At 32.8% G+C, this 63,528-nt stretch overlaps 6 protein-coding genes across 23 annotated transcripts in view; 5 read left to right on the top strand and 1 right to left on the bottom strand.

The window, feature by feature from the left end:
• Positions 1-3,142: 3,142 nt before the first annotated feature.
• On the top strand, positions 3,143-19,009 carry LOC105139152 (protein CHROMATIN REMODELING 5-like). Of its 7 annotated transcripts, none has more exons than XM_011045504.1 (32): positions 3,143-3,441; positions 3,854-3,906; positions 4,408-5,096; positions 5,241-5,308; positions 5,636-6,079; positions 6,885-7,109; positions 7,317-7,400; positions 7,863-7,922; positions 8,034-8,137; positions 8,369-8,420; positions 8,525-8,588; positions 9,052-9,145; positions 9,239-9,326; positions 9,424-9,558; positions 10,715-10,906; positions 11,006-11,073; positions 11,663-11,756; positions 11,850-11,974; positions 12,066-12,129; positions 12,375-12,587; positions 13,310-13,552; positions 13,651-13,761; positions 13,940-14,026; positions 14,232-14,411; positions 15,118-15,198; positions 15,344-15,589; positions 16,103-16,258; positions 16,369-16,546; positions 16,635-16,816; positions 17,351-17,704; positions 17,791-17,884; positions 17,967-19,009. In XM_011045504.1, the coding sequence occupies exons 3-32, from the start codon at positions 4,478-4,480 to the stop codon at positions 18,467-18,469; spliced, it is 5,208 nt and encodes a 1,735-aa protein (XP_011043806.1). In that variant the 5' UTR covers positions 3,143-3,441; positions 3,854-3,906; positions 4,408-4,477; the 3' UTR covers positions 18,470-19,009. The 7 variants fall into 7 exon arrangements, with proteins under 7 accessions (XP_011043806.1, XP_011043802.1, XP_011043805.1 ...); XM_011045500.1 differs by having other exon boundaries at positions 4,287-5,096; XM_011045503.1 differs by having other exon boundaries at positions 4,273-5,096; positions 5,244-5,308.
• Positions 19,010-19,669: 660 nt separating this feature from the next.
• Positions 19,670-35,067, top strand: LOC105139150 (protein RRP45A-like). 10 transcript variants are annotated; one of them, XM_011045493.1, is made up of 10 exons: positions 19,670-19,680; positions 28,191-28,447; positions 28,787-28,996; positions 29,303-29,398; positions 29,537-29,651; positions 31,002-31,082; positions 31,193-31,381; positions 31,565-31,854; positions 32,391-32,449; positions 33,283-34,566. In XM_011045493.1, exons 2-10 carry the CDS (start codon positions 28,311-28,313, stop codon positions 33,492-33,494), a joined length of 1,389 nt encoding a protein of 462 aa, XP_011043795.1. In that variant the 5' UTR covers positions 19,670-19,680; positions 28,191-28,310; the 3' UTR covers positions 33,495-34,566. The 10 variants fall into 10 exon arrangements, with proteins under 10 accessions (XP_011043795.1, XP_011043796.1, XP_011043798.1 ...); XM_011045494.1 differs by lacking the exon at positions 19,670-19,680 and adding an exon at positions 27,977-28,082 and having other exon boundaries at positions 28,277-28,447; XM_011045496.1 differs by lacking the exon at positions 19,670-19,680 and adding an exon at positions 27,986-28,078 and having other exon boundaries at positions 28,277-28,447.
• Positions 20,891-25,691, top strand: LOC105139148 (serine--glyoxylate aminotransferase). Of its 3 annotated transcripts, none has more exons than XM_011045484.1 (6): positions 20,891-21,205; positions 22,131-22,343; positions 22,597-22,881; positions 23,823-24,189; positions 24,299-24,509; positions 25,329-25,691. In XM_011045484.1, exons 2-6 carry the CDS (start codon positions 22,139-22,141, stop codon positions 25,464-25,466), a joined length of 1,206 nt encoding a protein of 401 aa, XP_011043786.1. In that variant the 5' UTR covers positions 20,891-21,205; positions 22,131-22,138; the 3' UTR covers positions 25,467-25,691. The 3 variants fall into 3 exon arrangements, with proteins under 3 accessions (XP_011043786.1, XP_011043787.1, XP_011043788.1); XM_011045485.1 differs by lacking the exon at positions 20,891-21,205 and adding an exon at positions 21,304-21,328; XM_011045486.1 differs by lacking the exon at positions 20,891-21,205 and having other exon boundaries at positions 22,111-22,343.
• Positions 35,068-36,723: 1,656 nt separating the features above from the next.
• Positions 36,724-42,066, top strand: LOC105139151 (probable magnesium transporter NIPA7). The gene is made up of 9 exons (XM_011045498.1): positions 36,724-37,073; positions 37,149-37,205; positions 37,635-37,725; positions 37,842-38,002; positions 38,105-38,232; positions 38,719-38,856; positions 40,467-40,559; positions 40,982-41,102; positions 41,226-42,066. Exons 1-9 carry the CDS (start codon positions 36,944-36,946, stop codon positions 41,354-41,356), a joined length of 1,050 nt encoding a protein of 349 aa, XP_011043800.1. The 5' UTR covers positions 36,724-36,943; the 3' UTR covers positions 41,357-42,066.
• A 4,238-nt stretch (positions 42,067-46,304) lies between these two features.
• On the bottom strand, positions 46,305-48,160 carry LOC105139147 (selT-like protein). Its single transcript, XM_011045483.1, has 4 exons — positions 47,846-48,160; positions 47,682-47,752; positions 47,060-47,375; positions 46,305-46,600 (listed from the first exon to the last, which is right to left on the bottom strand). The coding sequence occupies exons 1-4, from the start codon at positions 48,026-48,028 to the stop codon at positions 46,496-46,498; spliced, it is 675 nt and encodes a 224-aa protein (XP_011043785.1). The 5' UTR covers positions 48,029-48,160; the 3' UTR covers positions 46,305-46,495.
• A 14,971-nt stretch (positions 48,161-63,131) lies between these two features.
• LOC105139146 (omega-3 fatty acid desaturase, endoplasmic reticulum) overlaps positions 63,132-63,528 on the top strand; it is a 2,398-nt gene continuing 2,001 nt past the window's right edge. Inside the window, exon 1 of the mRNA XM_011045482.1 lies at positions 63,132-63,528. This exon is cut by the window's right edge and continues 92 nt beyond it. Within this exon, the coding sequence (XP_011043784.1) occupies positions 63,322-63,528 (207 nt within the window). The 5' untranslated portion in view covers positions 63,132-63,321.

Raw genomic sequence — 63,528 nt, 5'->3', positions numbered from 1 at the left:
TATAATCTGATTGGAACCTCCTTTGTGTGTGGTTTTCAATTGAATAATAAGAATTGATATACCATTAGTGGAACCTCTAACCTTGACATTTGTTATTATAATTGTTTAATCTTTACGTTAATCTTCCATCTCAAAGTTCTCATCAACTTCTTCTTTTTCTTTTTCTTCTATTACTACTACTATTATTATTACTATTACTACTACTACTACTACTACTACTACTATTGTTATTGTTGTTACTATTGTTATTGTTTATAATTTGTACAATTAACCTCTCTGTGGTTCGACCTCGGTCTTGCCGGGTTGTTTATTACTTCGACACTCCTGTACTTGGGAAAAGACGTCAATTTTTTAGTCATGTCAGTAGCATTAAGGTTGGGTTACTTATAGTCATAGGAACGTGGAATCTTTATTATCTTGGCTGAAAGTAGTAGCTCCCTTGCTATCATGGTGCCATCAGCATCTCCAACAACTCAGAGCAAACACAAGCCAATAACAACACTAGAAGAAACCCTTCTATCCTTTCCTCCTCTCCTAAAAATAGCAACCACCGACATTAGCTATACCACATATGTCCAGTTGCAGCCTCTTCTCTTCAATCCAGTAGAGAGAGGATGAATGCATAAAAATGATAAGGAGAATAGGGGTGGTAGAAAATAAGAAAAAATAGAGGAGAGAGTTCCTTTCGGCTAGCAGCCTCACGTTTGGATCGCCTTCGGTTTATAACAACTAGAATTAAAACAGAAGAGATAGTTCTTTTTGGCCAACAACCTCACGCCTGGATCACCTTCGGTTTACAACAACTAGGTAACTTCTTCTTCTTTCTGTTTTGATAGATTAGTTAGTATGTTAATGTTGCATGCATGTGTCAATTACTCACGCATGTATGCAACAATGCCTTTTTTTTCCCTGTTCTTTTATAGACCGGGCCATAACATATATATATATATATATATATATATATATATATTTTTCCTTATCTTGTAATATGAATTTTGTGGATTTGTTCACTGACACCAGAGTTAGGAATACCATACATTGTGGATAACACAATATTTACTAATGCTAAAGTTGGAAATATTCATAGGTGAATATTCACTAACATCAGAGTCAGGAATATTATAGAATGATCATAAGAATGAAACACAAACAAACCTTTAGCAATTTAAGACAAAACCAACAATGCAGCTTGCCTCAGGTAGGACATTTAAGGGTGATAGTATCTTCACTGACATCAGAGTTAGGAATACCATACATTTTGGATAGCGTAATATTTACTAATGCTAAAGTTGGAAATATTTATAGGTGAATATTCACCAACGTCAGAGTTAGGAATATTATAGGATGATCATAAGAACGAAACACAAACAAACCTTTAGCAATTTAAGACAAAACTAACAATGCAGCTTGTCTCAGGTAGGACGTTTAAGGGTGATAGTATCTTCCCTTTTGTGTAACCAATCCCGTATAGTAGAATCTCTGTTGACCAGTTAGGATTTTTAGTGGCTATGATACTAAGTGATGACTCCCTGAAGATACCCTTTCCCCTAAAAAAATAAGATGCCATATATTTGTTCCTTCTAATTGAGAGTTAAATTTTTAATTGGTCGCCGCAATGTTCAAGTGTGACAAAGACCTATAAATATTTGTTCACCAAGTAAAAGAGAGAGGATTTTTTTTAACTTGTATTTTCTATCAGTTATCTTACAAGTTATTTTTCTCGTACTTGACCAACTTAAATATCAAAGGTTCCCCAACCATAAAGAGGCCATGGGAAGAATAACACAAACTATCTAGTACATCTTTGAGTCCAAACACCAGCCCTAAACCTCTTAATCTAGCTCATGGAAAGCACAAATTTCTCTTTTAAGTTTTTTAATTTCATCACATATGTTTTAAGTTTTCTTTTTTGAAGTCTCGATAATAAGGTTTCAAGAGGTTATTTTGTATTTCTAATTTTGCATTTGACAATGCAATTGATAATGCTTTATATATATATTTATATGTGTATATATATATATATATATATATATATATATATATATTGTTTAGAAAGCCAAGTGCTTTTTAATGGTTTTAAATCACAACGATAATATTTTTTCAAAGTAATTTTTATTTATAAAATAAATATTAAATTGATGTTTTTTAATAAAAAAATCTAAAAACCACTTGAACTACAATATTGAATAGTCCATAGTTTGACTTTTTTTAAAATTGATGTTTTAATATACCGATGTTAAAAATATAAAAAATATTTTAATATATTTTTAAATAAAAAATAATTTTAAAAACCATAAAAAATAAAACCTAATACACTTTCAAAGATGCACTAATAATTATATGGATGAATCAATAATATTATAACCTAATAACATAGATGATTGTTTCCGTGAGGTTTACTGGCATTGATTGTGAGAATTTTTTCCTTTAAAAAAGCAAAATTTTGGTGGTGAATATCATGTGCATGTTAGTCATTTACAAAAAAATAATCTAGAACTATAATTTTAAAAGTGGTACAGAAGATTGACTTGATACCTAACAAATCTAGGGTTGGAACAAAATCTAGATAATCTGGTTAAAAATTTGAGTAATCTAATAAAAAATTTGAGTTATTTCAATAACTTAATAAAACTTGATTATAACTTATTAATTAGTTTTTAAATATTTTAATATAAATAATATTATTTTAATTTATAAAAATAATATTAAAATCAATTCAAGATGACCTGAACCATGAACAAGATTAATCACCAGCCGGGTTTAAAATCTTTGCCCAAAACATCTGCTCCACCCAACAGCAGATTAACAGGATCTTCATCACAGGATGGCTCTCTTTTGTTGAAAAACGCCTGTGGAAGGTAAGAAAACTCCACAAGGGCATTTCCGTCACTCAACTCAACCCTCAAATTGAAAGCAGCGTGCAGCACCCCCAAAAACTCGTCTCACGCTTACCGTCCGATTAATCGTCTGGTGGGCCCACGCCGAGGGCTCCCCCTCTCTCTTAAATGCGCAAAATTAAGAGATTTATCTTTAACATTTTTTTTTTAACTATAAACACCTTTTTTCCCCAAAATAAATAAAACCCCCAAAACCCAAATCAATGTTTTATTTTTCTCCTCTCTGTCTCTCTGTGAAAATTGAAAAACGCAAGAAACAAATCTTTTATTTTCTCTCTCTAAAAAACCGACTCATTGTGTGCGTCTCTCTCTCTCTCTCTCACGGACAGCAATCGACGATTAATCCCAAAATCGACTCGTCGTCTTCCTTTCAAACGTGACCGTTCTTAACCTTACCCTCGGCGCGTCTAAGCAAAAACCGCCGCCAATACTCAAAAACCCATACCCGTTAACATTTAAACCGAAACATCCAAAACGACACCGTTGCTCTTTTCTTTTTTCAAATTCATTACCCGCCGGCGATTCGGTTCCGGCGATTTTTGAGGTGCGCCGTACATCTCTCTCCTTTTTCTTCTGAAAATTATCGTGACCTGATTAGCTAGATAAATCAGTCGTGCTATTCATTTAAGGCTAGCTTCTTTTCAAATAGTCGGCTTCGATTTTCGGCACGATTTTCGCATTCCGATGTTTACTTCCGTCAATTAAACACTCCCGATTCCGAATTTAGGGTTTCCTGATCATTTAAGGTTTATAAATTGAAGTTTTAAGTGTGCAGTCATTTGATTTGTGGCTTCACTCATGGATCTATAGTTTGCTTTGTTTTTATCTTCTGTTTTGTTTGTTAGTGGGCTTAGTGATTATTATGATTGGTTTCGTTTCGGTTTCTGATTATTATTGATTGAATTGAGCCTGTTTTAAGGTTTCTTTCATCTCTACTATCATTTGAACTCTTTTAGGCACTTGTTTCTGCTCCTGTTTAGTCTTGACGGTTGGTTTCGATTTTGGCGAGGTGGGCTTTGTTCGATTTAAGTTTTTAAGGTTTTGAATACCATCATCCGGCAGTTTCAATTGTGATCAGAATGTTCTCTAGTCTTAGCTATTAAATGTATTACTGAACGAATGAGGTTTTATTATTAGAGATTCCATTATTCTGTTGTCTGCTACCTTAACTATAATCTTCACTTAATAAAGATATTTTTTCTTTTTTCAAACTCGGGTTTTATTTCTTACTAACTAATACAGTGAAGAATATGGGGTTAAAGTTGAACTCTTCTCTTTGAAGACAAAAAATATCCTCTTCTTATAGTGTGGTTTTTACCAAGAACTTTGTGAAGCTTAATTTTAGTTTTTCTTTTTTGTTGTTTATTTTAATTAGTTGGTGGTTTCTAGGCGTTGTGGGGAATTTGTAGGAGACAACAGAAGAAGTTACCTCCTGCATTGCATTCATAGCCAGCATTTCTGATAGGGAAAGGCGGTAAATAATTCCATGTGAGATGATGCAATTTTTCAGGAACTATACAAACGAAGCAGTTTCACAGAGTGTCCTAGAAGGAAAGAGGCAAGGTCGGGGTGTAGGTAGAATGTTGGGCAATGAGGATGTTGATATGACTTCTAGTGAAAGAGAATTGGATATGAACACAGATGTGCAATATGAAAGTGAACCGGATGATGTGGTTAGGTTGCAAGGTAATGTAGCTGCCGACCATGATGCTGGTGTGAATAATTCAGAGCTGCAGCCTTCTGGAAGGAAAAATGTGGCTGGAAAATGGGGTTCCAGTTTTTGGAAGGACTGCCAACCCATGGGTAATCCTGGGGCATCCGATTCTGGACAGGATTCCAAATCAGAGGGTAGAAATGCAGAAGGGTCAGAAGATAATGAATCAAATGGAAGGGATGATAGATTAGATTCAGAAGATGAAGAGGGGCAAAAAGAAGCGGGTAAGGGGGGGAAAGGCCATTCTGATGTCCCTGCAGATGAGATGTTGTCTGATGAATACTATGAGCAGGATGGGGAGGATCAAAGTGACTCGGTGCATTATAGGGGGTTCAGCCAGTCTGTTGATTTGAGTTCTAGGCTGCAAAAAAAGCCGGTTCCTATCAAGATTAATGTCTCCAGGAGGTCAAGAGGTTTGCACAATAGTGAAGGTTATGATGACAATAATAATGATGGCGATGCTGATTATGAGGAAGAAGAAGTTGGTAATTTCTTTGTTATTGTTGCACTTTCTGATTTGTTTTAATACCATTTCCACTAGAATAAGTGGTGAGATGCATGAATATCTTGTAGTAATTGGCAATTTCTTTTGCTGTTTGATGTTGGATCTATTTTCTTTTTGCTTGCAGAAGATGATCCTGATGATGTGGACTTTGACCCTGATTATGGCATCGCCAGTGGGCACACAGGGGACAAGGTTATTACCTTTGCACTTACATATCTGTTATTTGACGCATGGTTCACTGCCTTTGTATTTTGCACAGCATGTGGATTTATCACAAAGCTTATTGGCCGATTGTCATGATTTTATAGTGCAATCTACTGCTTTAAGTCCAATGTATCATTCCTTGACTTGTTTTGTCTTTACATTCTTCCATTAGTTTATTGCCTAATTTATATAATATGGCACACTTACATTTTTGTGCATACAAGAGAACTCTGTAGATTCAGATTATATTGTTTGCATACCAATATTTTATACCAATGCTTTTTACCATGATAAAGTGCTTTTTACTGAAATCAGGATAAAGACTGGGAGGGTGAAGATTCAGATGAAGATAATAACAGTGATGATTTGGTCATCTCAGATGGTGATGACGACGACGGTTCTTATTACACAAAGAAACCTAAGAGTAGGCAACATGTTAAAGGTGGGCGGAATACAAAATCTGCCAAAGAGAACAAGTCATTGCATGCTTCTGGACGACAAAAGAGAGGGAAACCATCATTTGAAGAAGATGAGTATTCAGCAGAGGATTCTGACAGTGATAGTGATGCTGTTTCAAAGAACATGACCAAGAGAGGTGCACATCTTCGTAAATCTAATGCCCGGTCGACTATGTCAACAAGCATTGGTGGAAGAAACAATGAGGTTCGAACTTCTAGCAGGTCGGTTCGTAAGGTGTCATACGTTGAAAGTGATGAAAGCGAAGAAATTGATGAAGGGAAAAAGAAGAAGGCCCAAAAGGTGCAGTCTACTATACTATATTTTACCACAAACCTAACTGGCTTTATTGTTTTATCCGCATGAAAAAATGTTATGATCTAGCCAGTTTGGTTAGAAATTATCATCTTACAGATCAGGGCATGTTTGTATGATGTTCTTTTTTAAATTTGACTTCTATCTTTCTTTTCTTCAAGTTTTTAAAACTGAAGGTGCATGAGTTTTTGCAATGAAAGTGAAAGTAAATTGGTCTTGTGCCCAAAATAATCAGGGTTGTTGTTCTCAACTCCATATTTTTTTTGCATGCTCATGCACATGTTTGTTTGTTTCACTATGTCAGGACTCTCTTTTTCCCCAGCCTAGCTGGTAAGCTGGGTTTTGCAACGTGTATGATTTATGCTCTCTAGGGGAAATTTACACTGGGATATTCTTGTAGAATCCATGCATTTCCATGTTTAGCTGAATTTTTGATATTTTAATTTTTTTGTCCAAAATCCTGTCAATGAGGTCATATCAGTCCTTGTGGTGTGTGGTTGGAGGATTCTAGGTAGGTCTCAAAAATTATTATTATTGTTATTATTTTTTTGTGGCAGAGGTGAATAATGACTGGAAATCATTGGAACTAGAATTCCTAATCTTCTTGTTCTTATTTTGTATGTAATTGTACTTAAAAGATTATTTTATCCTAACATTGTTCTTGTTTTTGCAATTGTGGTTGTACTTTGGATTTTATTACACTAGTCTTCACAGGCTTCAGTGTTTTAATGGATCCTCTCATCACTATGTCTGCTCTTATTACATTTCCTTATTTTTGTCTTCCCCAAAATAGGAAGAAGTTGAAGAAGAAGATGGTGACTCCATTGAAAGGGTACTGTGGCATCAGCCAAGGGGCATGGCTGAAGATGCAATGAGGAACAATAGATCAACAGCACCTATTCTCTTAAGCCACCTGTTTGATTCTGCTCCTGATTGGAAAGAAATGGAGTTCTTGATAAAGTGGAAAGGCCAGTCACATTTGCACTGCCAATGGAAATCATTCTCTGAATTACAAAATGTATGATTGCTGTATTTCTTATGCTTATGCATGCAATTTAAGCTCTATTTTTTAGATGCATTTTTTATTGCTATAATTCTGTTCCTTATGCTTGCAATTTAAGCTCTAATTTTAGATGCATTTTTTGGTTTTGATTTACTGTGCTTTGATTTTTTTTTATCTGCTGTTTACGTTGCCTGATTTTCTGCCTTTTTTTTGTGTCACCAGCTGAGTGGTTTTAAGAAGGTACTGAACTACACTAAAAAAGTGATGGAAGATGTGAGGTACAGGAGAAAATTTACACGTGAGGAGGTATAACTTTTCTTTTCATAATAGTATGTGAGAAGAAGAGGGAGAAATGCTGGGATGTGCATGGTTAGATATGATAAAAAAAACTCTTGATGAGTTTACTTTCTTACCTGCTGTGGATGTGAGATATTTGTATAGAGATACACAAACATTGTTTCTACAACAATGAAATAGCTTCATATGTTGTACTAGTTTATTATTTACAAGGACCCAGAATGAATAGGTGATATAATTGGAATTTAGTTGTCTTGCAAGTCAGATGTTTATTTTTCCCAGATGTTAGTCCAACTTGGTGTGTTGATACTTAGATACTTGTAATTATAGAAATGCACAAATGCTTGTCTTTTCAACATTATATTCCCCAATCCAAATTATCTTTCTGGTTTTACATGGTTTACTTAAATACAAATTAAATTTGCCCGACAAATTGTTTATTTGGGATAATGTTTGGTTTTCATCTATCAGATCGAGGTGAATGATGTGAGCAAGGAAATGGATTTGGATCTAATCAAGCAAAATAGTCAGGTTTATCTTTTTAGCATTACTTTATTGTGGCCTTTTTTCTCCTCTTTTTTATAATCTTACACTGTTTTTAAAATCTTTTTCACTCCAATTCTTGTTTATATGTTTTTGTAGGTGGAGAGAATTATTGCTGATCGAATCACTAAAGATAGCTCCGGAAATATTGTGCCAGAGTATTTAGTCAAGTGGCAAGGACTCTCTTATGCTGAAGCTACTTGGTATTCTAAACTATACTGTCTTATTATTTATGAGTGGTACTTCTGAAAATCTTATATACCTTTTTTATGCATAATTACATCATAGATGTGGTCTTTTTTGCCTGGGTTATGGGGTTCAACACCATGCTTGTGAAATTAGCTTCTTGACTATCCACTGATGAAGTAGTGATGTATGAGTAGGTGTTTGTGATAGTTGCTCTGACATTTAATAGTTAATGATGTGTGGTACAGGGAAAAGGATGTAGACATTTCTTTTGCACAAGATGCTATTGATGAGTACAAGGTTTGGTGTAAACAAATTGTGTTTTTGGTCTTGATTTTTACAAGAAATTTTTGCCCTGGCAATTTACATGCAGAGATCTTTTTTATTCATCATTTCTTTTGCAGGCACGTGAGGCTGCAATTGCTGTACAGGGGAAAATGGTGGATCTACAGCGTAAGAAAGGAAAAGGTCTGTTACTTGGTTTTGCTGCAATTTTTTTGGGCCTTTGTTTTGGTTGAAAAGCTGGATAATTATGACATGTAATATGTGTGGTATTATAATCTAAAATGTTGAAGTTTTCTGTTCAGAAAATTGAGGGCTGTTCTCACTTCGCTGCTTCATGTCATTGTCCTACTAGCAATTTGTATTCTGTTTTATTTTTTCATGGTTGCATCATCTATTTTCTAATTTTTTTTTGCCTTTTCTAATAGTCAAATATCCTTTCGTTTTCTTTCAATTTCGGGTTCCTATTTTTGCTAGGATAGCTCCTTATTTCGATTAAAAAACTTGCACATTTTTTCTATTTCTTCTTTATTGTATCATGAGTGAAACCAGCTGTACTCGTCATTACTCATGTTCCTTGCATGTTATTTTAGTGCGGCACATTGCAAATATTTAAATGAGTGAGCATTTTGTTTTCCCTTTTTCTTAGCAAGTTTAAGGAAGCTTGAAGAACAGCCTGAATGGTTGAGAGGAGGAAAGCTTCGTGATTACCAGCTCGAGGGTTTGAATTTTCTAGTTAACAGGTGTGGTTATCATTTGCTTGAAGGGAAAATTGTTGATTAACTTGAAACATAATGATATTATTAAATTTCCTAATTAGTCTCTTGCATTCACAGTTGGAGAAACGATACAAATGTTATTTTAGCTGATGAAATGGGTCTTGGAAAAACGGTCCAGTCAGTTTCCATGCTCGGATTTTTGCAGGTAAAGCTTTCTGCTTTTCTTTTTTCAGTCAACCTTGTAGTTTTATATCATGTTCATTTGTCATGTTATGGAAATTTCATATTTTTTCCATTTGCAGAATGGGCAGCAGATCTCTGGGCCTTTTCTTGTTGTTGTACCTTTATCCACTTTGTCTAACTGGGCTAAAGAATTTAGAAAGTGGCTTCCCAATATGAATGTTATAGTATATGTTGGTACACGTGCTAGTCGAGAGGTTAGTCATATTTTCTTGTCTTTGAGGTAAATGTATTTAGTTTAATTGGATGTTAATGTTGGCATTCAATCTTTAATTTCTTTCTGCAATATAAATTATATTTCTGGATCTTAAAATCATAAGATTTGTTTAAGTTATTGTTATATCACTATCACTATTATTTGTTATTTATCATGTGACATTCTATCAATTATAAGCACTTGGAAGGTGCAAAGATTGTACAAACTGCTGGTTTTATCTTGTCAGTGCTGGTAAATGAGAACCATAATAGTTCGACCATAGAGTTCCAGAAGTCATAAAAAAAATTAATCTAAAAGTTACATTAATTTCTTGGTTTCTTGTCAGTGTCATGCCCATATACTTTTAGGGCCACTTATCTAGGAATCAATCAAGGATATTGGGATGCTTTATCATTTTGATCCAGATCATCTTCCTTTTTGCTTTTTAGAAATATTTCATATTCTGGAGCTCTGTTCTGTGTAATTTCTTTGTTCTAATGGTGTATTCTTCTTTTATCCAAAAATAAAAAAGAAATTGTTGCTTATCAAGTGGTCCATGTTATTAAAGCTCAAGTTTCCAAAATCTCTTGATCCGGGGAAGGTGTGAGATAGCTGAAAGCTCAAAAGCTCTGATTTAGTTGTCATTGTGACAACTGTATATGCATGCCCCTAGCCTTTTTTTCCCCCTTGAGAAGCGCTGATGGGTGACCATACTCTGTCAGTTGTGGGGTGGGGGGAATTTTTGATGTCTTCGTTAATATAGGTGCAATCCATGCTGGAAGCCATGGCCTCATGATCTGGTTTATTACCATGACGCAAACATTGTCTTCCATGACCTAAGAAAATCACGCACCAGTAGCATTCTCTGGCACCAGTGCATGATGCCTCAATAGTTGATTAGTTTGGGTCTGTGTAACTCTCATACTGTCATGTGACAGGGCTTTTGGATTTTTCTCCTTTGTTTCCTTCTGAGACTTGGGGTTTGTTATCCACTGGTATGGTCAAAACTCCAACCCGGAGTCTTAATGGCCTCATTCTTTTAACAAACCGGATGGTAGGGATAAAGACCCAGATAGAAAAGGATTTTGGTTTCTACTCCACCAATACTTGTTATGCTCTTTTATCTGATCCCAAGATGTTTTGTGGCTTGGTTCCAGGTCTGTCAGCAGCATGAATTTTACAATGATAAGAAAGTTGGGCGGCCTATAAAATTCAGTACTCTGCTGACCACATATGAAGTTGTTTTGAAGGATAAGGCAGTGCTTTCTAAGATCAAGTGGAATTATTTAATGGTCGATGAAGCTCATAGGTTAAAGAACAGTGAAGCGCAGTTGTACACAACTCTTTTGGTAGTGGCATTTCCCAAATAATTTTGTTCTGCATTTGTATGCATGCTGTGATTGTTTCTTTTGGTTGTTATTAGGATGAGTCATTTTTTTCCTCTACAGGAATTTAGCACCAAGAACAAGTTGCTAATTACTGGCACTCCATTACAGAACAGTGTGGAAGAGCTATGGTATTTATTTATTTTCTCAATTCCACAACTATAATTTCTGATAGTCAAACTTAAATTATTGTGTGCCAAATTCATGCCCAGATGTGACAACTATGAAGGCCTGTGAAGTTTAGGAAACTGCTTATAGCATAGATTTTTTTCATATAATCTTTATTTTACCACCTTTTGAGATGAGCTGCTCATGCATTCACATGTTCTATACATTTTTTTATTTGGTATTTTCTTTCATTTAACTCTCATTTTGGAACATTATTAAACATGCCCGAACCAAGCACCTTTTGTCTGGGAGGAACTGTTGATACTAATCATGATATTTTAATGTTGGTTAGATCTATTTTTGTGCATATTTTGCATTTGGAAATCTTTAGGAGGTGATTGATCTGTTGGTTCTGCTGATTGTTTACAATAGCTTGCAAACCAGCATTACACGAGAGCCATCTTCATTGCTTTGTTTTTTTCAATGAAAGTTCATTGTTGATTATTATTTTTTGTGACCTTTTCCTCTGAAGTGTTTCCTCCCTCAGTTGCTGCATATCTCTCTTGTTTGCTTGCACCGATTGATTTTTTGTTTTTTCTCATAATATGCTAGGGCTTTGCTTCATTTCCTTGATCCTGACAAGTTTAGGAGCAAGGATGATTTTATTCACAATTATAAGAATCTTAGCTCTTTTAATGAAATTGAGGTACAGTACGCTGTCATTTTTTCTCATCACCGTTGGCATGCACACACAAATTGTTCTTTGCATAAATGATTTTTCTTTTGTTTTTCTTTTTAGCTCGCTAATCTTCACATGGAATTGAGGCCTCACATTCTCAGAAGAGTCATCAAGGATGTGGAGAAATCCTTGCCTCCAAAAATAGAGCGTATTCTGAGGGTTGAAATGTCTCCTCTACAGAAACAGTGAGTGATGTTTTCAATTTGTGATAAAAGGACATTCTTCTGGATTGTTTGTTCACAACTTTTGTAATTTGTTGGGTTTGCATATGTTCAGATACTATAAATGGATTTTGGAACGTAACTTCCAGGACCTGAACAAAGGAGTTCGTGGGAATCAGGTTAGTATGTATGATGAAGTTATGGATATTATCCCTTAACTCTAGGCTTGGAAAGTAATTTTTACAGCTATTTGTGACATCACTGGAATTACAAGTCAAAGCATTCTTGATGATGCTCTATCTGTTGGGATTGAAAAAATGGCAGAGGCACTGCTTTCATGGATCAGAACTGACTGAAGTTATATGTCCCTTTGTATTGTGTTGAAAACTGAAAGTATCACTTTTATGTTTCCTTATGTTTTCAGGTCTCACTTCTGAATATTGTGGTAGAGTTGAAGAAATGCTGCAATCATCCTTTCCTATTTGAAAGTGCAGATCATGGTTATGGCGGGGACATCAGTACTAATGATAGCAGTAAACTGGAGAGGATTATCTTAAGCAGTGGAAAGCTAGTTATACTTGACAAACTACTTGTCAGATTGCACAAGACAAAACATCGTGTCCTGATTTTTTCCCAGGTTTTTTTCAAAAGCGTTTTTTTTTGTTATGCCCCTTGGACAGACATATTTTCTGACTGTATGTTGTTTAGGTATGCCTTCTAACTATAAATGATATTATGATCTCTTTCATTTTGGGTCAACCTCTCATTTAAATGTGGATAAGCTGATTAATTATCCGGAGGGTAAACAATGGTCGCTTCAACATTTCTTATTTTATTGGTACACAATTTACAATTTTAAAATTTAATGAAACTTATTTTCTTGACAAACAGCATGTTCAATATCAGGCATTTTCTTGATATTCGTGTTTTATTGTCTTTAGTTAAATTTGGATAAATTGGTATAGCAGGGAACAAATATTGCATATGGACATCAGCCTTTGTTTAGTAGATAAATTGTTTGGGCATTTGCCAGGTACCAGGTCTGTCTACTTGGGAACTGCTTATACTCACCTTCCTTGACACATCTTCTTTTCCACTCGTAAAATTCCATTCTCTCACAAATCAAGACAAGTACCAAGTTCTAGCCTGAAATGACACGTAGCTGAAGTTTTTGCAGTGGGTTGTGATGATAATTTTATGTGTGTTACGATGATTATTGTGTCAAATTGAGTTTAATCATGTAAATATCCATTATAGAAACATTGTCTTGGATGCATTATTTGAACTAATTTATTTCAACTTAATTGGTACATAGACATGAAGTGACTAATGAATTGTGGTATTAACCAACTGCTGCAGATGGTTAGAATGTTGGATATACTGTCTCAGTACATGTCACTCAGAGGGTTCCAGTTTCAAAGGCTTGATGGTAGCACGAAGGCTGAGTTGCGTCAGCAGGCAATGGACCATTTCAATGCACCTGGCAGTGATGATTTCTGCTTCCTTCTTTCAACTCGGGCTGGTGGGTTAGGCATCAATCTTGCAACTGCTGACACAGTTATAATATTTGATTCAGACTGGAATCCTCAGAATGACCTGCAGGTTGGAGCACAACAAAAACCTTTTTCCTTCATGTCTTCCTGTTGAATTATTTAGAGGAAACATACGTTGCTTAACTTAATCATTTGATGATGTATCAGGCAATGAGTAGAGCTCATAGGATTGGGCAGCAAGAAGTTGTTAACATCTATAGATTTGTGACAAGCAAAAGCGTTGAGGAAGATATCCTAGAGAGAGCTAAGAAAAAGATGGTAGTTTTGTGAAGCTGATGTCTATTAGTGCTTTTCATTTCTTTCATCCCAACAGTCATTATTTGCACAGACATCCAAAAACAATAGTCATTTAAAATTTTGACACTCTGTGATGCTGTCTAATAATATGTAACTTGGTTATTTTACTTGTCTTTTGTGCTGCATGTGTTCTTTACAGGTTCTTGACCATTTGGTGATCCAAAAACTGAACGCAGAGGGTAGATTGGAAAAGAAAGAAGCAAAAAAAGGGAGTTATTTTGACAAAGTAAGAACACAATCAAACCATAGTTGTGTCCATGTTTTTTGGGTACTAGCCTATATTTCTAAGCATAAATATGGGTATTGAACTGTAGGTTGAGTTCTTCTTTTTGTGATTTTTGTGACAATTCTAAAATTCTGCTATTTGCTGCTGTATTATCATCCCTTAGAACTATTGCACATAAATTTTTTTCCACCTTGTTTGATTGCAGAATGAGCTCTCAGCAATTTTAAGATTTGGGGCCGAGGAACTTTTTAAAGAGGACAATGATGAAGAAAGGAAGAAAAGACTCTTGAGCATGGATATTGATGAAATTCTTGAACGAGCAGAGAAAGTTGAAGAGAAGGAAGCTGGAGGAGAGGATGGGAATGAATTGTTGGGTGCTTTTAAGGTAAGTAAATAATTGTTATTTTCACTGTTAGAATGCTGCCGCCTGCCTATTTATGTACTTTCTCTATTTGATTATATCCAGGCCGCAGCCACATTTCCTTTGGGGTAGTTTTAAGAGTGTAAAAAGTGGGTAAAATTATAGCTAAAAATTGTATCATGCACAACATCAAATTGATTTTGAATTAAATTGAACTTAACTGAGTATTGTGCATCACGGGTCCAATACCTGGATGTACGGGAGAGAAATATTGGTTATAAGTTCGATGAAGAGAGGAAATGCTGAAGAGGAAAAATTTCCTCGCTTGAATTGTTGGGTGCTTTTAAGGTAAGAAAATTTTGGTTGCCCATTCATCCTTTTTGTGAGTGCGGTAACTTCTGCTTTTAGGTGTTTTTTAAATGTGCATTTGCTTTGAAACAAATATCAAATTGATGTTTTTTTAGTGTTTTTTGGTGATATGTGCTGAAAAAAAAATCTGAAAAAAAATCATTTTGATACCTTTTCAAGTGAAAACACTTTTAAAAAATACCCCGCACCACAATACCAAACATGCACCAAAGCAAGCACAACCTCAATTGTGTATGGAGACATTTTTTTTGGTGGATGTGGAGGTGGGTGGTTGCTGGTTTGCATAGGGATGCATTGTCATATTTATTGATGCCCTTACAATTAAGTTTGCTGATTGATTTAATTTTTGGATTTTATTCAGGTTGCAAATTTTTGTAGTGCTGAAGATGATGGGAGTTTCTGGAGTCGATGGATAAAACCAGATGCTGTAACTGAGGCTGAAGTATGCATCTCTTTTGCTGAATTTGATTTAAGATTTTATAGATTTGACCACTTAACATGTTTTTTTTTTTAATATGACTAGTGAATTTCAGTTCAATTCTTTTGCAATTATCACAGCTTTTATTTGAGTAATATTTTTTTTTCAGGAAGCTTTAGCTCCTCGGGCTGCAAGAAATATTAAGAGTTACAAGGAGGATAATCAACCTGAGAGAAGTAACAAACGGAAAAAGAAAGGTTTGGAAGCATCAGAACCACAGGAGAGAGTGCAGAAGCGTCGCAAAGCAGATTATTCTACCCCACTAGCATCAATGATTGAGGGAGCATCTGCTCAAGTAAGAGAATGGTCTCATGGGAATCTGCCTAAGAGAGATGCTTTACGTTTTTCTCGTGCGGTATGGCTCTAATTTATCTTTTGAATTTCTGAGATTGTTAAAAGTGAAAACAAATCCTTGTTTTAGACAGTCTAGAGCCTCGTATACCTACATTTTCTGTTATTGGATTTGTCAAGTAATAACCAATGTTTTCAGATTCCTTAACTAGTTTTTCAATTTAATTTGTACTATAATCAGCAAATTCATCCTCTGTAGAAAGTTTCAGCCTTCTTACTTTCTTATCATGTTGGGATTGGTTTTTAACCCTCATTTCTTTCTTATTATTTGTTGGTGATTTTCTTCCCCAACCCCCCCCCCCCCCCCCCCCCCCTCTCCTCTGCTATTGTCATCCTAATGGAAAACTTGCTGAAATGCGAGAACTGGGCAGGCTTGGAGTGCTTCTGCCATCTTCGAAGTTTATGAGACAGCTCTTTTTTCTTGTCTTTTTTTATTCATTTTAATTAACAGTTGTAGCTTCTGGCCTTTCCTTCTTAAAGCTTGGATTCTCTCTCTTTTCTTATCATTTTGAATTAGGTGATGAAGTTCGGGAACTTGAACCAAATAGACTTGATAGTTGAGGAGGTTGGTGGAACAGTGGCAGCGGCCCCCCCTGAAGAACAGATAGAGCTTTTTGATGCTTTGGTTGAAGGTTGTAGAGAAGCAGTTGAAGTTGGAAATCTGGACCCGAAGGTTGGTTTTCTGACAATGCACACTGTTTTTTGGGGCTGCATCTTGTCTGTATGTGGTTGAATACCATAATAAGTCTCTGATACAACAATTTCAAATGGGATTTACTTTAGGGCCCTTTGTTGGATTTTTTTGGTGCCGCTGTGAAGGCAAATGATCTATTGAGCCGTGTGCAAGTACTTCAGCTGCTAGCAAAGCGAATTAGCCGTTATGAAAATCCCATTGCACAATTTCGAGTTTTGACGGACCTGAAGCCTTCAAACTGGTCTAAGGGATGTGGCTGGAATCAGAGTATGTGTTTCCTGTTTTTTGTATTAATTTCTTAGAGGATAATGATATATTTGTTTCTTTTAGCTGATTGATTATGGTATTTCCTTAGTTGATGATGCGAGGTTGCTTCTGGGAATACACTTTCATGGATTTGGCAATTGGGAGAAGATACGGTTAGATGAAAGGCTTGGCCTTTCGAAGAAGATTGCTCCTGCAGAACTCCAGCATCATGAGACCTTTCTACCACGTGCTCCAAATTTGAAGGAACGTGCTAATGCACTCCTGGAGATGGTAAGCTATGATTCAGAAAGCAGGAAAGCCCAAAATTGTAATGCAGGGCTTTCTTTATGCCCTCATCCTGTTTCTTGCAGTCAGCCTTGCAAAGCTATGTTTCCATTATGCTTTTATGCTATGTTCGATTGTGAAACTTGAGGTTACCATTCAAGCAATTGCTACAGCAGACACGAGTATATTCATCTAGCTAGCTTCATAGTTCCACAGACAGTTGTGCAAGCTCAAGTCTTGAAATTCACAGCCAACCTCACAATACTTATATAATATGTTTATTTTTAAACTTCTGGTTACCATTTAAAAATTGCCAGAGCATGAGTAAATTAATTGAGCAAGCTACCCAGTTGACAGACAAAAGTGTGCAGGCACAAGAATTGAAGTTTCATCATCTGCTGCTTATAATATGCTTGTCTAAATATGGAAGTAATTCTATAAGTGCTTCCCTGGTTTTTAATTGTTCATTACAGTTCTATTGCACATCTAATTACAAAGTGCAGTGGATTTTATGTTCTGATACCTTTCTTTTTCAATCAGGAACTTGCAGCTGTTGGTGGAAAGAATGCAAATGCTAAGGGTGGTCGGAAGCCCTCCAAGAAGGAGAGAGAGAATGTTTTGAACTTCACTGCAGCTCGGGGCAGGGACAAGAAAGTGAAGCCTGGGTCTGTAATGGTGAGTGTACAAACAAACAAGAACAGGCCTCAGAGACCCCAGAGAGTTGAACAGTTAGCAAAAGAGGAGGGTGAGATGTCAGACAATGAGGAATTATGTGAGCAGTTCAAGGAAGTAAAATGGATGGAATGGTGTGAAGAAGTCATGTTTGATGAAATTAAAACCCTGAAACGTCTTAGCAAGTTGCAGACTACCAGTGCTGACCTTCCGAAGGAAAAGGTACAACATCTTTTGTTCTGACAGTCCATTGCCTAGCAATTTTTATTTTTGTATGCTAGAACTTTATGTTCAACCTTATCTTGCAGGTGCTTTCAAAAATAAGGAATTATTTACAGCTTATTGGACGGAGAATAGACCAAATTGTCTTCGAATACGAGGCAGAGCTTTATAAACAAGATAGTATGTGTTTCTACATCCTGCACATATTCAATTACTTTTGGTGCTCTGCCACTTATTTTCTTTTAAATCAATGTCTTCTCAGGAATGACTATGCGATTATGGAAGTATGTTTCAACTTTTTCAAATTTATCTGGTGAGAGACTTCGTCAGATTTATTCGAAACTTAAACAAGAGCAAGAGGAAGATGCAGGGGTTGGACCATCTCATGCCAATGGTGCTGCATATGGTTCTGTTGACAAAGATGGTGATTCCAACAATTTTCCACCCCTTTCTCGTAATTTTGAGAGGCAAAGAGGGTATAAAAATGCATCAGCCTATCCAATGTCAGAACCAACAAACAGAGGTCACGATGCTGGGAAATTTGAAGCATGGAAACGACGCAGAAGAGCTGAAGCTGATGTTCAACCCCAATTTCAGCCCCCCTTACAAAGACCTATTAGTAATGGTACCCGTTTATCTGACCCTAATTCGTTGGGGATTCTTGGGGCTGGACCAGCTGATAATAGGCCTTTTATTGAGAGACCTTTTCGAGCACGTCAAACTGGTTTTACTCCAAAACAAAATTTCACTTCAGGTATAAAGTAGGCTTAGTGGAAGGAGAGCAACTGGTTAAAAACGCTTCAGCCTGTATGTTTCCCCTAGTCGGTTACTTCTTGAGTCATTGGCTATACTGTGGAATTCTTTTCAAACATCACGGTAAGAAGGTGCCAATTCCTATTTGGTTTCTTTCTGGCTTAACTGAATATCCTTTGGATGAGGAATCTGCATAATTGTACAGAAGGCAAGCCGAGGGAATGACCAAAATGACATGAGCAAGATGTATGGGGTCGTGCTACAATTTTTTTTTTGTTAGGAAATGAGTAAGTAATTTGTTTTACGAATATAGTGAAAGAGTTAGGGAAAGAAATATTAAAATCTCATTCAATTTGAAATATACATAAATGAGCGGAACATCTTCATGCGCCTTTAGAGAAGTGTACATTATCATTTTTGCATAATTTTCCTTCTGTTTTATCTTTAATAATTTCAGTTTTTTAATATTATGAACCTTGTGTTAGTCTTGTCTGACACTAATAAAACTTATAATTGTGTTGATAGTTGTGTTCTGTTTTTGGCATTTTGTTAGATCTTAGCTTCGCTTCTGACGTGGTATTATTATTGTCTGTTTTTAAACTGATTCAGCTCTACTATACACATGACAGTAGTGTTAGATGATGCCTTTTTTTTTTTTGGTTCTTTCCTTTTCATTTTGCTTTCTGCTATATGACGCTGCAAGTTATTTTTCAGTCTATATGAAGTGCTGGGATGTATACGTGCCCTCACCTTTATAATGCAGAAAAATGAAATAGCCTTGGCCATGGATCGGAGGTGAAAACTGGAAAGCTGCTGTTATCACCTATGAATGTAGGTGGTCTCTAAGAGACTACCCAAAAGCTGTAGACAGATATGTGAGGTACTGTTATGACCTCGCTTTCCTGTCATCCTTGTGGAGTTGTGTTGACCGATGCTATTTGTTATCAACTAGGCTAGTTTTAACCGCTGGGATTAGAATTGTGGAATGTTGGTATCTGCAAACTTGAAATTGAGATTTTCCTCTGTACTAGCTACTACGTCTTGATAATGCAAATAGCTATTTGTCGATTAAGTGGTCCGCCCTTCCATATCGTTGATGCTACTTTTTCCAAGGATTTCAGATGTTGAAAGGCTACGGGTTCACGTGCTCCTGTATATTAAACCCTAGTCTGTGTCTATTTTTTTCAGAAGCTGTTCTGCATGTCCATTCAATTGCTTGTAGAGTCTGTCCAGCGCAATGCTCTGTTGTCCCTCTTCTTCTTCCCGCATGCACGCGGACAAACCTTTTAATTGAAAGTATGGATGCTAGCTTGTTTACAGAGGTCCATTAATCTCCCATCAGAACGAATAATTTTGGTAATCTAATATCATTAATCATCTAGCTATTAATCGTTTGTACCAGATAATCTGCCTCCTGCTAGCTGGGGCACGGGATGAGTCACGGTAACTTGTCAGAAGAGTTTTCTCATGTTTGGAGGACAACTAGGACAGCTGTAATTCCTGAAGATTATATATTGCCGGATGTTTTTGTTTTCCTGAAGTAACTCAATCTCACTTGTATGGTTAGAAATTTGTGCAAGACATGAGGGCAAAATTACACCACCGTATCATATCGTTCACGAGAGGCCAAATAAGGGAAGTCATCTCCAGAAAAGAAATAGCAGCCCCACAAAGTCCAACCCACCAAAAAACTCAAGGCAGGAACAAAAGGAACAAGATTGAAGGGTGCTGTGTGGTCATAAACACCACAGGAGAGGTGTGGTTGATGGCCCTTTATCACTTTATCTTTCACATTGCTTTCTCAACCTCATACCACCTTCTTCCAAAAACCATGCATATAGTGCCAAAAATATGGTTATCACTTCGAATCTTTGAAAAAAATAGATGAACAATTAGTTTTGCTCGGCAAAATAGATAGGGAAGTACTATTCTTCTAACAACCCTGATATTTTACAATCTGTTTTGTGCCCACCAGTTGAAGAAATAATCTTCCCTTATGCCCTAATCACAACAAGACAGCAAAAACTGCTACTACTTAAAGAAGTAATTAAACGAGATCTTAGGAGCAACAAGCTAGAGTAAATGACAAGATGATGATGACTGGATGTGATTTCTAGTATATCATGTTCGAAAGAGAAGACGAGGACTCGCTTGAATGGAAATTAGTCCATCTCGATTTTCTTTTTCCAAGCTTTTTATAATTCAATGGTGACAATATTAAGGCTCTAACTTGAAGCTTTACTATCCCTATTGAAATTAAGAACGAGAGGATTTAAACTATGACTATACATGATATTCTGGTTCTCGTATGAACTTGAAAAGGGTTCTTAAATACAGAACATTGTTTAATTTCATTTAACATTTAATGCCAAGTATTTCACTTGGCCAAATACTTCAAAGGCAGAAGAAAAGGATAGTAAAATAGAGGGATACCGATGCAAATAAGGGAAAGAAAAACCCTAAACTAGAAAATATGCAGTGCTCGTGGAGATTCAATGCAGGCCAACATGTCAAGTCATTCTTAGCCGCGGGATTCCAATAGGTTCACTCTTATCTGCCAACTCAGTGAAAAGATGAGCCCGCATGGGACAATGATTGGCTCTCCCGCCCTCTTATTAAACTGAATCCTTCCTTGGCATCTTACTAAAGGCACTCGTCCCCTCCACACTCTGCCAAGGAAAAAGAACAAAGAAAAGAGGCAAAGACACGTTTCTCTACTAGCTTTTGATCAAAAGTCACCATAATCAGGCATGTAATCCCTGAAAGCAGTGCACTCTCCTGTTATTCTCATCCTTTTGTGCCTATGTTTTTGTGTATATCTGTTGCATATATCATCATATCTTTTATATTTCTGTTCTTAGCTTAGCAGAGGTATGGTTTTGTTTTGACTGCTCGTGAGTTACACTAAATTTAGACACTGACGCAAGCCACACAACCACACAAATACACCTACTATTTTACTGCTTCCAATCATGTTTTAGTTCCTCTACTTCCACTGCAAAAAAGAAAAAAAAAAGTTTTTTTTCTTTAAGAGGTTGAAAGCTGATTGAGTAAAATATTGGCATGATATATTTTCATTAATTCTTATAATATGTGATAGCATGAACGTGTTGATAGAAATTTGATCATTAAGCACGCAGCATGCTTTATATTTCCATGTGCAATGAACTTCTTAGAAAAAAGAAACGCTTGATTAAGACATGATGTGCTGATGCACTCTCCATTTGAAGAAAAACTCAATTTGTATTGGAAGTAGAAGAACTAGAGGTAGATACAAGATGTAGTTCAGACCATGTTGTGTTTCAAATTTATGTAGTGTCGATTTTTTAATGATTTTTTTTTTTATATATATATATATATAAGCAACCTATAAGAAGTAGACAATGATATGCCAAGGAGTCATCCGTGTGGTTTAACTTGAAAAATCTACTTAATCGTCTCAAATTTAAATTGTAGGATCCCTGGCTGGAAATTTAGGGAATTAGGATACGGTTATTTTGCTATTATTTGTCTAGATATATTGAATGTCTTCAATGGAGTTAAAATCAGACCATCATGAATGAACTTGCCTATTTTGAAGTCAACAGCACTGCATGAATTGTCCAAATGAAACTGCCTAGTCTAAAATTTTAGCTCATTGACACAAAAATAGTTTGTTGGTGATTTTCCATAGGGGGGAAGATGGACTACTTTTATGGACCAGGAAGGAATCATCTGTTTGTTCCAGGGCCGGTTAATATTCCTGAATCAGTCCTGAGGGCAATGAACAGGAACAATGAGGATTACCGTTCTCCAGCAGTTCCAGCAATGACTAAAACTCTTCTTGAGGACGTGAAGAAGATTTTCAAGACAACCTCAGGAACTCCATTTATCATCCCAACCACAGGTACTTTCATCACGACCAAGACTTAAAAGTTGTAAAATGTTTGTAGTTAATCTGATGCACAAATCCAGCAAAATGCTTCAGAATCCCTGGATACTACCATGTCTTAATTTTACCTGGTTACAGTAAAAAAAAATTTTTGAAAGTGTTTGCTAACTTATGCCATCTTATTGAAGCAAAGAAATAACTGGCGATTATTTCTATGTTATTTAGCTAATCGTAGTTTGTGTTAGTTGACGTTACTATTTTGGTTCAGGCACTGGTGCATGGGAGAGTGCACTTACCAACACATTGTCTCCTGGCGATCGAACTGTATCTTTCCTGATAGGCCAATTCAGTTTGCTCTGGATTGATCAGCAAAAACGCCTTGGTTTCAATGTTGATGTTGTAGAGAGCGACTGGGGTCAAGGTGCCAACCTTGACATCCTGGCCTCAAAACTTGCGGAAGATACTGCGCATACCATTAAGGCTGTTTGCATTGTTCACAATGAGACAGCAACTGGAGTTACCAACAACTTGGCTAAAGTTAGAAAAATACTTGGTAAGTGTGTATGATTAACGCCTATCAGTGGCAAACCTTAGCTGCAATAATAAAGTGCCTCCTCGTATGAATCCCTGTGTATGTTAATATCCTTGATTGTTATATTGCTTGCTTAGATTTTTCTCAGGAGAAATCAAGGATCTTTTCCAACATAGAAAAGATAAAATTTGCGTTGATATCAATATATAATCCTGTAACTGTCGTTGGCATATTGTGTTTTTCTAAGTTCTGGATCATGAAAGCTACACCTGCATCAGATTCAGTTGCAAGGGGACCGACCGAGGCACCTATATATATAGAGAAAAATCCCCAACTACTCGAGAGTTTTGGGTTGATACTCGAAAGTGCCGTCCCACTTGTATTCTGATCTTCAAGCATGATGTAGGTTCCCCCGAAGCAAAATAGCACTTCTTACGGTGGGTATATTCTAACGCTTATTACGTTTGCTCCAGTGATGTTGCGTTTCTTCTACCTATCCCCTAATAAATGCATTAATAGAATGTAGATAATGCATTGTACTTGGGGTGATAAGTTCAACTACATATAGATCAAAACTGAATTGTGATCCTTGCTTAATATTGTCCATCTCGCTAGGGATGAGAAGCTTTTCATAGCACTTACAAAACAATAGAGTTCAAAATGCTCGAGTGAGGCATACTCCAGCGTGCTTTGTGCTGGAATTTTATGGGGTAGAGCTTATGCAGTGCAAGATACATGGAAAATATAGTATTCCTCACCCATATATTGAAAACGATAAATTCTAAACTTACTATTTATTTTGATTGTTATGCTTTATTTGACAAACAACATAAAGTCGTGTGTCAGCATTCAGCTTAATTTTCCCCTATTCTGGGGCTTTAGGACATGATAATTCAGTTCTTTCATCGTTTCATTTTAATCTCCATCACTTAATATCGATCAAATGTTTTTTTATGATTCAGATGACTACAGGCATCCAGCTCTCTTACTTGTTGATGGAGTGTCCTCCATTTGTGCTCTTGATTTCCGTATGGATGAATGGGGAGTAGATGTGGCTTTAACCGGCTCTCAAAAGGCTCTCTCTCTTCCTACCGGGATGGGTATCGTGTGTGCAAGCCCCAAAGCTCTTGAGGCATCTAAAACTGCCAAGTCGTTTAGAGTATTCTTTGACTGGAAGGACTATTTGAAGTTCTACAAGCTTGGAACATTTTGGCCATATACACCTTCCATCCAATTGTTGTATGGACTAAGAGAAGCACTGGACCTCCTTTTCCTGGAAGGACTCGACAATGTGATTGCAAGGCATGCTCGTCTCGGAAAAGCAACAAGGTTACTCCTTTCCTTTTCCTTTTTAATGTTTTCCTTTCAGTTAAGTTATCTAAATTATTGTTTCGTCGGACAGATGCTAAGTCATGACTCTTTCAATCTTAAAATGTAGGCTTGCTGTGGAGGCATGGGGTTTGAAGAACTGTACTCAGAAGGAGGAATGGTTCAGTGACACAGTGACTGCAGTTCTTGTTCCCCCATACATTGATAGTGCAGAAATTGTTAGGAGGGGATGGAAAAGATACAACTTAAGCTTAGGTTTGGGTCTCAACAAAGTAGCTGGCAAGGTTTTCAGAATAGGGCATCTTGGCAACCTGAACGAGGTAACCTTCATTTTTCCATATCAATTGGCATGTGCATTTAGTGATTCATTAAACATCGTTCAGACAACCATTTTATAAATAAATCCAAGAAGGATAGTTGAGTACATGAAGACACTGCCGGCAGTAGCAACAAATAATGCACAAAAAATAAATAATAAAACAAAAAACTGTCCTTCAAATTGTATTAGAGAATCATGAAACAATTTGCCTGTCATGAATGAGTTCATCAGTCATGCATCAAGGGAAAAAAGAATATGATCAACAGTAAGAGGTCAATGCATCTTGTTGCCTGTGGGAGCTTCAATTTGTTTCCTATCAGCCTTTTGAACTGGTAATTGTGGGCAGGGAGACTGCTTTGGAATGTTTAAAGACTCAGATTCTTAGAGTCATAATAGCATCTGAATGGTCTCGTGGGGTTCGGAGCTAAACTAAAGATATAAAAATCCTGTTACTGTTTTAACTTTAATGTTTGTCTGAATATTTTTTAAGTTCTGATAACAATATACTCGATTAAGTAGCTGTAGTTCAATAGAAAATGCAACCTTTTGCTTTTATATCTATGACATAGTAGCGGATAAATTGAATCTTAATTATCAGTCATGGTAAATTGTTAGTGTCAAGACAGTCATAACTCTGCCAAATGGATCCTGATTCCTGAATTAGGCCCTCATTCTCTTCTTATGCAACATGATCTGTCAAGCATTTTCATTAATATTTCCTTGCCTTGGCATTATGACTAGGAAAATATAACCCACCCCAAAAAGTCATTTTTATGGTTGCTCTGCCTCATTCCTTATCTGCATTTAATTTTTTTCTCAGTTGCAATTGTTGGGCTGCCTTGCCGGAGTGGAGATGATACTCAAGGATGTTGGTTACCCTGTAAAGTTGGGAAGTGGAGTAGCAGCTGCTTGTGCTTATCTGCAGAACAATACCCCTCTGATCGCTTCCAGGATTTGATTCACATACCATCAATGTGATTATTCTTTTTCTGCTATGCGCTTCCAGAAACTCTAAAATATGAATGTTTTCCTTCCCGTGCTTGTACTCATTGAGACTCCCAAGGTCTCTTTATGTAAATCTCTGCTCCTTACAGTATCATGTATCTGAAACATCAAATCAAATTCTAGTTTTCTTTTTTAGAGAATATTTGAACATTTAAAGTATTCTCTAGTAATTCATCAACAAGACAGGTACTTCTGATGCAGATAATAATTATACAAGTTCTCGTTGGAACTAAATTGTGCTACATATTTTGGTTATAAGAGCAATCACTGTATGCCAAATCATACCGATGAGACCTAGGACTTGTAGTGGTTGCGATGTTTGGAGTTCATGGATGCTGAGGAAACTATATGGAGAAATACTTATTTCACATGGCTGTAGTTTCTTGATTGACTTGTGCCTCTCAATTTTCCAAGTTAGTGTCGTGTTGTATTCTTCTTGACTTGTGCCTCTCAATCTGTTTTTCTTTACAGATACATAAATTATCTTGTTTTTACAAAACATAGCTTCAAATCCTACTGCTTATTGCTATATGAGAGTAAGAGGTTCATTTAATTTGATGTTTCTGAAATGTCTCTAACGTTTCTTAGAATCTCTGTAGCTCAACATTCTGTGGATCTTACATAAACGATTTTAGCTTAGGTTTCCCCAGGAATCAGTGACTAGAGATTTACTAATTTCGTGGCTTCTTGGAAGGACAGAGCAGGAAAAAAAGACTCTTTTTAAAAAAACATACTGGCGGGGGATTTCATCTGACTCTTTTTAAAAAAACATACTGGCGGGGTATTTCATCTGCAGAAGAAAAGGATATGGAACACTAAAATACATCAGAAAACAGCGGCTAATTGTCTCTCGTCATTAAAACCACATTCGTTAAACCCTGCTTAATCTAACAGGTTAACCTGATAAAGTTACAATCTTATCTAGTCAAGTTTTAAGAATGTGTTTGATGGTAGCTTCCATGTTCAGGTGATGCCACAAGTATCAATTATTCGGTAAATGATAAATCATTATTTACTGTTAATGAAACTTATCAGAATTTACAAGCGCCTCTGCATGCCATTGAAAGCAACTTCAAGCTGCTTGGATAGTGAAGAGTTTCACTCTTCCCTGTTCACGTAAATAATAGAGAGACTTTTCATTACTTCGGTCAGATTAAGCATGGATGAATTTCAAACTAACTCCCATCCAGTTAAAAAAATTATATTATTTTTATTTTTAATTATATTTTACTTAAAAAATTAGTATTTAACATTATTTAATAACATTATATAAATTACAAGGAGATCGCTTAATGATGTAACATTTACAGAATTTGATCTCAATTTCAATTTTATTCCCAATCATATTTTATTTGATATTGTTGCGTACTTACGAAACCAATGAAATTGTAGATAATTTAATAAAATAATAAAAAATATTTTATATTAAGTATTATTCATTTCATAATGTAATAACATTAGTAAAATCTATAATATTTACACTAAAAACCATCAATATTATTATATATCTTTTTTAGTTATTTTATAATCTCAATTTGAAAATCATTCTTATAACTAAACACATTAAACTATTTTTTGTTCAACCTCAATTTCAACCATATTTTTAACTAAATATATATTTTTTCAAACCAACCTCAACAAAAAATACTTTTTATAAAATAATTTTTTTCAAACCACAATAGAATAACTACCATAATACTAAACACACTCTTAAATTGAATTGGTTTTAAATTGATTAAAGGAGGAGAAAAAAAATTAAAATTATTTTGGACAAAAATTATGAGTTAATCCACTTATTCATAAAATGATTTTATAACTTAATCACTCAATATTTTTTTTTTAAAGTTGAATCCTGACCGGTTGTTCAACATCTAGGATTAAAACTTGAGAAGCTTAAGATAATATTTTATTCCTTAAAAAGTTTGAAAATTTTTATTTTTTTTATTTTTTGAAGATATTTAAAAATTCTAATTGGTAAATCGTCTTACAATTTAATTTATTTTAGTTAAATTATACTGAATTCACTTAAATTTTTTAAATATAGAATCAAATTTAACCAAATCATTTTTTATGAGAGTTTATTTGAAGGGATGTTGGAAAGTATAGCAAATTTATTTTTTTAAAATATGTTTATTTAAAAATATATTAAAATAATATTTTTATAATTTTTTAAAATTTATATTTAATATTAAAATGATTTGAAAATATATAAAAAATAATTTTAATGTTTTTTTTATTTATCAAATTTCATTTGATATGTAATCCCAAATGGGGCATGGAACTGAGTCGGACATCAACCATTTTTGGAGTTTTTTTTTCTAATTTTATTTGAGTTTTTAATAAACCATTTAGAAGGTAACCGAAGATAATACACTTAAAAGATGTATTGTGACCTAGTTATCCGGACTGAACGGCCCACTGGACCATTAGCCTAGCCCGCTTATCTGTGACAGGAGAGTAGAAGTAGAAAATAAACGTTAGGGTTGTAGCTTTTAAGGTGGTCGAAATTTAGGAAATTCTGAGATCTTTCATCAGAAGCCTGAGCTCTCGACAGCTAACAAAACAGCAAGTAACTTGGTGCAATCACTCCTGTATTTTCTTCTGCTTCAACTTTCTGTCTGCATTTGCAAAACCCACTTCTCTTGCCTTGCAATTTCTTGTTTTTCCTATCCTTTAGCTTCGTTAGTTTTCGCTTGTAAACTGTTTGTTCTGTTACTTGAGAGAGAACCTAAAGTGTTTGTTCTTTTCTTTTTTTGGGTTTAGTTTGATAGTAGAATTTGAGAAAGCATAGAATACAATGGATGGAAGATTAGCGAATGCATGGAGATTAACAGTGAACGAGAAGAAATTCATAGAGACTGCTTTGGTTTCAAACCTTAGAATTGATGGTCGCAATCCTCTTGAATATCGTAAAATTAGCATCAAGTTTGGCAGGCGAGTTGCTTGTTAGTATAATTTTTTCCTATACTTCTTTTGCTCTTCAGTTTATGTTTCATCTTTTAAGCTCTCCTTTTGGTTTTACCCATTTTACTGTATTGTTACGTCTGTTTTTTATTATAAAAAAGTTGATGTAGTTTTGTTTGAATGACGCATAGGAGCTGCAAGAGGAAAAGAATAGTGGGGTCTCTTTGACGAGTTGTTATCGTGTCATAATGGCTAGTGTCTTGCCATAGTTTGGTTTTATTTCATAAGATTGCAAAGTTCATAGCTGAAAATTATTATATTGGGTTTTGATTTTGATTGAATGTTATGTTGTTTATGGTGAATTTGCAGAGAAGATGGGTCATCGGAGGTGCATCTAGGACAAACTCATGTAATGGGTTTTGTGACTGGTCAATTAGTTCAACCTTATCAAGACCGACAGAATGAAGGGATGCTTTTGATTTTCACAGAGTTCTCTCCAATGGCTGATCCTTCATTTGAGCCAGGCCACCCTGGGGAATCTGCAGTGGAGTTGGGTCGAATAGTAGATCGTGGTCTAAGGTGATTAATCTCTTCACTTGTATTTGGTTGAAGAGAATTTCTCTTGTTTACTGGCTTGATGTTATTCTTTGTTGGCAGTTTTATCAAGAAATGTTTCCCTAAGAATATCATATCTGTTCAAGCTAGGTTTATATATGTGTTCACTTGCATTTTCATAATCATACATTTCTCATAAGGGATTACCATGGTGGTGCCTCCATACCAAGTGTCAGCGCTGCACATGAAACATATGTTAATCCTTCAGAAGAATACAAATGTTTTTATAAGATGGTTCAACTTCATTTGAATATTTAATTGACCTTTCAGGGAGAGCAGGGCTGTGGATACAGAATCTCTTTGTGTTCTTTCGGGAAAATTAGTGTGGGCCATTCGTATTGACCTTCATATCTTAGATAATGGGGGGTAAGCTATCATTTTTTTTATGTTAATTTTTTTAATTTTCATATCTTAGAAAAATTTCTCTCATTAAGTTCTGCAGATCTGTGCTTTATTTCTTCTTTTACTAATACCTAATAGTTATCTTATCTATCCTGCAAACAGAAATCTTGTTGATGCCGCCAATATTGCTGCTTTGGCCGCTCTCTTAACATTTCGAAGACCAGAATGCACTTTAGGTGGTGGTGATGGTCAGGAAGTAACAGTACATCCACCAGAGGTTGACTCATTTAATGCTTTTAAATATTCACTTGTAATGGAAGCTTGAATTTTTACCAAGGAAGCATTTTCTTAGTTTTGAGTTTTTACCGTTAAGAACCAACTTGGCCAGTAAAATGTACCCCTTATTGTACTTGTACTGTATCTGTCTCTGAAATGTTGGATAACTCTCTGAATCGATACTTCGGAAAATAGTAAAATAAATACCTGTTGAACTTATTTTGTTTATCATTTCACACTCAAGATCTTTTAATTTGACTACCCTACTTTGCCTAGCTATCATTCTGGTTGCCTTTATACACAAATACAGATGATCAGAGTGCATTCCAACCCCATACGCGTTCATGTATCAGATTGATCACGTAGTGTGGATTTGGAGTGAAAAATGGTTTCATCATAATGCATGCCTTCCAACCCCGTACGCTTTCATGTATCAGATTGATCACATAAGTGTGGTTTTGGAGTGAAAAATGGTTTCATCATAATGCATGAGATAGACTTCGTGAAGAATTTTTGTTTCTTCAGACAAGGTCATTTGATAAATTATATAGATTAGCAATGTGCATAAATATGCCGTGATTGTTAGAAAGCTTCGTGCCTTCTTGGTTATTGTGTCATCCCTTGGGTTTACAAGCAATAATTCATTTTGTTCCACGCAGGGTATCTAAGAGGTCTTAACAGAATGGTAATCCTAGAAACTGTGATTCTTCATGCTGTGCTGAACTAAAATTACTCTCTTAAAGTTTGGAGCTTAATGTCCACAAAGTTAAGTTTCCTATAATAGGGACTTGGAAGTACACAATGAAGATTGGAATGTGTCTTGTTTAGAATAAGGGCAATACCAGGGAATGCTTGCTAGAACTGTGTTCACCATCCTCATGCATTGCAGCTGTGTGTATTTCCTTCCATAGAAATAACCATTTCATTGGCTCAGTAGAAGTAATTGAAAGCTTTCATCTCTGATGTTGAGTGCAATTGTTCTCTTGAAAGTCAGGCTCAGGCATTGTATTTTAAATCAACTGTTTTCCTTCAGAATAAGAGTCTAATACAACACTCTTTAATAGGGTCTCTAGAAAGTCACAGAGAGAGGAACGCTTCATATCTCATAAGTGGCCATGTTTCCATGATCTGCATCTTGAACTTGTCCACATAACAAATGGACCAGTTACTCTGAACTGGATATTAAGAAGTCCTTGTTAGAAAGTCTGCAACTTTCTTTTTTCTTCTCCCAGTAAAGGTTGTAGGCTTTAATGATATTGTTGTGGCAGCAACATTTCAGATGTTTTATTGACTTTCATCATTTGCATTTTTCATATTGTTAAGTTGATTGTTATTCATTGCATTGTGACAGGAAAGAGAACCGCTTCCTTTGATAGTCCACCATCTCCCTATAGCAATAACTTTTGCATTTTTAGGCAGTGAGGGAAAAATGGTGAGCAGATTTATCCTTTAGATTCTTTTGTGTTCACTCCCTATGCATATCGATGTTGTGTTCGAGAAGCTCACCAGCCAGTTCTTTTAATCTGAATGAGTGCTATGTAGGTGGTTGATCCTACCCACAATGAGGAGGCTGTTATGGGTGGAAGAATGACTGTAACAGTTAATGCAATTGGTGATATTTGTTCAATTCAGAAAGCTGGAGGGGAGGGCGTCCCACAGAGTGTTATTATGCATTGTTTGCAACTTGCTTCTATGAGTGCTGAATCCATAACAAAGAAGATAAATAATGCAGTGAGTTTATTCTCTTAAAAAGATTTCGAAAGTTGAGGTGCCATTTCTATTTGATACCAAATATTCATGCACTTTTAATGCAATCTAGTGTTTTTCTCTGTCAATTTGCTACTTTTTCAAGGATATAGCCATGGGACTATGTCTTTTGATCCAAATCTAATTTTATCATGTGAATTGATGGAGGTTGAAGCATACAGCACAGAGAGAGCATTGCGCAAGATCAAGCGCCACCCTACTGCTGCTGGCAATGTTAGTGTAGCTGGTAGTGATGTAAAAGAGCAAAATAAAACTGTTGAGCAGGTGGGAGGTAGTGAGTTGTCGAGGCATCATATGGAGAGATTGAAGCTGGTATCTGAGGAAACCTGCAGCAGTAGAAGTAATGACAATGATGGTGATATCAAATCATCTGAACAAGGTGGAACAACTCGAGCAGAGAGCAATGCTGTGAGTTTTCTTGGGGGTCCATCAAGCTGGTATGGTGCTAGCACCTTCTGATATTTTTTTTAAAGTACGAACTTTCTCTGCCAAAAGAAGATTTTACATCCATCTCTAAAATCATAACCATGAGCTTAGCATAGCACGTGTGCATTTTGTTGGAAATAGAAGAAAAGTTGTCTGAATCATGAATTTGATTACTGGATAAGGATCTCTTGGCCCTAACATAGTTTAATAACATTTGTTTCCAGACCTTTTCTCAGTTATATACTTTAATATTAGTTTATGGCTCCGTGTAATGGATTCAAGTCTGTATGATTACAACTTATGGAAAGAGAGAGTGAAGAGATATGGAAATGGGTTCTAATTAACCATTTCATAAGTTGGTTAGTTATCAAGCTGTCCTGGTTTTGTGGTAATTAGAAATCCTATAGGGTTATAATAGACCTTTCTTCTTGTTCTTGAACTTTTTGAAACTCTATTCTATATGGTTTAAGTAATTTTCAACTTCATTTGTTTCCTATCTTTGAATAATTACTTATAAATAGTGACACAGATCTTCTTCTCTCCTCAGGGATCCTTATTTGAAGGGTGTTGATGATGATTCCCTGAAAGCTAATGTAGCCTCACCCGGTATGCAACTTTTACAATTTTCTTAGAAGTATGAAAATGACCTTTGCTTCTATCCTGCTTGTAAATGGTTTTGCTCTTTTTCCCTACAAGCTTCATTCATATTTCACTCATTTGTAATACTGTAAAACTTCCCCATGAAAGGCAAATCAAAGCAGACTTAGAATAGTTCTTTTTGGATGGGAAGACAACTCTCGAATACATTTCACAAAGCAACAAGGAGACTGCAGATCTCCTGCCATTCCATTATTTATTTTTTTGATAGGATACAGAATGGCTAGTTGGTGCTGCATGAATAGCTGACAAGGAGACAGCAGATCTCCTGCCATTCCATTGTTCTGTGGCTAGCGTTATAGCCTTCATTATTTTGAAGCATAGCATTTTCTGTGAATTAAGGATACATTTTTAATGCCTGGGCATTTGGGTGTAGGGGAGTATAGTAATAGCCTTATTCCATAGAACAGGGTGCACTTATCATAGATTAATCTAATACATTGATGACCTTACAGTGGCTGCAAACCTTCCACCTGTGCACAGCTGCTTTGATCATTAATTAAATAGTGGATAATGAACCCATACATGCAATTTGAATACTTATATTTTTTTTAAAACAGGCAACGTTGTTTACTTTTTCTTTTTTTTTTTAAATTCTGTTTGTGTGCCAAAGCAACATATAGGTTGTTAGTGGTCGTGGAATCATATGTTCCAGCTTTGAAATGCATTGGAAGGGTTACATTCCAATCCTTTCTGATTCCTGCATGTATGCAGTCGACTTGGATGATTCTGTGATGGGTTACAGAGAGTATGCATCACTGACTTGCGTGTGAAACATGCAGGAATATCAATGCAGCATATGGAACAAAAAGAAAGTAAGGAAAATAGTCCCAAAATGGACACAGAGAAACCAACAGAAGATATTAAACAAGCCACTTTAGCTACAGATACATCTGGAACTGCACTGGAAACGAATGGAGGGAAAACTTTGAAGGATGCTGTGAAGCCCAAGAACAAGAGGAGAAAGAGGGCTTCCAGCATGAATGCAAGTTAGATGAACTTCTGAGCAGAAAACATCTACCTTGCAGGTATATAAGTGAAAGCTTCTTTTTTTTTCTTTGTATGGAAGCTCCATTATCACCACTCTGTATAACACATAGATGGACTGTTTGTTAGTATTTGAAACATTTATTTCTTGTACTGTGCTTCCTGCTGTGGAAGGAGAAGGGCTTGGGAGGTGCAAAGGAGAGGCTAACATCAAGTCTTTCCTATAGCAAATTGCTGTTGAATTTTTTGTTTTGTTTTTGTGGACGGTAGTTATCATCAGAGAGAGAGAGAGAGAGAGAGAGAGAAACCTGCCCTCGTTCTTTTCTAAAACCATCTTAAATGAGTGGAATATCAGTGCCATATCATGTGTTGGTTCCTCCTGACAAATCCGGTGCATTCAATGAAGTGAATTACCACCTTGGATATTCATTGTACTGATGGTTGATCCTTTTCAGATTCTTGAAACATGCTTCCTTCAATCCATTTATTAATGGTGGAGGGTCACTGGTGTTTAAATCTTTTACTTCATATTCAACAGTAGAAGACAATGAATCAGCAGCAGCTAGGATATACAGAAGTGAAGACCTGAAAGAAGCTTCTCTAAACTCAGAATATTCTCTTGCTAATGCTAATGGAGTATCGCATGTTGTGTTGGCTGCATGAGTGTTGTCACCAACTTTGCTTGTGCTGCTTACGTTGCCCATTGTTCGGCCATTTATTGCTTTGGAATTTTGGATAGGAGGTGAACCTTTTAGAGATTCTGTTTCAGTGGCAATGGTGTTCTTACTGTGTTCAAGTATTTTTGTTTCCTTAATACATATAGTTAGGTAGAGGAATGAATTCAAATTGTCATTCTCCTCTGTATAGAAGAAGTGTGATTTAATCAGGTACCTCTTGGCTGCCGACCTCTTCTCAAGGGGTCGGTCGGTTGGTTTGTTTCGCCGTATTCATCATTGAATAGGAGGAAGCATTCTCTGTTTCAAGTAAAATACAGGAATAGGAAACATCCATTCAACCAAGCCTTGTGCAAAACCTGATATGCAAGCCTCTCTGCTGAATATCTATCATTTTATTCTTTACATATCTTCTCATGTGATTGATTAATTTTTTCAAAATGCATTAAATCCATTATCCTTGATACTTTCTTCTGCTACTTTTGTTATTCTCATGCCATGCACCGGGAAATGCTGTGCTGTTTCAAGTGGTTGAGACTCCTGGCTTTAGGACAAGCCGACGCCCCTGCCTGAATGCAAACATGCTTTGTTTTCCACCGCAAAACTGATGATACATGGTCCTTTGGAATTGGCATCCTCTATGCCCGCCATTATTGATGAATGGGAAGCTAAAACAAGTAATTGCAGCGTTGGTACTGTAGAAGGTAGATTACAGGCAAGGTGGTTTCATGTGTTCTTCAAATGGGTCGCTAGTCACCACCTCAATCATGGATGATCATGGTGTGTGGATAAACGTGGAAAATGTAATATGGGATAAAAAGATCCCAATTGTAAGCGAGGGATAAAACCCTCCATTTTCGTGTCCTTGCTTTCACTTGTATGTATATATTCTTTTGCCTGCAAAAATTAAACCTCATTACTGATAAAAATATATATATTTTTAAATGTATTAATTTAGATATAGATTATATTTTTAAAATTTAATAAAAAAGAATTTAGTTTTAGCATTTAAAAGTGATCTGAAAATGCAATTGTCATGAATAATAGTAGTAAAAAAAAAAAAAACAAACATAAGCATCATAGAAGTGTTTTAGAACTAAAGGGTTAAACTGAATACTTTGATTAATATAGTTGTTTTTAGAAATACAAAGTATAATTTACATGTAAGAAGAAAGATGTTAAGAACACAGCCTAACGTAGTGAGTATTAATTGTACTCTCTACTGGAGTTTGGAATGGAAAAGTTTATGTAGCTTCATGGTTCAAGTTTTTTATTTCTCTATTTTTTTTAACTTTATTTATTTTTTAATTCTACCTCCCAAATTATTTTCAATCAATTCCATTCTTTCACATTTTATTAATTTTGAATCATAATTTAGTCTTTCAATTCTTTATTAATTTTGAATTAATTATCATAATTTGTTTCGGTTTGTTATCTATAAAGTTACTTGTCTTATATAAATGTCTCAACATATAATTGATGTGTTATTTTTGTAAACATCTATCTATTTTTATCATATCATGAAATAAAAAATTAGTATAAAAAAAATAAGTTAAGTCATGAAGTCAAAGTTGGTTTAATATATTGCTGTTTTAACATTAAAAAAATAATATAATTTTTATTTTTTTAACCAAATCAAGCTTTTACTTGTCTTCATCTTGTCTTTAAATTAGCCAAGCTGTGTAGAGTCAACTTTTATGTAGATTAAATTTAAATCTATGTTAAACAAAAAGTCAGATCAAGAGATTTCAAGGTTAATTTGTTGGGCTACGTTTAATAACAAATCAAAAAATTTTCTTTACTTTATTTTTAATTCCATCTTTCATGTTTTTCTCATAAACATTTTTTGCACTTTTTATATCAATTTTATATTCTTTAACATTTGGTTCATTTTGACTTTATCTTTATAACTTTTTTAAGTTTATTTTTTATAAAATTATCATGGTTTCAAATAAATATATTTAATTATTATTTTATTTCATGAATGTTTATTTTTTTTTATTATATAATTAAGTAAAATGTAATCATAATTTAATATATTGATATCTTAATATTTTTTTTAAAATATTATCTTGATTTAAAAAAATTAAATTATATTTTTCATAAATTGTCCAATTGCTTTTGAAACCATAAAATTAACTAAATTATATTAAAATATTTTTATATAATTTAAAATTTATTACTTAAGTTAAACAGAAAATTGAGTTGAGATTTTTTTAAGATTAAGTGATTAAATTTAATAACCATACCAAAAAATTATCATGATGTGAGATTTTTTTCAGGTTAAAAAGAGTGTTTTCATGATATCACGGGTGAACAAACGATTAGTATAACTAATGCTATTAATAACATTAAAAGACTCGATTGTAAGAAAAATTAATAACATATTATGCTAATTATTTTTTAAAAAAATATATTAAAATAATATTTTTAAAAAATTATTTTTAACATATCATCTACAAATATAAAAAAATTTTAATTTTTTAAAAACGGCATTTCTACATTAAAAACAAGGTCTAAATTTAAGACCTCCGTGGATTAAAACTGAAAGAAAGAAACAAAAAAGATATTGTCTTTCTTCTTCAATATTGTCTTTCTTCTTCATTTTTATAGAAAAGACAAGAGAGCAGCGTATTTCTTATTCTCTTATTATTAACAAATCGGAAAGAGAACGCTGTCAATGATTGATTGGCAGATGAAGAGAAGGAAACGAGCATCAGCATCATAATAATAACGAACAAATACAAAGCAGGGAAGGGAAGGGAAGGGAAGAGCCCTTCAAATGGGTTTCTCTCAAGACAATTTGAAAGGGTTTGTTTTGGCTTTGTCTTCAAGTGCGTTTATTGGTGCTAGCTTCATTATTAAAAAGAAAGGCCTTAGAAGAGCTGCTGCAGCTTCTGGTGTTAGAGCTGGTAAAAAAATTTCTTTTTCTGGCTTTTTGAAATGGGTTTTTGGTTTTGTGAAATGGGTTTGGTTTGGATTTTTAGGTGTTGGTGGGTTCTCATATCTCTTAGAGCCACTATGGTGGTTGGGCATGATCACAAGTAAGTTGGCCTTTTCTATGTTAACGACTTCTTTTTTGGTTTCGGGAAAACTTTATGTATTTCTTGTGCGGGAACTGCAAATTGTTATGATCTTGTTGTCTTATTCTTTGGAAAAGAATAGGTGTTTTGTTTATTTTTTTTTATAAGTAGGTTCTATCTTGTGATTCTTTTGATGTAATTGTGAAATTTAATGATTCGTAATGTCATTGAATTCCGATTCTTACATTGGTCAGCTTAATGCTACTGATATTTTTTTTTAAGTCGATTTCTTTTTTCATTTGGTAGCTTATGAATTGATCGAGTTTTCTCGTTCTAGTCAAATTGAGGAATGGTAGTTGGTTACGGGTACGGGAATTGTGATTTGTAATTGCCATCTGATAATCGCTGATTGTTCTTAGAATATCTCCTTTTGTATGGTTTCTCATATAGTGATTGTTGGAGAGGTTGCAAACTTTGTTGCATATGCGTTTGCTCCAGCAGTTCTTGTAACCCCCCTCGGCGCGTTGAGTATTATTGTCAGGTTTATCTTTTGTTAAGTTAGTATTGCATACTGAAACTTTTGGAATTTTGATATTAACTCTCTTCTTAACCACATTTCTTGTGTTTTATTTTTATTTTTATTTTTTAATGGTGTAGTGCTGTGTTGGCTCACTTTATCTTGAATGAGAAGTTACACCAACTAGGGATCTTGGGTTGTGTGATGTGCATTGCTGGTTCTATTGTAATTGTGATCCATGCACCACAGGAGCGCCCTATAACTTCTGTGCAGGAAATATGGAGTATGGCTACTCAACCAGGTTAGTTTGCAACTTCACATGCTTACCTTGTTAACTTACCTTGTTAAATTTAAATTGGTTTTTTTTTTTTTTGTTAACTTACCTTGTTATCATCTGCTGCAGCTTTTTTGCTTTATGTGGGTTCAGTGATTGTGTTGGTTTTCATTATGATCTTCTATTTTGCTCCACAATGTGGTCACTCAAATGTGTTAGTGTTCACCGGCATCTGTTCATTTATGGGTTCTCTTTCGGTAAATCATCTGAACCAGCAATGGTACTTTTATTTTCAATTATAAGACCAAATTTATGGATGTAGATACAGTTTTCTTTCATTTCAATCTGCATTAAAAAATAAAATAACTCAATAAATTAACAAACCATTGTGCATTGATGGGGATGGAGTTTCATTCATTTTGAAGTTAAAAGGTCTGCAATCATTGAATTGCCGTGGAAATTCACTACTCAATGAACAAAAATTTAATTATGTGCAAAAAGAACTTTGCTATGATAATTTTAAACCAGTTGATTGATAAAAATGTTATCAGTTCTGTTTCTTGGCAAACATAAGGTGGGAAATATTTCCGAGTGCAATGATGTTAAATGTTTATGTAATGGGGCTTTGGCCAATACAATTGCTTGAATATTTATCCTCTTTGACTAGGATGGAAGAATTGAGTAAACCTCACTTCCTTTTGTTTAATTTTCTTTAATACATTTTGTCTCCATATCATGTGCAGGTGATGAGTGTTAAGGCTGTTGGAACTGCACTGAAATTAACGTTTGAAGGAAACAACCAATTACTCTATCCAGAGACTTGGTTCTTTGTGTTTATTGTGGCCACATGTGTCATCACGCAAATGAATTATCTAAACAAGGTTAGAAATTTGGAGATTTTGCTTTTTTGTTTGCATGAATAAACTTATTGTGCTTAATCTCCAGAATCTTGCTTCTGCCTAAATCTTCCTCCTTTTTCTCCTTGATCTTCTATTTTCTGTATTGCTTCCTTTTAGATGTCTTTTCTCTATGTTCAGGATTGCTTGCTTTCCTGATCTTTTACTTAAATCACTCATATCTTTAAGCAGTCGTGTCCAATGAATTTGACTTGCTGTTGGACATATGGAATGACCTGGTGCACCTTTTGCCATTGTTTTACTCGGCAGCTAGTTGCTGTTCAGAATATTTGACATTCTTCCAATTCTACAGATATGATTGAGTTAATTACAGAAAAGCTCTCTGTTACCTGTGTAGTTTGCATATCCCTACTGCTTTTCCAAATTTCTTTTTTTCACATTTTCCTTTCCAAAATTTAATTTGGAATTCAAATTGATGGCATCAACATAACCATTAATTTTTTGTTTTTATGGAAAACCCTATACTCCCCTGTCTTTTAATGGTTTCTTTAAAAATGCTAACGTGATTATTTTCTCACTATTCTATTGTGATTTTCCTCTCATTTTTGTGATTGGTGATGGATCGACAAAGTTGAGACTTGAGCTCTAGATCTCACCCCTCTTGCTTGCAAGAGCATCATTGAATTATGAGCCCATTTATTGCATTGCCAATTTTTCTCTATCTTGATTCTCACTCTATCATGTCTGTCTCCAAAGAACTTCCAATCCAATCAATTTTAGCCTATCCTAATCTCCAAGTGGAATGCACGAGTTTGTAGGCTAATCCTGCCTTCATTACCTCCTTAACCTTTACTTTCAACCAGGATACCATGTTAAAGTTAAAGATAGTTTAGTAGTCATAATTTCACTAAAACTTCACGAACAGAAATGAGTGGAGGGAGCAACCACTTCCAAATATAGATTCTGTATAATAGGAGTGCTAGAAAATGAGTTGTAAAGCTGATCCGTGCATTTAATATGATGATTGGCGATGATATTAAATGCAACAAGCATCAAGTTATAAAAAAACCTTCCCAAATTGATCAAGTGTTCCCCAGTACAGTTGACTGATTAATTTTGTCTCCGGAGGCTGTCACACTATCAACATCTCATTAACCTACAAAAAACTTCTTAGGTGAAATGCTAGATCGCTGTCACACTATCAACATCTCATTAACCTACAAAAAACTTCTTAGGTGAAATGCTAGATCGCTGTCACACTATCAACATCTCATTAACCTACAAAAAACTTCTTAGGTGAAATGCTAGATCGCTGTCACACTATCAACATCTCATTAACCTACAAAAAACTTCTTAGGTGAAGTGCTAGATTGCTCTGTAGGCCATAGCTATAAGCGCTCCTTTCATTCATGGATAACTCTCTCAGAGATATGGTGGCTGGGAACAAATAATACTTCTGAAGCCAGAAAAGAAACTATCAAATTGTGTTTATCCCAAAACTGCAACTTTTCTGGTTTTTACATGCAGCCATGCTGCATATTTTTCTGTGAATCTTTAGACCCTAAAGATGGTTAGAATGTATCTTGTATTTGAAATTCTTTTTTGCTTAAAAACTGCAATCTTTGGTGTTTCAGGCACTTGATACGTTCAATACTGCAGTTGTCTCCCCCATTTATTATGTCATGTTCACGTCACTTACAATTCTTGCTAGTGTAATCATGTTCAAGGTAAGGACTCTTGTAAGGAAGCTTACACTGCGTTATTGCATTTATATCATTACTTTCTACATTTTTGCTAATGCTTTTTCATTTTAATTGGATTTCACTGGAAGAACTCTAATGTAGCTTCATCTTGTTGAAGCATGGATTTGTAAAATTGATGCAAGATGGGATAAATAAAATTTCTTGACTGAATTCTAAGATGCAGTTACTTAATGATGTCTTTCTAGCAAATCAGTTTCTTTGTGTGATTTTTTTGGCCTCACTCGTTATGACAAGCCTAGTCATCTGGTTGAGGATGCTGCCATTAGGCTTAGTTTGGGATCCGTCCAATTTTTCTCCTCCAGACCTGGATTTCAAATAGTAAAATGTATCATTTCTGATCCTGTTTCTGATTTGACTTTATCTATTGATAAAATACATCATATCAGGATTGGGATGACCAGAATGTGGGAAACATCATATCAGAAATATGTGGCTTAATTGTTGTTCTCTCAGGGACCATCCTATTACACACAACCAGAGAGTTTGAAAGAAGTTCATCCTTTAGAGGTGCTTTGTTCAGACCCTTCTCTTTGATTTCCACCAGATCATTTTAATCAACTTTGAATTACAAGCAATATTCTCTAGCTTTTTTACAAATTTTATGTGGCTGTGCATGTTCAAATAAATCAGGTAGTTATGCATCTTTATCCCCTACATTATCTGCCCGACTTTGCAATGGAAATGGAGAATTTATGAAGCATGAGGAGGAAAATTTGTTACCTGATGAAGCAGTTTTCTTTCAGAGACAAGAAATGCACTAGATGTGTACCTCAAAAAGAATCCTTCCTTCATGTAAATTCATGCAAGGCATAATCCATATCTCAGACTCTTTGACAGCATTCCTGTGTGATGGTTTTGTTACCAGAGAATGTCGGGTTACTTCCAAACAGAAAGCGAGCGAACTTACATTGAGGAGGTTGTTTTGTGTCCCTCAGAAATCCTTGAAATCTCGTTTTCTTAATTTTCTTTTTTTCTGTAAGTTATGGGAGAAATCATTCAATAACCCTGGTGGAGTAGCATGTCTTCATTTCACTTGTGATCTACAAGTGAATTGCACTTGAATCTGAGACGAGGAAACTCTGAATCTAGTGATACTTGTACAGTGTGTTTGAGATTGCTGATGTAAAGGATGGTTTATTCAGCTTCTTTAATTGTCAATGGCGGAGTAAAGAGAGTGATCAGAAGACCCAGAAACCTATTTTAGTGAAGAAGGGTTTGGATGGTGTCTATGCCCTGCACAACTGGTATATTGGAAACTTGAGCTCTGAGGTAGTTTCTGTTGTTAGTTAACCTTGTCCCATAGGTTCCTTTCTTTCAGAACAGGCAAAACCAGAGATTCTTGTATTATTATATTTGTTTGTAGATTGCTTGATTTCTTGTAATAATTGGGCAAAGATGAGGCGTGTATCTTTCGTTTTAGCAAGACAGGAATTTGTGAAAATGAAATATTATTCTTCATTCCACAGGCCTACCAACGGTGTTATTTATATATTTTAACTTCAATTCCAGTATGCTGATGCAGATACGTAGAGAGAGACAGAGAGAAGCTATTAACATTAACCTGATTTTTTTTTTAATTGTTGGAACTATGTGGATTTACATGTTCAGAAAACCAAAATAAGTTGGTGTGTGTGTGTGTGTGTGTGTTCTTTTAAAAACATTATATCAAGGCAATTCAAAGTTAAAAAGAGAAGAACTCAATAATTAAACTTGAGATCTTTAATTATAAGAACTTGATGCTCTCATTAAACAATTGAGTGATTCAATTTGCAAGTTTTATTGGCAGGTAATTCAATTTAAAAGAGGTCAATTTGATTAACATTTTAATAAACCAATACCGTTGAAATAGATGCGTTTCACTATTCACTAATTATTATTGTCATTTCAAAAAAAAAAAATGAATTGCCTTTTTTCCGGGGTAAATTGCTTTTTTTAGGTTATTGATTATTATCTAATTAAAAAAAGGAGATTTTTTTTTTCACTTTTTAAAACAAAATACAATAATTACATTACTTTTAAAAGTAAAATTTTAAATTAATATCTAGACTTTTTTAGTCTTTTCACTTTCTTTAGCACAATAAAATAATTACATGGTAAAATTTTTAAAGTTGACATTCAAGGTTTTTCCCTCTTTTTCTTTTAAATTTTTTTTGTTAAAGGTAATTTAATTTTTTATTAAATATAAAATATTATTTAAAACAAATAGTTGACACGCGCAATGCTTTTACTTGTATGTGGAAAGCGCTTGCACTCTTTAAATAATGTCTATGGTGTCTCTTGATAGGCCTGGCTTCCACGATAGGGTTTGCATAGGCTTGACATTCCCTTCATTTTTTGGCACAGTGTGTGGCCAATAGCCTTTGTATGGCCTCGATTGTTTTTATTTCTTTGTTCCTTTTTTTTTTTCTCTTTAATTTTAATGATTAACCTCTAAAATTGCAAAATAGCTTTTCAATTTTTTTTTTTAGATTTGATCCATATTATTTTAATTACTATTTATTTTATTTAAAATAATTTATAAAATTAAATTCATTTTCATCTTCCTTTAAATTTTTTATCTTTACATATTTAGTTTTTATTTTTTTATTGTTATTTGTTTTGTTTTGAGTTATTTTTTAATTGAACTTATTTTTTAATTTCATCTCTTAACATTTGATTTGAATTTATTTTTATGTTAAATTTAATTTTTATTCTTTTGATTTATTTTAATTGAGATGTCTGATTAATTTATATTCAAGTGTATTATTTTTTATATTTTTAAAATAGAAAGCATGATGAAACAAGTTATTACAAGGGTTATAATAGTGATGGTGGCAAAAAAAAGGTTCAAAGAAACTTGCTCTCTTTACTACAAGCCAGGACGCCACATTAAGGACAATTGTCATAGGAAAAGGAATAATACACCAAGTAACATGATTCAAAATGTTGGTCAGAGAGCTATGAAGTTTATTGTGGTTATGAAAGAAGTAAATTTGATAAACAATCCTAAAAAGTGATGGATTGATATGGGAACCATCTATTATGTATGTCTTGATAGAGCAATTTTTTTTTTGAGTATGCAAAAATAATGAAGAACAATTATTCCTGAATAGCTCTTAATGTGCAAAATTCTAGGCCAAAAAAGATGATGCCAAGGATGACATCTCAAAAAAAAAAAAAAAACTATGAATAATGTGGTTAACACTTCTAATATTTAAAAGAATTTGATTTTCTTTTTACTTGGTTTCATTTGATTCATGAGTTTAATGAGTTTGTCCTCATAAAAATAAGATGTATATGAGTAAGGAATATTTATGTGATGAGTTATTAAACTCAATGTTAATGTTATGCCTATTGCAGTAAAAAGCCAATAAAATTAATAAAGATTCTTTATTTTTTTAGTTGGTCGGAGTCTTCTTATCTATTCCAGAGACAAAAGTATAGAGCTAATTTACATTAATATTTATAATATAAAATTTGTGCAAACTAAATATAATATAAAATATTTTATTACTTTTTTAATGATTGTACAAGATGTTGTATATGTTTATTTGTTAAGAAACAAAGATAAGGTTAAGTTAAATATTTTATAAAAGAGGTTGAAAATCAACCTATCATGAAAATCAAAATGATAAAAAAGGATTGAGAATGGTCATGCAAGAACCAAACATTGAAAAAAAAATAATATTATGTTGACAAGTTTAAAATTACCTAGATATTACAGGAGTGAATGATATTTTATTAGCAAAATATAGTATGAATAAAGTATCTTATAAGAAATTGAACAAGACACAGTACAAGTTATCTAATGGTTAAACATGATCCAATAAATATATGAAAGTGTGAGGGTGTCTAAAAAAAAGTTATAATTCCTCAAAAAAAATAATCAAATATGGATTGTATTATATAAGATATCCAGTTATATTTAAAGAGTATAACGATATTAATTGAATATTTAATACTAAAAATTTAAAACTCATAAATGTGTTTATTTTTAGATCCATAAAGAAGCCTGAGTTTATAGTTTTAGACAAAAATGGACAAGAAGTAGAGTGGTTTATAAACCTTTTTTTAGGATGTTTCAAGAAGGTCAAAATTTTATGCCAGCAATCTGTATGTTAGAGAATAATATAAATCATAACTTGAGACCTTATCTAACAACCTAAAATTTTAGATTAAATTAGTTCTTTGATATATAAATCATAACTTGAGACCTCATCTAACAGCCTAAAATTTTAGGTTAAATTAGTTCTTTGACATAGTATCAAAACTTTAATGACCAAACGGTCATAAGTTCGAATCTCATCATAGTATCAAAACTTTAATGACCAAACGGTCATAAGTTCGAATCTCACCATTTCATTTATTTGATAAAAAATAAGCACAAGGTAGTGTGAGTATGTGCAAATTCCAAGCTCAAATGGCTTTTACTTGAGAGGATGTGTTAGAGAATAATATAAATTATATCTTGGAATCTCACATAACAGTTAAGTTTTTGGATTGAATTGATTTTTTGACATTTTATACATTGTAATAGCCAACTTGTAATTAACAAGGCACAAAATATTATATATATCAGTAAGTCTTCACACTACTATTGGATTATTTTTATTGACTATATAAAGTTAAAGATAATATCTCAGATCTGCTAATAAAATGCTTAACAAAAAAGTAAGTCAACAAATCATCAAGAAGGATAAGATTAAAGTCTATATTCAAATAATTTTCATGATGGCAATCCAACCTAGTTGATTGAATATCTTAAGATCTAGATTTAAAAAGACAACCATACCATGTGTCAATTTAATAATAGCACTCTTATCCATTCCTATAATAAAAAGTGCTACTTGTAACTAAAACTTGATAAACCAAGCTTTTAATGATTTTTGTAGCTTGAGAAATTCAAATAGGGTATTGCTGGATACGATTATTAAGAATCATCTATGTAAAAATGAAATGAAGTCACTTTATGAGAATTGAAAAGACTAAATTCTCTAAATCACTTTTTAAAACTAGAACATGTTTAGAGTCAAAATAAACACAGATACGAGAACCAAAATTGTTAAAGAAGAAGAAAAAGAATTGTGTGATCTCCATTATTTGGTTTCATACAAAAAACTAAACAATTCAAAACATCATATTCACTCAAAACATCATATTCACTGATTTTCCCAATAAATTCAATAATTTTTATTAGGCAAGATTGAAGGTTAAAAGTTACCTAATCTAATGCAATGTAATGATTTTTCATTATTATTCTTTATTTTTATGTCTACTTTGTATTTTTTATTATCAAGTCATTTTCATTTTCATTTTCATTCCAGGGGGTGTTGTTATTGTTGTTAAGGTATGAATAAAAAATTGTGTTTGTTAAAAATTTGTATCCTTTTATTTTAAGAGTTACATTAACAATAATTGTCATAAATGCTTATATATAAAAAAAAAAACAATTCTAACATAGGGATAGAAGTGTAATTTTGAAAAGTTCGTCAAATTTAGGCGCTTACACAAGCCATTTCAATCATGCTATGGGTTTTTGGAGCTAGAAAATTGGGATCCTGAATGTCAAAAAACAAGAAGAGAAGATAATCGAGCTTGTTACAAACAGGAAACCACCCGTTCCAGCGTGCTATGTTCTTGGTGCTTGGAGAAAAACAAGCAAAACACTGGCTTCTCACTTTTAGTTTCTCACATTTTGTAAGTAATACAACTAGCATTAGCTGATCTGACTGAAAAGCAACTCAAGGCATCAGCTTGGTTTATTTTCCCTGAAAAATCCATACGGGTTCCAATTTACATGCATCATGCCCTGCTTTCCAGACAGTATAATATTAGGCGTCCAACCACCTAACCACTTGTTTTGAATTCAACCCCACATGGTTGGCAGCGAACTAGGACAACTCCACATGGGTGGCAGCGAACTAGGGCAACGTATGAGAAATGTCAGAGTTTGCCAACCTTCTGCCAACAATATCTTTTAGTTCGATCTCTCCTGGAAATCTGCCCTCCCTCAGTTTGGAGAAAACCTGCATTTCACAAAAACATAGAATCCGGTTAAGAAAGTAAATTCCCGTCCATTTGTCTTGACAAAATTGAAATCAAGGTTCAAATTTGTCAAGCAACAAAAAAGAACAGTTGAATTAAGATTCTCATATGCTCAGCACATTAAGAAATTGCAAATATAATACCAACTCCTGCAGGCATTGGTGGCCCTGGTAAACTAACGGAATGTTCCACTTGCTTAAAAATGTATCTGATTAAATATTATAGACCTTCCAGCCATGTTTCAATTATAAACATTGATTAGCAGAGCATATAATATTATAATCCTATTAGTGAATAGTGAGAAGAGTAGCCAGTGCATACAATTCCTCTTACATTACCCGATCATCAAACAGATGCTTCAAGGTAATCCAAAGGCAAAAGAGAAATGCATTGAAACAAGCTAAAAGTTCAAACTCAGGCTCAAGCGATAGGCTACTAACCAATTCATCATCGCAGTAAACTTCAAACGCCCCAGAGCTTTGCAGGAAGGACTGCAATGCATTGCCAAGAAGCCAAGTAGATGCAATGGTCCCAAATTTATTGGCACGTAAAGAATAATACCAAGGAGGAGTCCTGATTCCTAGCATCGGAAAAATCTGTTCACCACCCAACACAATTCCCACAACTCCTATCTGAAAAACTGGTACTAATTTGGCTACCGCCCGCTTCGGAAGGGATGGGGGGTAATTTGCAAGTACAACATCAATCCCTGGAAACTGCGTTTCCAACATCCTTTTCATCGTCACCGCATTCCCTCTGCAGAGAGCAACACAAATTAGTAATCCGCGCTTCAACAGCAGCCCAAACCAAATCAATCCCATCAAAATCAAAACCCAAATTACTTCCTAATGAAATTACATGAGCATGAATAAAGGGCGACGTAGAGTTCAACAAATTTGAACATAAATCACCAACAACCACTAACAAAAACCATGAAAATCAAGGCACTTTTTAAATACTAGTGAAAGGGGAAAATCCTGTGTGCTGATCAAATTACTCCATCAATAATCAAAGAACACTAAAAAAAAAACTAAAAAAATAATTAGAAAGAATCAAGGATACCTGTAAGAGCAAGAAGAGCAAAAGTCAATTTTGACCGTGCTTCCAAGCCCAATCCCTCCAACAACTGGTTTCTGCAAATAGAAACACAAACCCCACAAAATTAATTAGCATTACAATTCTTTTGAATGTTTACAAAGAATAAAAACGTTCATGAGACAATTCACCTGCGTTGGAGCTTCTAGGGTTTCATCGGCACCCAATTGTGGTTGTTTGTGGTGATGGTGATGGTGGGGTGGGGGGGGGGGGTGGTGGGGGTGCTTGGGAGGTGGTGGGGTGAAGAGGTGGATAAGGTCAGTGCATAAAAGAAATAGAGGTAATCCTACCAGCAAAATCTGTGCTCGATCCATGGCAAGACAAGCGCGTGAAAAGGAAAGCAAGAACCTAGAGGAGAGTTTCTTTTCTATACTTGCCTAAGAAGAGTCATCATGACTCCGGTCATCCTTCTTCTTTGGCTGCTGAGATCACTGCATTTTATTTAGTCCCTGGAGTTTTACAATTTTTTATATTAGAGTACCTCTTTTTTTTATCGTGAGTGCTTGTACTTTTGATATACTGCAAATTTGAAGAGATGATTGTGAAGTTATTTTTTAAAATATTTTTTATTTAAAAATATATTAAAATAATATTTTATTTTTAAATTTTTATTTTTAATATCAATATATAAAAAAAATTAAAATTTTAATAAAAAAACTATTTCAACCATAATCCCAAAAAATGTGGTAATAAAAAAACTATTTCAACCATAATCCCTGCACTTTAAGTTTTCTCTGCAGCTCCCTCTCATTTTTCACTCTTTGTTCAATATTTCTTATTTTATCTTAATTTATCTTCATGTTTTCACTTCGTAATCAAAATAATTTTAATTTGATAATGTGTTTGTCTATGAGCATATTTATCCTTTTTTAAAAAAAAATTATTGTTTTAACTTTAAACAAAACACCAGAATATATTTGAATTTTTTTTAAATTCAGTGGCTTAATTTTTAAGAGTGAAAAAAGATTTTTTTTTAAAATTATTTAAAAATATATTAATTCTCAATTCAAACAACACGAGGAGATGAAAACAACCTTAAATATTTTAAAAATAATTTCAATTATTTTTGTTTTACATATAATAATTAAACTTTTTTCACCTACATCACCGTCATCAAAATTCAAACTATAGTTTTTAGACCTGGCACGATTCAAGACTCAAGTTTCGGGTTTTGACTGGGTCACCTGAGTCAAATTTTTTTAATTAAAATGATATCATTTTTGGTAAAATAAAAAAATAAAAGTCAATGAGTTTCATCCAGGTCTTGCCGGGTCACCGAGTCAACTAGGTCACACTAGATTTTTCTCTTTTTTATTTTTTCCTCAACTCAGCCTAGTTCTAGCCCCAGGTGGTTCCGGATCGACCAGTCGAGTTAGGCTAGGTTTCGAAACTATGATTCAAACCATGTGAAGGAGCCCAATCATACTGACCAATAGCCACAATATTTGTTAACATGATATTATATTTACAACACAATGCATGATCTATACCAAAATACCTAAACTTTTGAGCTCCTTGTATCTCCTACAACAAGGAAAAATAAAAATATAAATGAAACATAATAATTATAAAAATAAACAATAAAATAGTTTATAGTAATTGTATACATGTTGAAACAAAAACAAACCTTAATTTTAGATTTCCATCACTTGTCAGTTGTTGAAATTGTTCCAGTTTAGGACTCCAACCTATTCCAGTTTTAGAAATCAACTTTTTCATATTCTTCAATCTTTTTTTTATTCCGTCTCACTTATTTTTTAATTTTGCTTTCGTTAATGCATAACCGGTCTTCTCTTTAAAGCAATTCATAACATATTTCCATCTATTTTTGTCGAAATGTATGTTTAGTAGCATACCTTTCACAATTATTTTGATATAAATGACACAAAATATGTTCAACATCTCTCTAGTCCAACAAGTTTTATCTTGTGATTGAGAATCTTTCATGTTCTCAGTTAAAATATTTTTTCTAACATATAATTAATAGGTTAATTTCCTATATGCAATGTAACAAAAGACAATAACAACATAAAAGTTTGTCGTGATAATGAGTAGTAGTTTTGGTATGTGAAAGCAACAATGACTAATGGCTACTTGACAAGATAAGGTATTTGATACAGTTAATGATACGAATTTAACATTAATAACAAATAAATTGATATTATAACACTCAATGCAACAAAGAAATAACACATATGAACTAAATCAAATTTCTAAAAACAACAATTAAAAAAAACTAATACAAGTTTAGAAAAGAGAGTTACAAAAAAATAAAACTCATTCATAAAACATATAATTAAGTCCAATAATTCATAAGATGTTGACTGATCTCATATAAATCAGCATACCCACACACTAACTATAATATTACAAACAAAAAAAATCTACATCTTAAGTGTCACTAATAAGTTACAAGAAATCTTACAAGAAATCTAGTAACATTAGTAACATTTTTTGGAATTTTTTTCTGCATATAGGATAATTTAATATGTCACGACCCAAATCCCGGATCCATGACCTGCATAGAGACAAAGTTCCCCTTCAAGGTTCCATGCCTATGCGAACCCAAATTTATATAGAAACTTCTCTTAACTCAATTAGAGTTCAACACAGCATTAATAACAAAATTAACTTCTTATAATACAATTTGATTGTCTTAATACAAGAGTTCATATAAATTCATAGTTTCCGAGCACTAACTAGACATAAAAGGAAGTTATAAATTTCAACAAAAGAGTAGGTTCAAAAGGTCCAACAAAAGTAACCTACCATCAAGCTATAAGCCTGAAAAGGATAAATAATAAGAGTGTGAGTTCAACAACTCAGTGAATAGATAATGTTCAATATACACATGCGAAGTAATACAACAATGAGAAATATATATACAATTGGCTTTAGGTTCTTATAGTAAGGTTCCTCAAATAGGTCATAACAAGAATATCATAAGGTAAAGCTAGTCAAAAAATAAAAATGAAATGAGCATGAGGCTCCGTACTGTGGGATGATCAATCCACACAGGTTGGTGATTCCCCCGACCAACTAGGATTCAGATACGATGTGCACAAAGACTAATACTACCCTGTTAGCATGGGTATTCTTACTGGCATACCATGGGTTCATAATCATAATCAAACAAACATAGTTATATACCAAGGCTCAACTCATAACATCAATCTAATGAGGAGCTATCAATTCAGAAGCCAATTCAAAATATATATTGGTTTATATCAAGAATTCAGATTCAACAAATGATCATGCTTTATCATAATAAGGATAATAATCAACATATATATTATCAAGAAGCATGATCTAATTCATATTAACAAATCAAATATTTATAATATTTCTTATGCATATGAACAATTATCCACTCACCTGACTCAAAAGCAAATAGAAGTCAAAAGCAGACACCGAAAAAAATCCTACCAACGTCCCGCAGGTAGAATATTAGAATTATCTGAATACAAAGGAGACATATTCAAAAACAACTCAAAAGAACATTTAATCTATTTAATACACTTAACTAATAGTGTATTCTGTAACCTTATATGTTTTTGAACTAACTAGTCAATTTTCTCAAAAACCTAAAATTTAACGGTTTTTCCAAAATCTAGTTCATAATAAAACAAATAATAAATTAATAATGATTCACTAAATAACCCTCAATTATCCATCAAACCAATCTGAAAAAACTAATATTATAGCTAGGGACTAATCTGAAATTTATCATATTTTTAAGGGTCAAATTGTAATTTTTGTCACATTGAAGGACCAAATTGAAAGTGTTAAAATTTCATAACTATATAGTAATTCTGTCCATAATTCATCTTTTATTCTATTCAGAATCTTGGAATATGCTCCAGGTACCAATTTGTAAATTTTACAAAGTTTTGGGGACTAAACTGCAATTTTCATAAATTGAGGGACCAAACTAAAAGTTTGTCATCTTCAACCTCCAACCTAGAATTTCAACCTAAAACCTACTGTTCTTTCTAGATTTCTAACTCAATTTCACCATTTACACAATTCATAACTCAAAACCATCACAATTTTCCATAATCAACTAAATAATCAATTACCCACAACAATTAACCCCTAACATTCAAATTAATTTATCAATTAAACATAAAAAATAATCTTTAAAACCTTAACATTCATCAAAATCAAAATTTAAAACTAAAGAAAACATATTATACCTATTAAAACATAAATCTTACCCTTTTAACTTATTTTCTTCAATTCCTTTCTATTTCCCTTCTAATTTTCTTCTTTTCTCTTCTTATTCTTCTTTCCCCTCTTCTCTCTCACGGTTTGCTCCTTCAATTTTCAGATCACTCTTCTTCTTTTTTTTACCTCTTATTTGTATTTATCATCTTTTTATTCAATTATTATTATACCCCTCATTTAATCATACTTTCCCTTTAAGCCTCCAAGGGTTTTATTTCCTTTTCCTATTCTTTAATGCAAAACATTACATAATATGTCTATGAGTTGAGACATAAAAGTATCACGCATCAGTAAATTATACAATTATAGACGACATTGTTAAAATATTCTAATTATGAACCACATCTAATATTTATTTTGCAATACAACGAGATATATGATTGATGTTGTACTGGAATTGAAATGCTTATGCATTAAGGGATAATCCAATTTGTTGGTTTATAACATGAAAGAAAATACAGATAATGACATATACAATGACCGTACATTAGGAACATACATAAGAACATAACTTCAATTTTTGCTCAGTTACATCTAAACTTTAAAACATATAACTTAAAAAAAATAGCAAAGATACTAAGTCATGTAGTGTAGGGTGTACTAAAAAAAACATGAAGTCCTGTAGTGTAAGATGTATCAAAACAGAGATTGAGAGTTTGTTGTGCTTTCCAGGAAGCAAAGATATTAAATCCTTGATTCCTTAAACAAAACAGAATATATAAATTTAGAAAAAAAGATGTGAATATATTTGAATTTTTTTTAACTTCAGTGGCTTAATTTTTAAGAGTGAAAAAAGATTTTTTTTTTAAGTTATTCAAAAATATATTAATTCTCAATTCAAACAACACGAGGAGATGAAAACAACATTAAATATTTTAAAAATAATTTCAATTATTTTTATTTTACACATAATAATTAAACTTATTAGTAGCATTTTTTCTCATTTTACCTGCATTACTCTCATCAAAATTCAAACTATAGTTTTTAGACGTAGCACGATTTAAGATTCGAGTTTTGGGTTTTGACCGGGTCGTCTAGGTCAATTTTTTTTTAATTAAAATGATGTCGTTTTTGTTAAAACAAAAAAATAAAAGTCAATTGGTTGCAACCAGGTCTTGCTGGGTCACCGAGTCAATTGGGTCACACTAGATTTTTTTCTTTTTTATTTTTTCCTCAACTCAGCCCAGTTCTAGCCCCGGGTGGTTCCGGATCGACCAGCCGAGTTAGGCTAGGTTTCAAAACAATGATTCAAACCATATGATGGAGCCCAATCATACTGACCGGTAGCCACAATATTTGTTAACATGATATTATATTTACAACACAATGCATGATCTATACCAAAATACCTAAACTTTTGAGCTCCTCGTATCTCCTACAACAAGAAAAAATAAAAATATGAATGAAACATAATAATTATAAGAATAAACAATAAAACAGTTTATAGTAATTGTATACATGTTGAAACAAAAACAAACCTTAATTTTAGATTTTCACCACTTGTCAATTGTTGAAATTGTTCCAGTTTAGGACTCCAACCTATTCCAGTTTCAGAAATTAACTTTTTCATATTCTCCAATCTTTTTTTATTTCATCTCACTTATTTTTTTAATTATGTTTTCGTTAATGCATAACCGGCCTTCTCTTTAAAGCAATTCATAATATATTTTCATCTATTTTTGTCGAAATGTATGTTTAGTAGCATACCTTTCACAATTATTTTGATATAAATATCACAAAATATGTTCAACATCTCTCTAGTCCAACAAGTTTTATCTTGTAATTGAGAATCTTTCATATTCTCGGTTAAAATATTTTTTCTAACATATAATTAACAGGTTAATTTCCTATATGCAATGTAACAAAAGACAATAACAACATAAAAGTTTGTTGTGATAATAAGTAGCAGTTTTGGTATGTGAAAGCAACAATAACTAATGGCTACTTGACAAGATAAAGTATTTGATACAGTTAATGATACGAATTTAACATTAATAACAAATAAATTGATATTATAACACTCAATGCAACTAAGAAATAACACATATGAACTAAACCAAATTTCCAAAAACAACAATTAAAAAAAACTAATGCAAGTTTAGAAAAGAGAGTTACAAAAAAATAAAAACTCAATCATAAAACATATAATTAAGTCCAATAATTCATAAGATGTTGATTGATCTCACATAAATCAGCATACCCACACACTAACCATAATATTATAAACAAAAAAAATCTACGTCTTAGGTGTCACTAATAAGTTACAAGAAATCTTATAAGAAATCTAGTAACATTAGTAACATTTTTTGGAATTTTTTTTTTCTGCATATAGGATAATTTAATATGTCACGACCCGAATCCCGCATCCATGACCTACACAAAGACAAGGTTCCCCTTCAAGGTTCCATACATATACGAACCCAAACTTACATACAAACTTCTCCTAACTCAATTAGAGTTCAACACAACATTAATAACAAAATTAACTTCTTATAATACAATTTGATTGTCTTAATACAAGAGTTCATATAAATTCATAGTTTTCGAGCACTAATTAGACAAAAAAGAAAGTTATAAATTTCAATAAAAGAGTAGGTTCGAAAGGTCCAACAAAAGTGACCTACCATCAAGCTATAAGCCTAAAAAGAATAAATAATGAGAGTGTGAGTTCAACAACTCAGTGAATAGATAATGTTCAATATATACATACGAAATAATACAACAATGAGAAATATATATACAATTGGCTTTAGGTTCTTATAGTAAGGTTCCTCAAATAGGCCAAAATAAGAATATCATAAGGTAAAGCTCGTCAAAAAATAAAAATAAAATGAGCATGAGGCTCTGTACTGTAGGATGATCAGTCCACACAGGTTGGTGATTCCTCCGACCAACTAGGGTTCAGATACGATGTACACAAAAACTAATATTACCCTGTTAGCATGGGTATTCTGACTGGTATACCATAAGTTCATAATCATAATCAAACAAACATAATTATATCTCAAGACTCAACTCATGACATCAATCAAATAAGGAGCTATCAATTCAGAAGCCAATTCAAAATATATATTGGTTCATATCAAGAATTCAGATTCAACAAATGATCATGCTTTATCATAACAAGGATAATAATCAACATATATATTATCAAGAAGCATGATCCAATTCATATTAAAAAATCAAATATTTATAATATTTTTTATACATATGAAAAATTATCCACTCACCTGACTCAAAAGCAAATAGAAGTCAAAAGCAGACACTGAAAAAAATCATACCAACATCCAGCCGGTAGAATATTAGAATTATCTGAATACAAAGGAGACATATTCAAGAACAACTTGAAAGAACATTTAATCTATTTAATACACTTAACTAAGAGTGTATTCTGTAACCTTATATGTTTTTGAACTAATTAGTCAATTTTCTCAAAAACCCAAAATTTAACAGTTTTTCCAAAATTTAGTTCATAATAAAACAAATAATAAAATTAATAATGATTCACTAAATAACCCTCAATTATCCATCAAACTAATCTGAAAAGGCTAATATTATAGCTAGGGACTAATCTGAAATTTATTATATTTTTAAGGGTCAAATTATAACTTTTGTCACATTGAAGGACAAAATTGAAAGTGTTAAAATTTCATAACTATATAGTAATTCTGTCCATAATTCATCTTTTATTCTGTTCAGAATCTTGGAATATGCTCTAGGTACCAATTTGTAAATTTTCCAAAGTTTTGGGGACTAAACTGTAATTTTCATAAATTAAGGGACCAAACCAAAAGTTTGTCATCTTCAACCTCCAATCCAGAATTTCAACATAAAACCTACTATTCTTTCTAGATTTCTAACTCAATTTTACCATTTACACAATTCATAACTCAAAACCATCACAATCTTCCATAATCAACTAAATAATCAATTACCCACAACAATTAACCCCTAACATTCAAATTAATTCATTAATTAAACATAAAAAATAATATTTAAAACCCTAACATTCATCAAAATCAAAATTTAAAACTAAAGAAAACATATTATATCTATTAAAACATAAATCTTACCCTTTTAACTTATTTTCTTCAATTCCTTTCTATTTCCTTTCTAATTTTCCTCTTTTCTCTTCTTATTCTTCTTTCCCCTCTTCTCTCTCACAGTTTGCTCCTTTAATTTTCAAATCACTCTTCTTTTTTTTTACCTTCTATTTATATTTATCATCTCTTTATTTAATTACTACTATACCCCTCATTTAATCATACTTTCTCTTTAAGCCTCCAAGGGCTTTATTGCCTTTTCCTACTCTTTAATGCAAAACATTACATAATATGTCTATGAGTTGAGACATAAGAGTATCTCGCATCAGTAAATTGCATAATTACAAACAACATTGTTAAAATATTCTAATCATGAACGATATCTAATATTTGTTTTGCAATGCAGCGAAATATATGATTGATGTTTTTACTGGAATTGAAATGCTTATACATTAAGGGATAATCCAATTTGTTGGTTTATAACATGAAAGAAAATTCAGATAATGACATATACAATAGTCGTACATTAGGAACATACATAAAAACATAACTTCAATTTTTGCTCAGTTACATCTAAACTTTAAAACATATAACTTAAAAAAAAATAGCAAAGATACTAAGTCATGTAGTGTAGGGTATACTAAAAAAAATACAAAGTCCTGTAGTGTAAGATGTACCAAAACAGAGATTGGGAGTTTGTTGTGCTTTCCAGGAGGCAAAGATATTAAATTCTTGGTTCCTGAAACAAAATAGAACGTATAAATTTAAAAAAAAAAGATGAAAAAGAAAATGATTATTGCTGATATTGAAAATTTGAGTTACATGAAGTTTTTAAAATATATTCTCTATAAAATTGCCTTGAACATTACCATCAATTTCAGTGAGTATTCAACCATTTCTGGGTCAGTGAGTATTCAACCATTTCTGGGTCATGAAGAAGTATTATCACCATTAAAAGAATTGAAGACAACAATAAATCTAGTATATGATTTGAGTTTAGGATTGAGATTTGGGTTAGAAATAGATAATCTTTAACTTGAATGATTTGTTGACAGACAACAGTACATTCCCTAAGATTTTAACAATTCGATCTCTAATCGGCTACAAAGTGAGAGTGTGTGAGGTCTGTGAGAATGAAATGCGAGGCAAGAATAGTAAAGAGAGAAGGGAAACACACCCTGGATAGAAGAGCAAGAAGAAGCTTCAACGATAAATATATATATATATATATATATATATATATATATATATATATATATTATACCATAAAAAGAAAAAAAAACAAGGATATCTCCCTAGATCAAGGGCCATGAAACATGTTAAAGGTAAACTATCTAACCATATAATAATCAGAGGAAAGAATCCACCTTTACATAAACCAGCCATTGGAGACCAGCCATTCAAAGTGGCAAAGAGGTAGAAGTATAATGTTGATAAATCTAGAAGGGCAAATAAATAGTTTACCTTTAACATGTTTAATGAGGCTTTGCACTGTTATAAATCCTGAGTTAATAATATGTTTGGTACATGTACTTACATAGAGGATAGGTATTTGAGTAATTCGGGTAAAAAATATTATTCAAGATTATAAAAAAAATCATTTTTTTGTCAAATTTCTCAACTCATATTCATTTTTTTATTCTCCAAATTACATTTTGAAAAAATAAAATCAATTTTAACCCTATGCATTCCATTTCCTTTATAACCCTGTAAGAAATTACATGTACATTTATAACTTTAAAAAAAAATTATATTTTGAGATTTCTGAAATTTGAACCCATACTTAATTTTCTCCAAAATCATTTTAGAGAATTATCCAAATTTTCTATTTTCTGAACTACTTTAAAAAGTCTTATTAATAAAAGTCTTATTAAAATTAGTTAAAAAAAATAATGTTCATCCTTAACAAATTGATAATGTTTGAGGGTATGATGTAACTGGTTTTGATTTTTTTAATATGTAATTCATTAAATGCACAAAAAACCACTATCAAAAACAAAATTTGCATGCTCTTCTCTCTTGCTTTTTTTTTTTTATATGTTTTCAAACTTTAAAAAAAAAAAACCACAGCTCACTTAATTTAAACTCTATTTATTTTTATGTTTTTTAAAAAATTAATTTTTATTTTAAATTATTTTTTTTATATTTTTAAATTATTTTATATACTAATAAAAAATATAATTTTTTAAAATTATAATTTTCATATATTTTTTAAAAAAAATATTTTAAAAAATAATCATAATCACTTATTGTTGCAGTCCAAGCACACGTTTCATGTTGGTCCCCTTAACAATGTTGTCTTATATTTTGGTGGTTGATGACTCTGTGGCATGGCTAGTTTACTATGTGATTGATTTTTTTAATGTGTAAGTCATGTTTCACCTTTTTATTTTTTATTTTTTTTATTTAACATTTTTCATGGACATGGATGTTGTGTTTCAGCGCATTCGGTTACGTTTCATTATGAAAAATATATTTTAGAAAAAAATATTTTATTTATTTTTCATGTTTGATATACTAAGAAAACTTAATCAATATAAAATATTTAATAATTAAAGAAAAATAATCATAAAAAATAGAAAACAACATGGTTCTCCAGAGATTTACTACATATTTGTATTAATAAATTATAAGTTTCATCAAACATCAATTAGTTATTATCATTTCCTTTTTAACACATACTTTTCACACATAATATACATCAAATCATTATTTTCAAGTATTAGCCAAACAATGAGAAATTATACAAATTAGTTTTCAAAACAAGTTGTTTTATATGAAACAAGGAGAGTCCAAGCTTAATATCATTACGGTTCTCCATTTCCACATCTTGATTTTTGTTTTTCGTTTTCTTATAAATCTAGAATCTGACAAAAGTTAAAATAAAATATAAAAAAATCTTTAAAAATTAAATACAAATAAAATAATAATATTATTATTGACATACCGATCGAGTGAAAGCTGTATGAAAGATGCTGAGACGTCAATAAGTAAATTGTTAACAATTAAAGTCAAGTCGTTAATTTGCATTTCTTGTACGAAAGAGATTAATTTTTCAAGGTGCATGCACGTTGATTTCGCATTTCTTGTACGAAAGAGATTAATTAAAACAAGGACAAGTAATTAAAGCCGTGTCTAAGAGTAGGAATGCACTGTTTTTTTGAAAAAAATAATTTAATTTATTTTAAATTAATATTTTTTCAGATTATTTTAATGTATTATGTCAAAAATAATTAAAAAATATTTTTTTAATATATTTTTTTTAAAAATATTTTAAATCAAGGACAGAACTAGGAACTTTTCATTTCCTAAGCTATTAAATAAATATATAATTTTTTAAGATCAATTATTAACTCATGTAAATGAATTTTTGAAGTTAATAGTAAAGCTTTAATTCAAATATATTATTTAAAATATTAAAAAATAATCTGAAAGTATATAAAATTAAAGTGAAAGTAAAAATAAACTCATTATTGAAGTTATATCTTTTGATGTTTTATGAAATATAATTTATCTATAATCAAGTCTAAATTGATTTATAATAACAACTCAACTGAAATAAAATAACAATCTTATATCAATTGAAAAACTAGTTAATTAAAAAAAAAATCTCTCTTAATTCCTCCTTCCGTCACTTGATTTTTTCTTAAATTAGTGTTTTATAAATTGGACTTTGTAGGTTTACAAGATTATTTTTTTATTTTTTTCCTTTAATTTTTTTTATATATATTTTCCTTACTTTTCTCGCTTTCTCTCTTGCCTTTTTTTTTTATTTTCTTTTCTATTATGCTTCTGCCCAGTTAGCAACATATAAAAGGAGGGAAGATTTATTATATTTTTTAATAGCAAATAATCATTTTACCTTTAATGAGTCGTTTTACTTTTATTTAACAGTTTTTTTTAACACTATCAAGTTTTGTTCATCCTAAAATTCTAACCATATTTTATTAAATATATTTTAAATCTCTCGTAAAATTTCATTTCAATTTGATGATCGGATTGAAAATTACACCTAATTACCTAAAACTGGTCAAATATGATTTTTCATTAAATTTCTGAATTTCTTTAAAAATTCTAAAATTTTAAACCAAATTAAAGTATTATATTAGAAAGCTTCACATAAATTTCAGAATTTTTTAATAACTCAATCAAAAATTATAATTTTTTTTATATAAAACTAGTAAAAAGACATTAATAAAATCTTAACCTAAGCTATAACTTACCCAAGTTTTTAACATGTCTCCGCCATTGCTTTAAACCACATTATTATCGAGCACAATCCACTCGGATTAATTAATTAATTAATTATGTGATTTAATTAGGCACTTCAATTCACAATCTAATCATAAACCCAATACCCTTTTCCAAAAACTCCAGACGTTTATTCTTGTTCTTCCATTATTGAAAAAAAAAAAAAAACAGTAGCAGTGTGTTACTGTTGTCGTTATTCAACACCGTAAATCTGGATTTAATTTCAAAAACTGTCTTCAATTAACCATTACATATTCATGACTTTTCTATGATATAAAGTTTAAAAAATAACTTAAATCAATCAATAAAAATCATATCAAACATAAACTTGAAAATAAAAAAAAAATTCACATGTAAGATTAACTTGGGATTTACTCATGGAGTTATTGAATTTATTTGCATTAATATCCAATATATATATATACCATAAACTTGAAAATAAAAACAATGTACTTGTAAGATTAACTTGGGATTTACTCATGGATTTATTGAATTTAATTGCATTAATATCCAATATACATATATAACATAAACCTGAAAATAAAAACAATGTACTTGTAAGATTAACTTGGGATTTACTCATGGAGTTATTGAATTTAATTGCATTAATATCCAATATACATATATAACATAAACCTGAAAATAAAAACAATGTACTTGTAAGATTAACTTGGGATTTACTCATGGATTTATTGAATTTAATTGCATTAAGATCCAATATACATATATCACATAAACCTGAAAATAAAAACAATGCACATGTAAGATTAACCTGGGATTTACTCATGGATTTATTGAATTTAATTGCATTAATATCCAATATATATATATATATAAAAGAAGGAGTCCTGGTGAGATTCCAAGATATAGGCTGGGTCGAGTTTAACGGATGTGTTTTTTGTGAGGATCAAGACTTGCCAGAGAAAGCCAAAGCGCCAAACGACAGAATCCTGAGCCTGACGGAATAAGCAGCAAGTCCGAGACGACACAAAGTATCACTATCACGCGTTAACACTAAACATGGTTATAATTAATTTGCATTCAAGCATGTAAATGTTAATGTTACTTTAGGAGGTGGTGAGGGGCTACTTACTTAGATTATGTCCAACCTTGCGTATCTCGATGACACCGTTAAGATCCTGCTGGTCTTCCGTTACATGCACGAGGACACCGGTGGCCCAAGTGCCTGCCATGTAGAGTCCAGGTCGTGCAATAAGTCTCAAAACTACATTGGTGGCATACACGTGTTCTTCCAAAACAAGATCCTCCTCATTTCAAAGTGTAAAGCGTGATTCAAACCCTAACCGTCCTATAGCCTACAAGCGAACGACATGTTTTCATAAATGGTTGCCGACCACGGGGGTGGATGACAGGCGGCGTGTTTAGGAGACATTAATGTCTCTTCGGGCTTTTGCTAATTTCAATTGTTGCGGGAAAAAAGGAAGATGCTGCTGGTGGCTCTTAAATGATGAAAATGCTTTATATATATATATATAGTGACGGATTTCTCAAGATCTTCCCCACAAAACAGGAGCTTTTCTTGTATCAAAAGTTGTGGCTTTGTGTTAACCTAGATATTAAGATTAAAAACCAACTAAATATGTAGTTAACAATAAGAGTGCAATTCTTGTGAGAATTTTTTTTTAATTTTTAATTGAGAAATAAAAACTGCAGAGAACAAGAAAAAGGAAAGTGGAAAAGAAAAGATATTAAGATTAAAAACCAACTAAATATGTAGTTAACAATAAGAGTGCAATTCTTGTGAGAATTTTTTTTTAATTTTTAATTGAGAAATAAAAACTGCAGAGAACAAGAAAAAGGAAAGTGGAAAAGAAAAGATATTAAGATTAAAAACCAACTAAATATGTAGTTAACAATAAGAGTGCAATTCTTGTGAGAATTTTTTTTTAATTTTTAATTGAGAAATAAAAACTGCAGAGAACAAGAAAAAGGAAAGTGGAAAAGAAAAGATATTTTCTATTTTTCATCTCTACTTGTCTATCTTTTTTCCTTCCCCACCACAAAAATTAGAAAACATATCCATTCATTACCGTTTAAAATATTTTTGTATGTTAGAAAAGAGAAAAAATGTTGAAATTAATTAATAATTCTATCTAAAGCTTGCAAAGACTTTTTTGTTTTAATTTTCAACAGAAAGAGAAATTGTGGAAAACACCCTTTTCTAGTTTTCCAAAAATAGAATTAGACAAAAACTTAGTTTTCTTGCTTTGTTTTCCTTAAATTTCTGAAAAATTGGAGTTCATCTCTTCCTCTAGCAACCTTGGTGTCTCAAGAAGGCTTCTCACTTTCAACCACATATTATATATGGTTAAAATTATGTTTCAAATAATGTTTTATAAAAAATTATTTTTTTATTTAAAATTATTTATTAATATTGTTATATCATTTTAATGTTGATATTAAAAATTATTTTAATATATTTTTAATTAAATTTTTTTAAAAAATAATAATAATTACATTTTTAAATATTTTTTTAATTAAATGTGTTAGCTTTGGTTGGAAAATGAAGTGATGGAAACTAATTAGGCACATGTGATAAAAAAATAAATAAATATCCACAACCACATTTTAAAATCAGGAGCACGATATGCTTAATTAGCTTTGTCAAGGGAAAATAAAATGTAAAAAAAATGATAATGTTAATTTTTGCTCGAAATTAAAATAAAAATTGATATAAAAAATTGTTTCTAGAAAAAATTGGTACGGATTGGGATAATTTGTGCAGTTGAAACGTGACTGTGTGTGTGAAATTCGATTGAGAGTACGAAAGCTCCGACCTTTTTTTATTAAATCTCAGTTAACAATAAACTACAATTTATAATTTTTTGTTTTCAAATCATAACTGTAAAAATTAAAAACAAAACAGGTGTAAGCTTATGGCGTGAACAAAATTACTTGTGTCAGAATGATGCGGCAGTGTTCCATGTGCTTCAGTTTCACCCTTTTATTTATAAATTTGCTAGCTAGCTAGTCCCATCTCCCATAGAAAGACAGCAGCAGCACTCGAGAAATTAAACTTGGTCCCAAGATAGATATTGGGATTCCAAGTTGAGCCCAACAACATAATGAAGGAATCGAACAAGAAAGATGCTACTAATGATACCGTTGATGGGATCGACGGTGACGGCGATTTTGATCCAAGTGCACCTCCTCCATTCAAGATTGCTGAGATCCGAGCTGCCATTCCTAAGCATTGCTGGGTCAAGAATCCATGGAGGTCATTGAGCTATGTTTTAAGAGATGTTACCGTCGTCTTTGCCTTGGCAGCAGCT

This window comes from Populus euphratica, unplaced genomic scaffold, assembly GCF_000495115.2.
Source record: "Populus euphratica unplaced genomic scaffold, PopEup_1.0 scaffold139.1, whole genome shotgun sequence".
Classification (NCBI taxonomy): domain Eukaryota; kingdom Viridiplantae; phylum Streptophyta; class Magnoliopsida; order Malpighiales; family Salicaceae; genus Populus; species Populus euphratica.
The sequence above is the reverse complement of the archived record's forward strand: the minus strand, read 5'-3'. Positions and strand labels throughout refer to the sequence as shown.

Bases quoted from the DNA above. Each gene is read 5' to 3' on its own strand.
- LOC105139152 (XM_011045502.1), top strand. From the start codon at position 4,391: ATGATGCAATTTTTCAGGAACTATACAAACGAAGCAGTTTCACAGAGT. The intron at 6,080-6,884 runs GTGCAGTCTACT...TCCCCAAAATAG, and splicing joins AAAAGAAGAAGGCCCAAAAG to GAAGAAGTTGAAGAAGAAGA. The intron at 9,146-9,238 runs GTGTGGTTATCA...TTGCATTCACAG, and splicing joins TTGAATTTTCTAGTTAACAG to TTGGAGAAACGATACAAATG.
- LOC105139148 (XM_011045484.1), top strand. From the start codon at position 22,139: ATGGACTACTTTTATGGACCAGGAAGGAATCATCTGTTTGTTCCAGGG. The intron at 22,344-22,596 runs GTACTTTCATCA...ATTTTGGTTCAG, and splicing joins ATTTATCATCCCAACCACAG to GCACTGGTGCATGGGAGAGT. The intron at 24,510-25,328 runs GTAACCTTCATT...TTTTTTTCTCAG, and splicing joins ATCTTGGCAACCTGAACGAG to TTGCAATTGTTGGGCTGCCT.
- LOC105139150 (XM_011045492.1), top strand. From the start codon at position 28,311: ATGGATGGAAGATTAGCGAATGCATGGAGATTAACAGTGAACGAGAAG. The intron at 28,997-29,302 runs GTGATTAATCTC...TTGACCTTTCAG, and splicing joins ATAGTAGATCGTGGTCTAAG to GGAGAGCAGGGCTGTGGATA. The intron at 29,652-31,001 runs GTTGACTCATTT...GCATTGTGACAG, and splicing joins TAACAGTACATCCACCAGAG to GAAAGAGAACCGCTTCCTTT.
- LOC105139151 (XM_011045498.1), top strand. From the start codon at position 36,944: ATGGGTTTCTCTCAAGACAATTTGAAAGGGTTTGTTTTGGCTTTGTCT. The intron at 40,560-40,981 runs GTAAGGACTCTT...ACATCATATCAG, and splicing joins CTAGTGTAATCATGTTCAAG to GATTGGGATGACCAGAATGT. The intron at 41,103-41,225 runs GTGCTTTGTTCA...CAAATAAATCAG, and splicing joins AAGAAGTTCATCCTTTAGAG to GTAGTTATGCATCTTTATCC.
- LOC105139147 (XM_011045483.1), bottom strand. From the start codon at position 48,028: ATGGATCGAGCACAGATTTTGCTGGTAGGATTACCTCTATTTCTTTTA. The intron at 47,753-47,845 runs GTGAATTGTCTC...TTCTATTTGCAG, and splicing joins CCCTAGAAGCTCCAACGCAG to AAACCAGTTGTTGGAGGGAT. The intron at 47,376-47,681 runs GTATCCTTGATT...TGCTCTCTGCAG, and splicing joins TGCTCTTCTTGCTCTTACAG to AGGGAATGCGGTGACGATGA.